Raw genomic sequence first — 64,952 nt, 5'->3', positions numbered from 1 at the left:
TTTCAAACCCACCAATGTGGTTCATCGTCCTAGTTCATAGTGGTGGCTTAGAAACGTAAATTAAACATACCTGAATATGATGGATTTGGAAGTCAAATTGCAACAAGTTTAATAAAACTAATCCTCTTTCTTTTTTCATTAATTTTATAAAAGCTTTTGACATAGTGCCCACGATTAACCTTTGAAAAGGATTGGAAGAGTCGAAAGTTTCTTTTGAGTTGAGAGTTGTCATAGTATCAATGTATGGGAATGTTATTGCCAAGTTTAAAAGCACTAGGGGTTAGTAAAAATATATGAACTATAATAAATAAGTCACATAAGGTTGTCCCTTGTCCTCTACCATTTTTTACATATAAGTTGACATGTCGTGTCAACTTGAGTTTTGTTGGTATAGTCATTTTTTTCTTCTTTACACATATGATATTGTTCTTATGGGGAGGAGTCCCTCCTCATTAAGTCCTCAAGGAATTCTGCTCTAGCATGGGTATAATTGTGACTACTAGCAAAACAAAGTCTCTGATAATTAAATCTAAAATGATCATCTACGATACTTTCACACATAACAACAATAGCTTGGAGGAAGTGCATTCATATAAGTATCTTGGAATTTATATTCATCACAAGCTCAATTGGAACTATAATATTGAAAAAATGATTAATGAAAGGTAGGAAGCTTATTATGGGCTTGAATATGGGATAAGAAAAACTTCTCTTCGAGACTCTCGTTATTTTTTTTTATCTTGTATGGATGTAAAATTTTGGGATGTAGTTCTAAAGAATCATGGAGAAATATAGAACACATCGGAAATAATTTTATAACTTGTAATCGATAAATTAAAGACAATACACCCTATCTTATCCTCCTAATAGAAGTGAATATTTCATCCACTTAGAACATACCTATGATTAGGTACTTAATGTACAATAACAATGAATGACAAGATGCTCCCCAAAATTACTTAAAACTCTAGCCAAAACCACAAATGACTCAAGTGCAGATAATATGGGGTTGCTGAATCTTAGCTAAACCATTAATAATGGCAAGAAAAAGTTATTTCTATACAATATTGCTATATTAAAAATAATATTTAATCAAATATAAGAAAAAGGTGATCAATCTAATTTAAAAAGAAATAGTCTTTAAGTGAGGCTTTTTGGAGCTTCTGGCGGATTTTTGACCGCAATCCAATGAAAACATTGGTGGCTAAATCTTGATTTGTGTTGTTTAAATTGGTTTTTTAACTGCATATATGGGTTTAACACCCTCAAAAACCCTTGTGACACTTCGATTGTGAAGATTTCACTTGTTAAACTTGTGATTTCAATGAATCCCTACCGAATTCTAGACAAGTTAGATTAGAAAATAAACTAGAAAACTTTCAAAAAAGTCTCACTTAAAGACTATTTAATTTAAAATATAAAATTTGAAAATATGTCTAAATTTTGACTAGTATATTAAAAAAAAGAAATCAACATTTTGAATGAAATTAACATATGCTATATATTGTAATATAAATATATACTATATAACATAAATAAAAATAAACGTATTTGGACTAGTTAAAAAAACATAAAAATAAATAAATGTATTTGGGCTAGTTAAAAAAAAAAAAAAAAAATATGTATTTTGCCTAATAAATAAAGTAAACATTATAAATGAAATTAATATAATACCATATAAATATAAATGCACATTGTTTATATTCCTTAAGAAGAAAAGGAGGAATTTTTACGTCCACTAAAGATAAGTCTATGGGATAGACTGTGTCACTTTCTAATTTCTATAAGTAACTTTTTTTCTATGCAATGTAAGCTCTCAATTTCTCAGTAGTCCTATAACACCCCCTACTCCCAGGTCCACCAAAGAAACTGACCAGACAGGGTAAACATGCAATGAGAGAGGTCACTATAAGGGATTCAACTTCCTTAGTGACCTTAAGGAAATGGAATCCATAGAACATAAAAAATAAACCCATCCACATCAACAACCACACCCTTAGGAGACATGTCAATGACTCAGGCATCCTGTCCCTGAGTCCCACTAATGTTTTAAGCTTTTTAACCCTTGATCGCTCTCATGTTATAGGCATGACATTGTCCAAAAGCCAAAGTCACTCTCACAAGCCTATGTGCTAGCATCCCTGTACTCTTTTCAACAGACCTGTGCCAGCGTCCTTGGGATTTGAGCCACTTTTCTAGCCAAGAATCCTGGCCTCTGCCCAGAACTTGTGGTGAGCACCAATATTGCAGCAATAATGCTGCAACTCCTGGGCTGCCTACTTTACTCTTATCAACCCGGTAGTTCGTAACAAACTTGGAAGCGTCAGTGTTGTATGCACAAGTAATAGTTCTTATTGCATGTTGTCACTTGGTCAGCGGCGCAAGATCACTAGGAGCTCAAGCCAACTTCTATGGATTCTAGAAGAAGCTCTATATGTGATGAAAGGAGAGAAAGATTACTCTACAGATGCTACTCTAACTGCAGAAAGGAGAAAGACTGAAATGTAAAGCAAACCTAGTAAACCCTAATTAACCAACTAATCCTACTTTTGCAGAAAGAACTATGAAAACCATGAAAGGAATGCCATTACCTACTCAAGGAAGTAAACAACATCTAACTAAGCTATTTCTGGAAGTAAATAAGCAAAAAACATCTTTTTGGATTTTTATGTATTTTTATGTGAATTTGACATGCATGTAATTTATTGTGTGTGAATGTGGCAGCGAATAGGTGGCGTTGGAGGGTGGCTTTGGGACTTGAGAGGATGTAGGATGGTGTGGATGGGTCCTAGGAGGTCTCAGGTGGCCTTCTGGAGGCTTTTCCCACACTCAGCCTTCAAAATAAAGCATGCACTAAAATCTACAGGAGGACACGGGAAATCTACAGGAGGAAAACAAGGCCACTATAAGAGGCCTACAGGAGGAGGCCGAGAGCAGTTTTCACGGTGTGAGAGTGGGTGGAAAAGGTGGATGAATGTTGGAATGAGGTGTTAGGGTGTCTAGGGTCTACCAAGAATCACCAGGAGAGAGGAAGATGATTGGGTTTGCTCAAGGAGAGAGGAAGAAGTTCTATGGAAAATGCAGGAAACTAAGGTAGAATTGAGGTGAGGTTTGGGCGACCTGTAGGGCATGGATCAGATGGAGGATGTGATGGTTGATAAGCTGGCCTACTGCTAGAAGAGATCTGTTGCAAAGGAACTGACAGTCAACCAATAAGATCAAATAAGCAATGAAATGAGTGCATCTAGAAAAACAGAGTTTTGCATCAAACTAGTCTAAACTATGATCTATGAAAGGAAATGCTGAGAAATGTTGCAAGAAAGGAAAGCATGAAAGAAGAATATTGCAAATAAAGAAGTGAGCATGATGAAGAAGATCTGAAGCAAAGCAAAACTGGACTATTAACCTACTAAAAAGCTGCAAACACTAGAAGTCCTATGAATGAGGAAAATCTGTGTTTTTGGGGAAACAAGAGGGTCTTTGCCTCAAATCATGGTCCCAAAGGGAGGAAGAGAGGCCAAGGCACTATTTCTAGCCTTTTGAATCTTCTCTTTATCACTGTTTAACCTGCTATAGAAAGAAAAAATGGAAGCAAACTACTGAATCATCAAAAGCAACCTATTTTTAACCATAAAAGAAATACATCTAACAGCAACCTAATCTACAAACTGAAATAAAACATACAAATACAAGTAAAGAGGAGCTTGGTTGCTTGGATTGGGCCCTAACCCAAGAGCTTCAGCCCTCTGAGGTAACTCAGTGCTAGCTCAAAAAGGATTCCATCTTTATTATCAAAACAATAGCAAGATTACATGAAACTATCGCAAAAATAATAAGCTCGAAGTTGGAGCAGAGTTTACATAAGCAAAAATCGAACAAAAATCCAACCTTAGTGAGGCCCTCGACCTCTCTACTTACATAAATGAAGCTACCAACATCTTCCTTAAAATCAGGGAGGCTTGGCTCCCAAAATGAGAGATAATCATCAATCATCCTCCACTTGCTCGACTGCCTTCTAGTGCATGATTCGGCTACTTGTACTCTGAGCTGAATGAAGGGGAATTCGAAGTGAGGAGTAATAAATCAGGGGGATTTCCTCCTATAATTCCTCTCCTTTGTCCACTTTGAGTTATTGTTGCCATTTGTCCATTGGATCCTTGACTTTGACCTCGAAATTCATCAATAATCTGCATTAAACACATGAACAATGTAAACTTTGAAACGGGAACTGTAAACTGAAAACGAGAACTCTAGCCAAAAAACCTTAAAAACATCAAAAACAGTGCTAAAAACAAAAAGTGTTGATGCTGGAATAACACTTTTTTTTTCTAGGGTAAATTTTGAGCGTGTTTTAAAAATGGCGGTGAAAACCAATTTTTTATGCAAAAATTGTCCCAAAAATGCCCTCAAAACAAAAAGTGTTAACATTGGAATAACACTTTTTTTTTCCCTTTTTTTTTCAAGGGTAATATTTCAACCTTTCGAAATAATAGCGTGAAATATTTTATCATGACCCTGAAAAAGATTAAAATTTCAAACAAATAATGAAGACATAGAATAAAATTAAAAATTAAAACAATGAAAAAACACAAAACAAAAAATTTTAAAAATTAACAAAACATAAATTCAAGCATATACTAAAAAAAGAACATAAAAAAAAAAAAAAAAAAAACAAAAAAAAAAAAATCAATCATAAAAATGTCAAAAAAAACTAAAAAAAAAACTAAAAAACAGTTAAAAATTATAAACAAATAAATAATAAAAAAACATATTTAAAAAAATGGGAAAAAAAATAATAATAAAAAATATCAAAAATCTGTAAACAATAAAAGACATTGTCAAAAGAAAAGAAAAGAAACTATATATATATATATATATGGAAAAGAAAAAAAAAAAAATTATATAAACTATAAAATTTAGGTAAAAAAAAAAACATTATCAAAAAACTAAAAAAATGAAAATTAAAAACAAACTAAATTTAATAAAAACATAGAAAATTAACAAAAATAAAAATAAAAACTATTAAAACAAACTAGATTATAAAAAAAAAAAACAAAAAAAAAAAACATAGAAAATCCACAAAATAAAAAATAAAAAACTAGCAAAATTAACATCATAAACATTTAAAAAAAACTAAAAAAATAACAATACACTGAAATTAAAAAAAAAAAAAAAAAAATTTAAAAATGTCTTTTCAAAAAAAAAAAAAAAAAAAAAAAAAAAAAAAAATTTTTAAATTTTTAAAGAAACATTTATTTCTCTATTAAAAAAAAAAAAAAAAAAAAAAATTAATACATATCGTTTTTTTAATTTAAAAAAGTATATATTAAATTTTTTTTAAATTAATTGATAAACAAATTTGGGCTTTTTATTATTATTTAAAAAAAACAATTATTAAAAACTTTATTTTTTTTAAACAATGTTTTTTGTTTTTTATTTTAATATTTACAAAAAAACAATGATTAAAAAAATTATTTTTTTTTAAAACGGTTTTTTTTTATTTAAAATGTGTAAATTTAATTTTTTTTTATTTAAAAAAAAATTATTAAAAAAAAAAAAAAAAAAAAATCTTGCCCCCCGGGCGGCCCGTGCGGGCCCGGCCGCGGCGCCCGGTCGGAGGTCCTGCGTGCAGGCCTCCGCCCTGGGCCGCGCCGCCGGGCGACCCCCGCCCCCGGCAGCCCGCGGCCCGGCAGGCCTGCACACAGGACCTCGCCCCGGGCCGCCCGCCCGGGGAGAAAGGAAAAAAAAAAATTAATAATTTTTAAATAAAAGAAAATAAATAAATAAATTTTTGTTTTTAATTTTTACTTTTTTTTTTTTTTTTTTTTAAATAAATTTTTTAATCATTGTTTTTTAATAATTATTAAAATAAAAAACAAAAGTGGTGTTTAAAAAAAAAAAAAAAATTAATAATTGTTTTTTTTTAAATAATAAAAAAAACAAATTTGTTTATAAATATCAAATTTGTATAAAATTTTTATATTTTTTTGGGGGTGTTTTAAATTAAAAAAAGGTAAGTCTAAAAAATTTCAAAATTTATTTTTTTTTATTTTTATTTTTTTTTTTTTTTGTGTTTAATCAATTTTGTTTTTTATTTTTTAAATAGAAAATACATAATTCTTGGAAATTTTAATTTTTAATTTTAAATACATGCTTTTTTAATTTTTTTTTGTTTTTTTTAAACATATATTTCTAAAATTTCTATATTTTTATGGTTTTTTTTTGTAAATTTCAGTGTATTTTTGTTTTTTTAGTTTTTTTTTTAATATTTTTAATGTTAATTTTACTAGTTTTTTATTTTTATTTTTGTTAATTTTTTTTTTAATCTAGTTTGTTTTCATTTATTTTTTATTTTTTTCTTCTTGTTTTTATTAATGTTTTTTTATTTTTTCTATTTTGACTTACTTAATTTTATATATATATATATATTTTAAATTATGTTTTTTTTTTTTTGCCAAATTCTTTTATAATTTATGAAATAAATTTTTTTTTTAATTAACATTTTTATTTTGTCTTATTATATATATATTTTTATATGACTTTCTTGAAGTAATCAACATTTAAAAAAATAAAAATAAAACAACTTAAAAATTCTTTAAGTAATCATAATTAAAAAAAAAAAAATGGACATAATAAATTTTAAAGTGTGAAAAATAAGTCCTCTAAGAAAAAAAGTATGATGTATAACGACGTTTCAAAATCAACATAAAAATCACTAACATTTAAAAACGAATATTTATATTTGATACATGAGAATATTTAAATTGTCAAAAATATGCTCCAAAAAATAATTATTGTATTCTGCATCACCACTTTTTAAAATCGGGTCATGTTTTTACCACCTCTATGAAACGGGTAATCGTATCGGTTATTTAAGGTTATTTAAAGTGCCAAAAACTATGTTCTAAAAAAAATATGTGTATTCTGCATCGCCCCTTTTTAAAATCGAGTCATGTTTTTACTACCTCTATAAAACGGGTAATCGTATCGGTTATTTAAGGTTATTTAAAGTGCCAAAAACTATGTTCTAAAAAAAATATGTGTATTCTGCATTGCCCCTTTTCAAAATCGGGTCAATTTTTTGCTATCTCTACGAAATGGATAACAGTATTAGTTCCCGTTTCAAAGTTTACATTGTTCATGTTAGACCACATGGCATCATAACTAACTCAACTCACTCCATAAGCATAAATATAATCAAAAAATCATACAATAAGCTAAGAGAATGGTTGATTTGACTAGGTTAGGAGGTAAAATGAGCCCATATAATTACCCATTTATGAGGCTCATCATCACCCCCCTACTGAAGGTGTTGCTCATCCTCTAAGCAACTTAGTCCATCTCCTCTTCCTTTATGGCCCTGGTGGCCTCCCTAGCATCCCAGGCTTCTGATGTGGTCTGCTTTTCTTTGTCATCGAATCATGCTTCCTATATATCTCTTCCCACTGCTCGTCCTCTTCTTCGTCTCTTCTTCCTTCCAGCATGCCTAACAGCAGTGGGGGACTCAGTTTGAGGCCAATCCAGTTGACCTTCAGCCTCTGCATGGAGTGCTTGTACATTGGCACCCTTCTTAATGCCTCCTTCAACCTCATGGGGGAATGATATTCCCTGATCTGCAGACTGTGTGGTAAGGTGTTCCATCTCCTCATGCATGCATGCACACAATCATCCCCAAGTAGCCTTTGCATATCCTCAAAGTGTGAAATGGCTTGTGCCTAATCATTTATATATCTAGGGGCAATCTGAGGATTATTGGCAAGCAGGTTGTGTGTGCTGATGAGTGCCATGGGATCTGATGGCTCAGCTCTTATCATTAATGGCTCATTCTGCTCTTTTATCATCAATCTTTTTATTTTTGTTGCCCTCAACTCTTCATGGTTCATCCATGAGGCCATGGCCATTAGTTGCAGGTCCCCTAGCCTGGCATTGGGGTCCCACACATTCATATTTGTGAAAGCCATGTTATGTAGGTAGAATTCTACCATCTTTGCCTTATCCTCTGATGTTTTTTGGTCACACAAATCCATAAACTGCCTATAATCTTGGAAAGGCATTGTGCCTCTTTGTGCCAGAGTCCTTATCTGGAATTGTAACCATTGGTCCTTGAGATATAGGCCATAGGATTTTTCTGGTGTTCTACATTGCAATGCCTCCACGGATAAGCTGGCCATGCATGCCAACTGAGTTTCTTTCTCTTGCAGCTGCCTCCTTAATAATTCATTTTCAATTTCAAGGTGGCTTCTTGTAATTGCTTCCCTATCTCTGAGAGCACTCAACTCTCTGCCCATTTCTCTAAGTTTGTTTTCCATATGGCCAATATCCTCAACTCCTTTGGATTTGGCTATTTTCATCCACCTATGTGTTCTTATTCTTTCTTTCTCTAATTCAAAGAATAGTGGAATTGCAAATTTTTGTGGGATTATCCTTCCTCCCTCAAGTAGATTGTAATAGGAGGCAAGACTAGGCTGGGGCTCAGGTTCTTGCAGCTCTGTTGCTTCCTCCTTTACCCATGGCTATTCTTCTATCCTTTTCCCAAGTTGTTGGGTCTCCTATAGTTTTGACAGTGTCTCCTGTAGAACTGTTTGAGCCTCCTGTAGGACTATTTTTGGGTCTTGTAGTACTACCTTCTCCTTCCATGTGGAAGATCTAGGAGTCCCCCTTTCATATGTGATAGGTGTCTTGGAAGGGGATTCTTTCCCTTTGGCAGAGGGTGAATCTTCAACTGTAATTGGCATTTTTGAAGAGGGCTGAGGTTTGCCTGTTTTGATTCTTGTGCTCTTCCTAGCCCTGAAATACATGGAGGCCTGTCTTTTCCTCTTTTGCTTTGGCTTGATTGGTGTACTGAGGGCAGTGAGGGCAGTTGTTGCCTCCCTTTCCAGAGTCTCAGGGGACCCTTCTCCTTGTTCTGCCTTTTCTGCCTCTTTTTCTCCTCCTTCTGTCTCTTTTTGCTCTGTTTCTTCATGCTCTGTTTCTTCATCTTTCTCCTCCTCTATTTCAGTTCCTTCCTCCTTCCTTCCTTGTTATGCTAAGTCACTAGTGGCTTCACCTTCTCCCCCTTGCTGCTCTTCCTCCTCACTGCCAGTAGGACTGACATCATAGGTTAGGGCCTTTATGTCATCCTCAACTGTCATGTTTCGAAAGACTTCCCATGCTATAGGGAGTGTAAATGTATGGAGGGCTTCTTCCACTAAGATTTTTATTAACCCATGGTGAGCTAGCTGCTCTGAATTCCCTGCTTGAACCTTAGTGCTGGAGTCAATGAGGGACTGCAGGAGGAAGTAGGGGATGCTGAGCTTCTGAGGTGTTGGAGTGTCCATGCCATACCTTAATTCATGGAGGATTCTAAAGTGATAACCATAGACAATGTTGTACCTCCCCTCATAGGAAATGTATTTGATTATTTGATAGCTAACCTCATCCCAAGGGTATGGTATGCTAGCCCTTCTAATGCCATTTTTATCCTCTACAGGGGTTTCATTGTTTTGGAAAAAGTTTTTCTTGGCAGCCTGGCCAATTGGTTTCTCATCCTTACTCCAAGGCAACCCAAGAGGAAGGGTAGTGACCCTACTGATAAATTCAGGGGTTATCTCCATGGAAAGACCTCTAAAGGTGACAGTGGCATGTGTTCTTGTGTGAGGGACCAAAGAGTGGGCAAATTCTTGGGCAATCTCCTCATCAAACCCTCGGAATTTCTCAAAAAAGTTCATCCAATTTTCTCTTGTGAATATGTCCACTACTTGGGGATGTGCATGGAGCCTCGTGGAGTTAGTGGGCTCCTTTCTCATAAACCCTCCTGTCATTTTGTTTATACTTTCTTTTGGGAAACCAAATGTGGAGATGGAGACAATGAATTTTAAGAAAAACAGAGAAACAGAGGAGACTATGTTTTTTTTTAAATAGATTTTTTTTTTGTATTTTCTCCTCTCCTAAAGACTTTATTTCCTCCTCAAATTGAAATCACTTCTTGCATATGTTGATATTCAATAGGGGGCATGCATGAAACCTACCTCCTCAGACCGAAAATCGTGCTAAAACTCGTGTTTTCTCCCTTCAAAACAACTCACTGCCCTCCTGTAGAATTCCTGTAGGTGCTCCTATAGAACCTGTAGGTGCTCCTGTAGAAAACGTCGAGAGTAGGGATATGGGAGAGATCAATGGAGAACGATGGTTATGAGGCTGTGGGGGCACAAGGAGACTGTTGTAGCTGAGTTATGAGGAGAGAATGAAGGAAAAGGTGGTGAGAATGCTCGAGGAGGAGTACTTATTACCCTTTATGGATATTTCCAGTGATGAGGGGTGAGCTGGCAAAGTATATGTTGGCCATATTCGGACCATTGGTCCCCACCTGCCTTGTCATCATGGCCCCTCCTTGTAATCATCCCTCATGATTGCATCAGAGTTCACACTTCCTCCACTACCTGTCCTTGACATCTTTCTTGAGTTGACTGTGCGCACATGTGGGTGACATCTCGGATGAGTGGAGTCAACTAGATGAAGGTGGCCAAGTTAATTGGCCACCTTCCCCTCATTCAACCTCAACCATCTCGTTGCTTTTGCATGACTTATGATTACACAAATGCAAACAGAGAAGCAAGTTAGTTACTTACCTGTGATCCGAATGTATTTGCTGTGAGGTACTGTGGCTCTCTCTCTGCTGCATGCCTTTATTTCTTTTGATGCATGTTGTCTGCTTGTTGATGTGTGGTTGTGTCTTGTGCAGGTTCTTCTCTGGCTGGGTCTAAGCTTCAGGTGCCTTATCAACCTTCATGTTTGCACTCTCTTGCTGCTGGTGCTGGATTTTAATGGGATCAGCTGCTATAGGAATTCCTACAGGAGCTCTTGTAGCTGTTTCTCCCCTTGAAACTTCAACTTCTTTTTGTGCTTGGAGCTTTGAGGATGATGCCAAAGGTGTAGATAGAGATGGAGAGGTAGTAGGTAGGCTTCAGGTGAGGTGGATGGTGTTGCTTCCTCTCTTATTTTTTTGTTTTTTTCTTTTCCTGAAAAACTGTTTTTTCCTGTGTTTTTCTTGGACAAGAAGAAGAATGATGCTTGGGGTGTGATGCAGGCTTGGAAATGATGGCAAGGAGGTTTGAATACTGTAGGAGGGTTTATAGGTTCTTCATGAAGCTTCCTTGTCCCTCAAACTGCCTTTTATATCCATTTCTGGCTCTCTGTAATTCCTACAGGAGCCTCCTGTAGAAAACACAGTTTTTGAAAAAGAAGCACAATGGGGTGAAAGAAATGCCAAAAATGATGGAGAAAAGTGTGGAGAAGGTAGGATAGGTGCTAGTGTGGATGTCAGGGTTCCCTTGGCACCTTCTTCTGCTTCCTGTAGTCCTCCTGCAAACCTGCAATGCAAATGAAAATTCATTTTTCTTTTTCTCTTTTTCCCTTTTTTTTTTTGAAAACAACTAGGGTGCCTCGAGGTTTTTACCCTAATTGTCTGCCCTGGGCGCTCCAAGGGACGTTTTCACCCAGGGATCTTATTCTTTTTCTCTTTTTTTTGACATCACTGGGCCGCCTCAGAAGAGGTTTTCAACCCAATGATGGGACTCAAGCGCCTCATGGAGGTTTTCACTTGAGTCCTTATTTTTTTATTTCTCTTTTTCTTTTTCTTCAGTGAGTGGGTGAAGTGGAGGCTAAGACATGCTCCACTACCATCACTGTCTTATTCAAATCTTCAATGAACTCTCGCTTGGAGAGGGGTTTCTTTTAGAATTTCAACCGATGTCCATTGACAAGCATGGGGATGGCTTCATCATCAATGGTTTTGATCAAAACTGAACCATTGTCATTGCATTTCTCCACAGTGTAGGGTCCCAGCCATCTTGTCCTCAGCTTGCCTTTGAAATATTTGTATCTTGAATCATAGAGTAGTGCCCAATCTCCCTCTTGGAATTGATTCTCCTTGATATTTTTGTCATGCCATATCTTTTTCTGAAGCTGAACTACCTCTGTATGGAGAAGGGCCTGCAATCTATGTTCATCCAATCCATTGAGCTGAAGTAATCTTTCTTTCTGTGCATGGCTGAGGTCTAGGTCCAGCTGAGATGCCATCCTTAGGGTATTGAATTCAAATTTTATTGACAGCAAAGCCTTCTTCCCATAGACCAGTGCATAGGGTGTGAACCCTGTGGTGGTCTTCCATGTTGTGTTGTAGGCCCAAGTGGCCTCAACTAATTTGTCCGCCCAGTGTTTTCTTCTGCTGCTCACTACCTTGGTCAGGATCCCTTCCAATGCTTTGTTAGTGACCTCCACCTGCTCATTGGCTTGTGGATGGTAAGGGGTGGAAGTCCTGTGCTTGATTCTATGATGTGTGAGCACGTCTTCAATCAAATTGGAAGTAAATTGACTGCCTTGATCTATGACCAACTCTCTTGGATGCCCGAACTTGTAGAATATGTTTTCTCTCAAAAACTCAGCTACTTTTTCCTTTGTCGCTGCTTTTATTTCTTTTATCTCTGCCCACTTTGTCGGGTAATCAGTGCACGCACCTTGCTAAGCTATAGCCCTTCCTTGCCAGTCTTGGTGATACACTACTATACTAACCAGATGGATCACTCCACGAAACCCATTATGTAAACTATCGCATCGTTTCAGACGATGTTTTGAAGATTCCTCCCTGATCTCATAGGTTTTTTTTTTTTTATGAGTGATATTGCCCCTTACTTGTCTACTCTTCCTTCTTTAGGAATTTTCAGCCCTGTCGGTGATGGCGGCCTTATCAGTCGAGCAACTAAAGTTCCACTCCCTTATGGTCGAGCCCCTGCCGGTGATGGCGGCCTTACCAGTCGAGCAACTAAAGTTCCTCTCCCTTATGGTCGAGCCCCTACCGGTGATGGCGACCTTACCAGTCGAGCAACTAAAGTTCCTGATTGATCGATTCATGGGAATATTGGTAAGTGTGAAAGACGCATCCCTGGCCCCCTACTGGGCATATAGCCTGGGCGTGTTCATTCGGTGACCTACGGATGTATTGTTTCTGCTTTGAAGGAGGGCCGATAGGACCCACAAAGTCCATGCCCCACTTCTCAAATGGCTCAAAGGTCACTTGAGGTTGCATGGGCATCTCATCCTTTGGATTAGGTTTCCCCATCCTCTGACACAGATCACATTGGCTGATATATTTCCTCACACCCTGATGAAGAGTGGGCCAGTAGTAGCCTGCTTGCAATATCTTGAAGGCAGTTCTTTTTGCTGCAAAATGACCTCCACAAGGCTCACCATGACAGGTCAGGAGGATGTCAAAGACTTCCTCCTCCTTGACACATCTTCTCAAGATCTGATCTGGGCCAAGTTTGAAGAGATTACCCCCAATCCAGGTGAAAGGGGCACTTTTCCTTGCTATCTTGCTCTTCTCTTTTGAGGACAGGTGTGGTGGGAACTGTGCTGAAACCAAGTAGTTTGCTATATTAGCAAACCATGGAGAGAGTACTAAGATAGAAAACAGATGTTCATCTATCATTTGGTCATCCACCATTCCTTCTTCACCTGCAGGCAAATTTACTCTAGACAAAAAGTCAACAACAACATTTTCTTTACCAGGCTTATCAATAATGGTCAAATCAAACTGTTGCAGTAAAAGCAACCATCTAATAATGCGAGCATTTACATCTGGTTTGTCCATTAAATATCTAATTACAGCATGATCAGTGTGCACAAAGGTTTGATAGCCTGTGATATAATGTTTGAATTTGTTTAAGGAATGCACGACAACTAGGAGTTCCTTCTCGGTCATTGTATAGTTTAACTCTGCCTTTAACAAGTTTTTGCTTATGAAGTATATGGCATAAGGTAACTTTTCATCAATTTGTCCTAAGGTTGCCCCTATTGCTTTTTCGAGGCATCTGTGTAAATGTGGAAAGGTAGGGCCTAGTTTGGGCCTCTGAGAATTGGGGCAGTCACTAGCTTGCTCTTTAAGATATCTAGGGCTTCTTGACAGTTTCCCGACCATATGAACTCAAAATCTCTAGCTAAGAGGCCAAACAAAGGAGAGGCTAGCTTGCTAAAATCTTTAATGAATCTCCTGTAATACCCAACTAAGCCTAGGAAACTTCTAACATCTCTCACCTTTTGAGGAGGTGGGACCCTTTGGATGATGACCATTTTGTTGGGGTCCAACTGCAGTCCCTGTTGAGATATTGCATGACCTAACACTGTCCCTTCAGTCATCAAAAATTCACATTTTTCCGGACTGAGGGATAGGTTCATCTCAATACACTTGTCTAGAACTTTTCCTAGGTTAGATAAGGCTTCCTGAAAGTCAGAACCATAAGGAGTAAAGTCATCCATGTACATCTCTACTGCATCATGAACTAATTCAGAAAATATACTCAATAACGCTCTTTGGAAAGTGGCTGGAGCGTTACACAAACCAAAAGGAAGGACCCAGTATGCAAAGGTACCCCAAGGACAAGTGAAAGTGGTATTATCTTGGTCTTCCGGGCTGATTTGAATCTAATTGTACCCGCTAAATTAGGAAAGAGAAACTTTTTCCCTGCCAGACCGTCTAACACTTGATCTATGAAAGGTAAAGGAAAATGGTCCTTTTTAGTGGCTTTGTTCAATTCTCGATAGTCGACATAGATTCTCCACTTACCATTTTTCTTTGGCACTAGCACCAAAGGAGAGACCCATTCACTCTCAGAGATGGGATAGATGAATCCCGCATCAAGCAATTTCTGCAATTCTTCCTTAACAATATCTTTAAGTGCTGGATTCATCCTCCTTTGAGGATGCCTGACTGGTTTGCAATCTTCCTTAATGTATATATGATGAGTACATACTGAAGGGTGCACTCCCTTCATCTCCTTATAACTCCAGGCGAAGGCATCTAGGTGTTTTCTCAGCAAGCTACACAATTCCTTTTCCTGGGAAATGGATAGGGATGGCTTGATTTTCAAAGTTCCTTCTAGGCCGAACTCTATATTCTTAACACGAAGAGAAGTGGAGTCGGCCGCACAGAGATCAGTTGAGGGCTTATTTGGGTTTCTCTTACTATGTCCTCTAATGGTGATACACTGGGAGGTGGATTCTGAATCAGATTTTCAATCATATCATCCTCATCTTGATGTTTCCCCCCATGGCGATTTCTAATGCACAAAGAAGTGCATAATAGACTTCATCCTCATCTTCCTCCTCCAACCAGAGAGGTAGATCATGTTCTAGCAAGGGTTGGGCAGGAGGATATAGGATTAACTGCTTGGACATGTGCCCATTCTTTATGGTCATGTTCCCAGCTCGACAGCTGATGTAGGCATCGGCGGTAGCCAACCAAGGTCTTCCCAGAATGAGAGGATACCCAATGAGCTTTGCCTTTGGCTGGAGAACTAAGAAATCAGCAGGGTACTCCCAAGAATCAATGGAGACCATCACATCTTCCACAATCCCCTCAGGGGTCATGGTGGAGCGGTCTGCTAGCTATAGCACGATCATGGTCTTCCTCAAGGAGCCCTGGAGGTTAAGTTTGAGCATTGTGTCCTTTTTCATCACATTAATGGCAGCTCCCAGATCAATCAAGGTATGTGGGATCATGGTGCCATTGATGTGGACATCAACTACTGGGCTTCCAGGGTCCAGATATTTTGGACAGATTACCTGCCCTAACATCAGGTCGAACAGTTGCCCTATGACATTGATGGTTGGGGCATCTCTCTTGCGCCTTCCTGGATGCCTAAAGCACTTCTCTTTGATCAACCTATTGTAGATAGGCACATCTTTTATGGCTTGGAGAAGTGGTATCTTCACACATAAATGTTTCAATTCTCTCAGGAGTTCAGTTTCTTCTGGGGTAGGTTGGACTGTCACGGATAGTCTCTCGGGAAAGGGTGGAATTGCTTTAGGTTCACTTTCCTCTTTATCTTCCTCAACCTCCCTAGGTGGAGGCTGGCTATCTAGGAGAACTTTCCTAGATCGCAAGTTAATTTCCTGAATCTCCACAGCATAAGTTGGGCATGATGGTTCCCCACTATACACTTGTTGAGCTTGTCTGTTGTTCGGGTTCGGATTTGGCTGGGCAGGCATTTGGGGTTGCTTTGGTGGAGCAGGAGGTAACGATTGTGGTTGGGCAGGTGGTGGAGGCAAAAGAGCAGGAAGAGAGTTGTATTGGGGCCTCCACCCCTGATGAGATGCATTCCACTGAGGTTGTGGCTGAGCATAGGATTGAAATGAATGGGTGGCTGGTTGGGCATGATATTGAGATGTGAAGGACCAAGGAGGAGGCGTGGACTATGAAGGATGCAGGAGGGCCCCAAGAAGGTATGGAAGTGACTTGGTTGGGGTTGTAGTATGCCTGAGATGTCCCTTGCATCCCCTGTTGGTGTGGTCTAGGTCCATGCAGCCTCCTTTGGTTTATGTAATAGAGTTGTTCAGTGACTCCCTTAGCCCCTTGATATACAGCTTTAAGTCCGGGTAAGGAAGGGCACTTGTCTGTAGAATGAATTTCTTCACAAACTGAACAAACCTCTATAGAGTTCAATGGGCATTCATTCCTAGGATGCCTCCTGGTGCTTCTAGGGAAAAAAATGGCCTAAGCCCTCTCTACTTCTTCTTGTTTCCTTTTGATATGTAAGGTATCCATTTGCATGGCAAGAGTCTGCAGCATCTCACTCTTAAAGTCTTCCAACATGTTTCCAATTTCTCCTTTAATGGATGAGTTAGAGGAAGAGGCACTGGCTATGGGTTGACTCCCCCTACCTTTCTTTCTGGCTGCTCTAGAATGGTTTCTAAAAATAGTCTTTATATCCTCATAGGATAGTCAGTAGATGTCTCCCCCGGCTAGTAGATGGAGGGTGTCTAAAAGATCTTCCCGAATTCCCCTGAGCATGACCAACTTCAGAGACTCAGGGTCAAGTGTACACCTGACCCTTTTGTAACTGTTTTGGAACCTCTCTTCATAGTCTTCCAGGGACTCATCACTTCCTATGGTCATTCGGAAAATTTCTTCTTTAGTATCTTTTGACCTACAATAGTCTCGATACTTGTTGTTAAAGGCTTGCTGCATCTGAGCCCAAGTTGTGATGTTATTGCCAGGTAATCCAATGAACCAGCGCAATGCTGCATCCTTGAGAGTAGAAGGGAATAGTTTCAACATTTGCTCATCTTCTGCATAGTCATAGGTTCAATAGATAACAGCAAACTCGAACAAAAAGGTGTCAGGATCTTCCATAATCAGACCATGGAAATGAGGTAGGGCAGAAGGGCTTATATTCTTCATTTTGGTGTCCCCATTGGTCTCCTGAATGGGAAAGGTACCCTCTATTCTCTCTCCATTCCCCCTAGCATTTCTGTTTTCAGCCATTGGCTCCAAAGGAACGTTTTCTTCTTCTTCTTCCCCTATAGGTTCTTCAGATATGTCTTGTTGTTCACCTAAGGGTTCTTCTTGATCACAGCGGCCGAAGAAGAGAGAAGATTGGCTATGTGAAGCAGTGGGGGTGTTGGGCAGAAATTTTCCTGAGTTATCTCTATTCCTACGAGGCATGAAAGGAAATCTTTTTGGTTGGTTTTTGTTTCTTTTTTTTTCCCACACTGATAGTACCTGCAAAACTGAAATTGATTGAACAAAACAAATTGAAACTAACTGAAATGAACTTGCTGAAATGAAATTTGTAGAATTGAAGAGGAAAGCAAGGAAATGCAGAACTGAAGGAAAAGAAAGGACTAGTCTACTTTTGCTGAACTAAACCATTAGCAGAATGTTGCAATAGAAAATAGAAGAAAGCGGTAATCACAACATACTTTGGCGCTTCCCCAGCAACGGCGCCAAAAAGTGGTGAGCACCAGTATTGCAGCAATAACGCTGCAACTCCTGGGCTGCCTACTTTACTCTTATCAACCTGGTAGTTCGTAACAAACTTGGAAGCGTCGGTGCTGTATGCACAAGTACTAGTTCTTACTGCAAGTTGTCACTTGGTCATCTGGCAAAAGATCAATAGGAGCTCAAGCCAACTTCTATGGATTCTAGAAGAAGCTCTATATGTGATGAAAGGAGAGAAAGATTACTCTACAAATGCTACTCTAACTGCAGAAAGGAGAAAGACTGAAATGTAAAGCAAACCTAGTAAACCCTAATTAACCAACTAATCCTACTTTTGCATAAATCACTATGAAAACCATGAAAGGAATGCCATTACCTACTCAAGGAAGTAAACAACATCTAACTCAGCTATTTCTGGAAGTAAATAAGAAAAAAACATCTTTTTGGATTTTTATGTGAATTTGACATGCATGTAATTTATTGTGTGTGAATGTGGCAACGAATAGGTCGCATTGGAGGGTGGATTTGGGACTTGAGAGGATGTAGGATTGTGTGGATGGGTCCTAGGAGGTCTCAAGTGGCCTTCTAGAGGCTTTTCCCACACTCAGCCTTCAAAATGAAGCCTACAGGAAAATCTACAGGAGGACACAGGAAATCTACAAGAGGAAAACAGGGCCACTATAGGAGGCCTACAGGAGGAGGCCAAGAGCAGTTTTCACTGTTTTCAGGGTGTGAGAGTGGGTGGAAAAGGTGGATGAAGGTTGGAATGAGGTGTTAGGTCGCCTAGGGTCTATGAAGAATCACTAGGAGAGAGGAAGATGATTGGGTTTGCTTAAGGAGAGAGGAAGAAGTTCTATGGAAAATGCAGGAAACTGAGGTAGAATTGAGGTGAGGTTTGGGTGACCTGTAGGGCATGGATCAGATGGAGGATGTGATGGCTGATAAGCTTGCCTACTGCTAGAAGAGATCTGCTACAAAGAAACTAACAGTCAACCAATAAGATCAAATAAGCAAGGAGATGAGCGCATCTAGAAAAACAGAATTTTGCATCAAACTAGTCTAAACTATGATCTATGAAAGGAAATGCTGAGAAATGTTGCAAGAAAGGAAAGCATGAAAGAAGACTATTACAAATAAAGAAGTGAGCATGATTAAGAAGATCTGAAGCAAAGCAAAACTGGGCTATTAACCTACTAAAAAGCTGCAAACACTAGAAGTCCTATGAATGAGGAAAATCCGTGTTTTTGGGGCAGCAAGAGGGTCTTTGCCTCAAATCATGGTCCCAAAGGGAGGAAGAGAGGCCAAGGCACTGTTTCTAGCCTTTTGAATCTTCTCTTTATCACTGTTTAACCTGCTATAGAAAGCACAAATGGAAGCAAACTACTGAATTATCAAAAGCAACCTATTTTTAACCATAAAAAAATACATCTAATAGCAACCTAATCTACAAACTGAAATAAAACATACAAATACAAGTAAGGAGGAGCTTGGCTGCTTGGATTGGGCCCTAACCCAAGAGCTTTAGCTCTCTAAGGTAACTCAGTGCTAGCTCAAAAATGATTCCATCTTTATTATCAAAACAATAGCAAGATTACATGAAACTGTCACAAAAATAATAAGCTCGAAGTTGGAGCAGAGTTTACATAAGCAAAATTCCAACAAAATCCGACCCTAGTGAGGCCCTACGCCTCTCTACTTATACAAATGAAGCTACCAACAACTTCCTTAAAATCAGGGAGGCTTGGCTCCCAAAACTCGAGATAATCATCAGTCATCATCCACTTGCTCGGCTGCCTTCTAGTGCATGATTCGGCTGCTTGTACTCTGAGCTGAATGAAAGGGAATTCGAAGTGAGGAGTAATAAATGAGAGGGATTCCCTCCTATAAGTCCTCTCCTTTGTCCACTTCGAGTTATTGTTGCCATTTGTCCATTGGATCCTTGACTTTGACCTCGAAATTCATCAATAATCTGCATTAAACACATGTTAGACCACATGGCATCATAACTAACTCAACTCACTCCATAAGCATAAATATAATCAGAAAATCATACAATAAGCTAAGAGAATGGTTGATTTGACTAGCTTAGGAGGTAAAATGAGCCCATATAATTACCCATTTATGAGACTCATCAACTTGTTACGACCTCCAAAACCGATCAAAGACATGATGACAATGCTAATAAATCAAAATCAACCTCAGGATTAGGCATGACCATCCCCAACCGGGACTGACATTTTGTCAAACACTTGGCATCAATGCAACCTATAGGTCTAGGATACAAGATAAAGCATGAATGATTGAAAGAACTTATGAAACATGACAAGAAGGATCACCACCTTCTCCATTGCATTGTTATACCATTAATTAGGTATTGCATCCATCATTTTAAATATTATAAGTAAATACATGAAATAACCATGACATGAACCAGTCGTATAACCATGCTTATAACCAACATAAAAGCATATAAATATCAAAGATATGACAACCATCAAATCCTTATATACACAAGTGCAAAAGTAAGAGAACTTAGATTTTATTAATCATAGGCAAATCCGACTAGGTTCAAGACTTCCACATACCACCTAACCATAGACATGGTTGAACCAAATCTCTCTTTTATCCAGTCACCGTCGTGCCATATTCTAAGCATGAATGTGAGATCTCATAGAACAACCAATCCAAGAACAATCCAGGGAATCCAGATATTAAACTACCTACACCCTCATCAAACCGTGATCACACCAAAACCGGTACTCCGATCACAACCGAATCGAACTTGGAATGCCATCCAGAATTCATCACTATCCTTGAGGAATTTTCTGTCACCTTGTCCTTGAGGCTTTACCGCAACCCAATCCTGGTCACTAGGGCCTAAACTAAGACCAGACTCTCAGGCTTTACCGTAATCCAAACTCGAATCACTAGGCCCTAAACCGAGACTTCTCCCTTAGGCTTTACCGTGTATCCCACCAAAACTGGTCAAGGGATTCCTAGGCCTTTGGGAATGAACCTTAAGACCACCTCCACCCCGGATTCCGAAATCCATCTGGCAAACCAAAGCTCAAAACCAAGATAAACATCCCAACATACCATGGCATTCGAAAAAAGGCTAGGCTAGGCTGAAAACCACTATCATAACCCGACAAAACCATGCCACCGACAACAAGAGAACCATACACCAACATGCAAAGCCATGCATGTCCAAACCAGCTAGGAAATCACACATGCAAAAGGTTACCTGCAAGTATTCCTGTTGAAGCTGCTTGATCCTACTTTTCTTTCCTTGATCCTTGTTTTCCTTCCTTTCTCTTTGCTTTTTTTTCCTTTCTTGCTCCAAAGCTAGAGTGCTCCAAGAAAACTCTAAGTGACCAAGAGTGTGTGAGAGAGAGAGAATAATGAGAGAGCTATAAACTTGGACTGACAAAAGGTTAACAACTGATCCTCAAAAGCCTTTTTATTAATGAGGTCTCTATTTTCTTCATTTTCCATTATTTTCCTTCAATTTCCTCCTCACGTGCAACTTGTAACCTTTCACCTTACTTTTCTCCTAATTTCCTTTATTTTCCTAAATAAATGTGCCAAAATGCCTTTTTTTCATTTTAATTCCTTTGCCTTAGCCTTTGCCAATTTTCCTTAGCCAAAACACACACCTAGTGATGCCCACTAAGATATCTTTTGCCCAACATTCATCTTGGAATACGTGTCCCTTACCCGTGGTCTTATTTTTCCTTTATTAACTCTTATTACATGAATTTTCACTAGGGTTGTTACAAAGGCCTCCCCCTCTAGGAACACCGTCGTCGGTGTTAAGCCACACCAAGACTTTAGCAAAACCGCTGAAAAGCAAACATAATGCCCATGGAGCTTTATAACTTAGCTCATTGCAGTTTTACAATGAAATACTTGCTCAAAGAAAAACATCATGATAACATGACAATATAACAACCATAATAACATGACACCCATACCGCTTATTGGAGTTTTATAACTTAGCTCATGGCGGTATTTACATCTATATACATATACATGCATGTACCAAAACATATGCCAAACATAAACCAACATCAAACCAAAACTGCTTTGCCTCAACTGACAAACAATGAAGGATACAGGGCCCGCATCTGATTCGCCATCTCCCATGTAGCTTCTTCAAGCCCAAAGTGCTTCCACTGCACTTTAAATTGCTCTATGGCTCTGTTCCTGAGCATGAGATGTTTTCGCTGCAATATGCACTAAGGCTCTGGCTGAAACTCTCCTTCTTGCTCCACTTGCAATACAGACCAATCAATAACATGATCAACATCCTTTATATACTTCTTAAGCAATGAAATATGTAAAACATAATGAACTTTCACTGTTGGAGGTAGTGCAAGTCGATATGCCACTGGTCTAATCCTCTCAAGGATCTCGAAAGGCCCGCAATACCGTGGTGCCAACTTGGCACATGAACCAATCCTCAAAGAGATTTTCTTGGGCTTGATGCACAAATACACATAACATAGTTACCAATCAAACGAGAAAGTGAACTGGTACCCATTTTTTTGAGGTAGCAAAAAATCACCCGATTTTGAAAAGTGGTGATGCCAGAATACACTTTTTTTAGCATATTTTTGGCACTTTAAATTTTCTTATGTATCGACTATGAACATTTTTTTTCAATGTTAGTGATTTTCATGCTGATTTTGAAAAGTGTTGATGCAGCGTCAACACATTTTTTTAAATGTTAATGATTTTCATGCTGATTTTGAAAAGTGTTAATGCAACATCAACACTTTTTTAGAAGACTTATTTTTGACACTTTAATTTTTTTTATGTATCAAGTGCGAACATTTTTTTTTTTGAGTGATTTTCATCTTGATTTTGAAAAGTTCTCATGAGCATCAACCCTTTTTGTTTACAGGGCTTAGTTTTTACACTTTAAATTTTCTAATGAATTAAGTGCAGATATTTTTTTTTAAATGTTGGTGATTTTCATGTTAGTAATAAAACATAAAAAAATAATAATAATAAAAACATGACAAAAAAAATGTAAAATAAAACATAAAGCATGACAAAAATAAAAATAATAAAAACATGTTAGTAATAAAACATAAAAATATATAAAAATAAATAAATAAAAACATAGCAAAAATAAAAAAAATAAAAACATAAAACATGTTAGTAATAAAACATAAAAATATAAATGCTTCCCGCTGCGGTTAGAGCTGTGCGTTTGCCCGCCCTTCTCTCCCCTTTTCCAGCTGCGGTTAGAGCTGGCTCCCCATGGAAGATCCGGACCCTCCCCCGGGATCTTCCTCCTCCCCTCCCCCTCCCTCTGCAGCTGAGGCCTTCAGATCCTTGTTGGCCTCGCTCCCCAAGAAGAAAGCAGTGGAAGCCGCAAAGTTCGTCAAAAGGCTCGATGACATCCCTGAGATCGCCCTTCCTCCCGAAGGTCCAATCCAAGTAGCCCTTTCGTTGTCGGAACGTGCCCTAGTGGGTCAGTTTACAGGTCTCTGGCCCTCTCCTAAATCAACAGAGAGCTGGGTCTCCAGAAACTGGGCTCCGTTGATCCAGGGCAAGGTTACTTCTTATTTTCTTGGAAGAGGATACTTTCTTTTCGAATTCTCAGAAAAAGAAGACAAAGATCTCATTTTCAGAAATGGACCATATTTCATGGGACCTCAAGGGTTATACCTGAACAAATGGACGCCAGATTTCGATCCGGCAATGGACGTGCCTTCAGCAGTCCCAGTATGGGTAAGACTCCCCAATCTTCCGGTCCATTGCTGGAACTGGGATTCCCTAAAGCACATCGGGAACACCCTCGGGAAATTCATTGATACGGCCAACAATAGAGACCAGTATGACTGTGCCAGAATCTGCGTGGAGGTGGATCTGGAGGTTGGTCTTCCTGAAGCTGTCAAAATAAGGGTGGGTCCGTGGACACATATCCAGAAGCTTGACTACGAGCAGCTGCCATTCAAATGTCGGAAGTGCCAAGTCTATGGACATTTCGCCAGAGACTGCCCGGCCAAAGGGGCTGAAGATAAAGGGAAAGAGGAAGGATGGAACCAGGTGAAGAGATCCAGAACTACCTCCAGGAAGGCCGCTAATGCTAACATCAGAACACCCCAAACAGCGCCTGCTCAGAAGCAACCCATGGAAAGTCAAGGAAACAGATATGAGATCCTGGGATCAGAAACCATAGTTTCCCAGGATGCTGAAATCCCGAAAGAAGTCTCCCCGACTAAATCTAAAAGTGAACCAGAGATTCCCAAAGAAAAGACATCTGAAGACGAGGAGGAAACCCATGAATCCGACGAGTCGGAGGAAGAAGGGGAAATAGGGGAATCACAATCCACCCCCAGAAGATCTACAAGAGGCCGAATGTCTTCAAAAGAAAAAAGGGAACAAGAAACATACAAAGACAAGCTCCAGGGCAGCCAGCCTACGCTCGAGAAACTCCTATCAAAAACTCCGAAGACGAAGAAGGCCCCAATCCAGAGCTCCAAAGGAGCTCTCCACAACAAAAATAAGTAATGAAGATTGTCTCCTGGAACTGTAGGGGTATGGGATCCAAAGTCAAGGAAGAGGCGATGAGAAGTCTGATAAGGCAGGAATCCCCAGACATCCTCCTCATCCAGGAGACTAAGATGGAGGAATCATCCTTCCTCCAAGCAAGTAGAAAGTTTTGGAAAAAAGATGGCGCGCATGCAACTTCGGCTCGAGGAGCTTCAGGAGGACTTGGGTCGCTCTGGAATCCTCATAAGTTCTCCCTCATCTCTAAAACCCTAAATACTCATTGGATATTGTTAAAGTTGCATCATCTAGAATCTAATACAATTATGAGTCTAGTCAATGTATATGCTCCAAATAATGCAGGTGAAAAAAAATTATGTTGGGACTCCATAAAAAATTTGGCAGACCGGGAAGACTTGGAGAACATCATCATTGCAGGAGACTTCAATCTCACCCTCCTGCCATCAGAAAAGAGAGGAGGCAGTATTGTCAGGGATCCAGCAAGAGAAACAGTAGAGGATCTCATGCAAGGCTGGGACCTGATCGATATTAAGCCAACCATCGGCAAGTTCACATGGTCAAACAAAAGGGCTGGGCCGGGACACATAGCGGCAAGATTGGACCGCTTCCTGGTTCAAAGCTCCTTCCTACTCATTGGGTTGGAAGCTAGATCGCGCATCCTGCACAACAGTACATCAGACCACAAACCAATCAGCCTGGAGTTACTGACTCCTCCGGATCTGGGGCCTATTCCATTCAGATTCTGCTCTCTCTGGATCAAGGAGGCAGACTTCATGGATAAGGTCAGAGACTGCTGGAAAAGCCCAGTCAAGGGCTCTGCCTTCTTTGTATGGGAAGAAAAACTCAGAAGAGTGAAAGCCATGCTAAAAAATTGGGCCAGGACCTTGCCCAATCCAGCTGAGGAAAGGAAAAAAACTCACTCAGATCTGGAACGGCATCACCTCCAGCTAGAAACAGCTGATATTTCAAATGAAGACCTGGAAAAGGAGGCCAAGCTTCAGCAAAACTTTCATAAAGCATGCCTGGCCGAAGAAGAGTATTGGAGACTCAAATCTAGAAGTCTTTGGCTTAAATCCGGAGACAGGAATACCTCCTTTTTTCACAAGCAGGCTCAAGCTAGGAAAGGCCGGAACTCTATCAAAGAAATAAAAGAAGAAAGCAGTGTTTTAAGGGACTTTGCTAGCATAAAAAAAGCAGCCTCTGAGCATTTTGAGAATCTGTACAGAGAGGATATCAGAGCAGACCATAATCTCAGCCTCTTAGATGCTGTTCCTAAGATCATCTCACCCAAAATCAATCAGGCTCTGGAAGGCATAATCACACCCAAAGAAGTCAAGGAGGCTCTATTCGCCATGGATCCGGATAAAGCCCCGGGCCCGGACGGTTTCACCCCTAGATTCTTACAAACATGTTGGCAGATTATTGAGAAGGAATTCATCAAAATGATCCAGAAATCACAGAACTGTCAGAAGATTGGAGGCTGCACTAATTCGGCATTCCTAGCTCTCATCCCTAAGGAAAAGGGGGCAAACACCTTCAGCAGATTCCGCCCAATTTCTCTATGCAACATCGGGTACAAAGTGATCACCAAAGTGATAGCAAACAGGCTGAAAAGATTCCTCCCCAAAATCATTCCGGACAATCAAGGGGGATTCATCAAAGGCAGACAGCTAGTAGACAATTTCGTGCTGGTCCAGGAGGCAATCCATTCCAGTCAGCATCGTAAGGAAAGAGGTATGGTCATCAAACTCGACCTATCGAATGCATTTGATCGTGTTAATCATAAATTTTTGTTTGATGTAATGCTTAAAATGGGATTTGGGCAAAGCTTTATAAAGTGGATAAAAGCCTGTATTGCGGAGCCCTGGATTGCTCCTCTAGTGAATGGAAGGGCCGCTGAATTTTTCAAAGCTACTAGAGGGCTGAGGCAGGGGTGCCCTCTTTCACCCCTCCTCTTTGTCATTCAAGCCTCTGTTCTTAGTTTTTATCTGAACAAAAAGCAGCAGGATCATGTTATTAACGGATTGTGCATTGCAAGAGGAGTGAAGCGCATCAATCATGCACTCTTCGCTGACGATACTCTTCTCCTGGGAGCTGCAACTCTTCAATCAGCCATCAAATTCAAAGCAGTATTGGATGACTTCTGTCGAATCTCAGGCAGTGAGCTAAACAAGGGGAAATGCCAGATCTTTTGTTGGAATACTCCTGCTTCCACTGCATCCTCCATAGCTAGATGTTTGGGATTTTCTGCCTCCAATAGTTGGTCCTCTTTCAAGTATCTTGGGCTGCCAGTCTTCAACAAGAAAGTGACAAGCAAAGACTGGAATCCCCTCATAGATAAATTCAAATCGAAGATGAATTCCTGGGGTTCCTCTTGGCTTAACATCGCTGGCAAAGCTGTGCTCATCAAAGCGGTCCTCAACAGCCTTCCGATCTTCAGATTTGCGGTCCTTCTGGCTCCAGTGGGAACTATAAAAAAAATGGATGAATTAATCAGGGGATTTTTTTGGAGAGGAGGCAAGCATAATGACAAGAAATTCTCTCTAATCAACTGGGATACAGTCACAAAACCTTATCTTGAAGGAGGATTAAATCTCAAAGATCTGTTTGCCAAAAACCTTGCTATGGGAGCCAAACTAGCATGGAAAATTATCGCCCCGAATCCTAGCTGGGCTCAGATTGCGCTTTGGAAAAAGTATTTTAGAGGCCCAAGGCTCCGGTGCTTAGACCACCCCAAAGAATCAACCAGATCGCATCTCAGCATTCTCCTTAGCAAAATCGCGCCGATGATTAACAGCTGTGCCCATTGGATTCCCGGTAATGGTAAGAAAACGCAGGTTTGGAAGGACAAAATAATGAATCGCCCCCCTTTGGTAGACGCAGGCAATTTTACAGCGCTCAGAAATTGGATGGAGGCAGCGCACATACACACGCTGTGGGATCTGTCAGAATGGACAGAGAATTACTGGACGGGCTGGAAGCGGTTGCCAGTGCCCAGCGATCTGGAAAATGAATGGACTAACTTCAAAGCTCATCTCCATGGATTGGCTCCCCTCCACGCCAACAGAAAGGATGCAAGAGGCTGGGAAAACAGTCGCTCTGGTTACACAGTCAAACAGGGTTACTACAAGTTCTTAGAGCGTCCAAACGTCCCTCCCAACCCAGCTCCCTGGGCAGGGATATGGAACTTCCCGTCCATACCAAAAATCGACCATTTTTGCTGGATTGTTAGCCACCAAAAAATTCTTACCGAGGACAGACTTCAAATCAGAGGATTTAAGGGACCATCCAGATGTGTCATGTGTAAATCAAATTTTGAAACCGCTCTCCATATAATGATCGAGTGTAATTTCACTAAATCTGTTTGGCAAGATCTGCTGGACAATTGGCATCTTGATTTTAATTTCCCCACTTCAGTTCAAGAGCTGTTTGCAGGTTGGATGGACAGATACCCAGGTGCTCAACCAAAGAACAAAAAGATCAGAGCAGCATGGAGCGCTTTGCCAAAATTCACTAGTTGGCAGATCTGGCTAGAAAGGAACAGGAGGATTTTTCGAGACAAAGCTCAGGATCACAGAATAGTAGCTAATACAGTGAAGTCCCAACTAAGTGAGTGGTTGGAAGGCATAGATGACGATTCAAACCTCAGCCAACAGGACAGAGAGCTGGGAACAGCCTTCAAGATTAACTTCCATAAACCAAGAAGGCCACCTCCAGAACTGGAAGTTTGGCAAATCAGAAAAACTGAGATTGAATTCCAGGAATGGCTGTCCAATCAATTAATTCCTTCTCTCTTTTTTGATGGAGCAGCTAAAGGGAATCCTGGGAAAGCTGGGGCAGGTGGTCACATTATCATGCCAGGCAATATTTCTTCTCATAACTTTGCCTGGGGGCTTGGTCATACATCAAGCATGCAAGCCGAGGCTCTCGCCCTCTTGCAAGGGGTAATCTTCCTCAAGGAGCTGGGAATTCGGGAAGCAAACATTCTCGGCGATTCCCAAGTTATTATAAGAGCTGTGGTGACCAACTCCAACCCCTCTGATCTGCATCTAGCAAGGCTTCTCTACAGAATCAAAAGTATCTCGAAATCGCTTCGCTTGACATACTTTCATGTCTTAAGAGCAAACAACAAAGCAGCAGACGCCCAAGCAAATATTGCTGCCCACCTAGAAGCTGGAACCGTCCTCAGAAACGAAGATTCTCTGTGGTCTCCTATCCCATGAAAAAATATGTTTTACTGTTTATTATTAAATCAGTTTGTCTGCATTTTCCATCTAGGACAATTAGCATTCAAAGTTTATTTTGAAAAATGTAAAAAGAGGAAAAGGATAAGAGAAAATGCCATTCCCCTTCTGGCAGAACAGCATGTTGGAAAGCGCTCCTCATTTTGTAACAGAATTTGTGGCCATTGGCCAAGCAGATAATGAAACACCATAACCGTTCTTGTTAAAAAAATAAAAAAAAAACATAAAAATATAAATATAAAAAACATGACAAAAATATATATATATATATATAAAGGAAAAACAAAAAACCTTAAAAAAAAAAAAAGAAAAAAAAAAAAAAAGGTTAACTTGTTAAAAAAAAAAAAAAATAATTAAAAAAAAAAACCAAACAAACAATTTTTTTTTTAAATGGTTTTTTCTCAAAAAATATATCTATAATTTAAAGAAAAACAAAATAATCCAAAAAAAATCAAAAATCAAAAAACTTTTTTTTGAGTTAAAAAAATAATAATAATAATAATAATTAAGAAAAAAAATTAATTAAAAAAAAAAAAAATATATATATATATATATATATATATATATATATATATATATATTTAAATTAAATAATTTAAATAAACAAAATTCAAAAAAATAAAATAAAAATTTAAGATTTTTTTAAATTAAAATTATAAAAATAAAGAAATAGCGTAAAAATGACAAAATAATAATAATAAATAAATAAAAATAAAACAATTAAAAATTAAAAACAATTTAAAAAAAAAAATTAAAAAATAAAAACAATTAAAAAATCACAAGTTAAAAAAAAAACAAAACAAAAAACAATTTAAAAAACAACAATTAAAAATAAACCATTAAAAAAAACAATTAAAAAAACTTGTAAGAAGAACTTCGGCGTAAATCACATGAGGAAAGACCTTTGTCGACGCGTTTCGAACCAACTAGTGTGGTTCATCGTCAGGACAAGTTGAAGAAACAGATCGAGCTATGCAAGTTAAATAGTATGAGCAAAGGCCCCCAACGGCTATCTTGTTCAACGGCTAATTTTGACTATGGGACCAGAGTTAAAAAGTCAATTTAATAATATAATTATATTCGATGACCATTCTTTTAAAATATATAAAATTTTTATATAAATAAAATAATTTAATAGGTGTTAATGTTACTAGTTAGTTAAAAGGTTTAATAATAAAAATATAAGTTATAAGAAATATTATAATACAATATACATAGGGTATAGGATAATAGTTAGTTAGAATGAGAAACGAGAAAAATAAATAAAAGAAGGAAAAAAAAAAAAAAAAAAAGAAAAAAATAATAATAATAACAAATAAATGAACAAAGCTAGTAAGGGTAAAAGTTAGTTGAAAAGACAAAATTAATAATAAATCAAAATAAAAGAGGAAAAACAAATAAATAAAAATAAAAATAAAATAGTTTTATATATTTTTATTTTATTTTTATTTTTATTTATTTGTTTTTCCTCTTTTATTTTGATTTATTATTAATTTTGTCTTTTCAACTAACTTTTACCCTTACTAGCTTTGTTCATTTATTTATTATTATTATTATTATTTTCTTCTTCTTCTTTTTTCCTTCTTTTATTTATTTTTCTCGTTTCTCATTCTAACTAACTATTATCCTATACCCTATGTATATTGTATTATAATATTTCTTATAACTTATATTTTTATTATTAAACCTTTTAACTAACTAGTAACATTAACACCTATTAAATTATTTTATTTATACAAAATTTTTATATATTTTAAAAGAATGGTCATCGAATATAACTATATTATTAAATTGACTTTTTAACTCTGGTCCCATAGTCAAAATTAGCCGTTGAACAAGATAGCCGTTGGGGGCCTCTGCTCATACTATTTAACTTGCATAGCTGGATATGTTTCTTCAACTTGTTCTGACGATGAACCACACTAGTTGGTTCGAAACGCGTCGACAAAGGTCTTTCCTCATGTGATTTACGCCGAAGTTCTTCTTACAACTATTATGGATCACAGAAGCCTCAATTCAATAATTAAAAAAACTCTTCAAAAAAAAATCGCCCCCCCGCGCTCCCCTCTCGCTCGTCCCCTCTCCCCCTTCCCTCCTCACCCTCAGCCCTCCCCTCTCCTCTCACCTTCCTCTCCTCCCCTCTCCCCTCCCTCACCCGGCTCCGTCTGCACCCCGTGCCCTCACCTGACCTCCACCCCTCACCCCCTTGCCTCCTCTCCCATCCCCCTCCCTCCGCTCTCGTGTCCCTTGCCCCACACGGCCCCCACACCACCCCCGCGCCCTCAACCTATCGTGGGGAGCAGAGGGAGAAGGGTGAGAGTGGGGAGTGGAGGGGGCTGAGGGCGGAGAGTGGGATGGGGGCTGAGTGGGGGAGGGGAGAGGGGAGAGCGTGGGGGAGCGGCGGGAGTGCCGAAAGTGGGGAGGGGAGGGCGGAAGAGAGACGGGGTTGTCGAGAGTGGTGAGGGCGACGAGTGGCGTGGCGGCCGAGAGAGGGGAGCAGAGCGAGGGGAGCGGAGCAAGGGGTAGGGGGGTGGAGGAGAGGCGGGAGGGGGGCAAGGTTGTCGAGAGCGGGGGTGGAGGAGAGGCGAGAGGGGGGCGAGGTTGTCGAGAGCGGGGGGTGAGGGCGGACGGTGGCGTAGGTGAGAAGGGAGGGGCAGGGTTTAATAGTTTTTTTTTTCATTGTTTTTTTTAATTTATTATTTTTAATTGTTTTTTTTTTAATTTTTTTTTTTTTTTTTAATTTTAATTTAAGTTTTTTTTTTTTAATTTTGTATTTTAATTTTTATAATTTATTTTTTTATAATTTTTAAATTTAAATATTTTTTATTTTAAGTTTTAAATTTTAATATTTAAAATTTAAAATTTAAAATTTAAAATTTAAAATTTAAAATTTAAAATATGACAAAGATTATAAAAGTGCCAGGAGAGCAATTAAGGAAGTTGTTGATGAATCTCTTAAAATTGGCAAGATAAAAATATACAAAGCCCTAACTAAAAGGAAAAAAAGGCAGTATATTCGTAAAAGACAAGAGAATCTCTCACACCTCTCTAAAGTAGCTCCTAAGAAATTCTGGAGGCAGATTCTAACTAGGAAAACTAAGGATAATTTTAAATTTTAAATTTTAAATTGTAATAAAAGAAATAGCAAAACCAACCCATGGTATGACAAAGATAGTAAAAGTGCAAGGAGAGCAATTAAGGAAGTTGTTGATGGATCTCTTAAAATTGGCAAGATAAAAATATACAAAGCCCTAACTAAAAGGAAAAAAAGGCAGTATATTCGTAAAAGACAAAAGTATCTCTTACACCTCTCTAAGGTAGCTCCTAAGAAACTCTGGAGGCAGATTCTAATTAGGAAAACTAAAGATAATAATAAAATTTCTTTACACGACTGGAATTCCTATTTTAAAAAGCTTTATGAATCTCCAAATGTCATGGATAACTTTGAAACCCTGCTCACAACGAAAGAAGTTTTCTCATTAGAAGACATTGATTTTGGGGTTAATCGCTTGGCTAATGGGAAAGCTAAGGACATTGAAGGTTACCAGGCGGAAATCTTAAAAATTGGAGGTCCTGTCCTCATCCCCCACATTCACAAGCGATCAAGCAAGGGTTCCCTAAACCATGGACTCAAAGCCTCATTATCCCTATTTTTAAAAGTGGGGATACAAATAACCCCTCTAATTATCGGACAATTATGATCAGCCCTCTCCTAGCCAAGTTATATGGTATTATTTTGGAAAGGAAGTTGAGCATATGGCTTGAAAGTGAAGGTAAGCGGGCTAAAGGCCGAGCGGGTTTTAGAAAGCAGCACTCAACAACAGACCACGTCGTTACGCTTAGGATCATTGTGGAGGAATGTCGCAATGATAAATCCAATCTCTTTTGTTGCTTTGTGGACTTTAGAAAGGCTTTCATTGCAGTTCCTATAAACAACCTTTGGAACAGATTAGAAGAGCTAAAGGTTCCTTTTGAGTTGAGAGTTGTCGCTATAAGGTTATATGAGAATGTAATTGCCAAGTTAAAGAGAAATGAGGGGTGGTCGAAAGATATTAAGTGTAATATTAGAGTCAAACAAGGTTTCCCCCTCTCCCCTACCCTATTTGGCATTTACATCAACAAGCTAGAAGGTTGTTTAGAGGAAGTAGGATGTGCTGACACGATCTTAGCTGGGATAGTCATCATCCTTCTTCTCTACACTGACGATATTGTTCTTCTCGCAAGGTGCCCATCTGATCTTGATAAGCAACTTATACTTCTTAAGGATTTCTGCTCTACCATGGGTATGATTGTTAACACTGACAAAACAAAAGTTATGATTATCAAATCCAAGAAGGACACTTACACTAATTTTATGTATGACAATAGTAACTTGGAGGAAGTGTCTTCCTACAAGTACCTAGGAATTGATATTGATCACAAGCTCAACTGGAACTATAGCATTGAGAAAAGGATTAATGGGGATTGGAAAGATTATTTTGGTCTTGAAAATAATTGTAAAACGACAAACCTCGTAATGTGGGATAGAAAGAAGTTCCTCTTTGAAACTTTAGTCACTCCAATTATCTTATATGGATGTGAGGTTTGGGGTTGTAGCATCTCTAGAGAATTCTAGAGAAAGATTGAGCAAATCCAGAAGCGTTTTATAACGTATAACCTCAAAATTAAAAGCAACACACCCTATCCTGTTCTCCTTATAGAAGTGGGTCTTTCCCCTATCGAGAGCCTAGCTATGACTAGGCTTCTGTTGTACAAGCACAAACTCAATAACATAGGAGACCATAGACTTCCTAAGCTAGCTTTAAATTCTAGCCAAGACCACCTAAGGCCCAAACAAGGTTGGTATAAAGACACCAGGGCCTAGTTAAACCATTGGGAGATTGACGAGAATGTTTCATTGCAAAACATTAATAACATTAAAAATATTGTTACTTCTAAATTCAAAGAAAAAATGTGGTGTGAAAAAGATTTAGCAACTAAAAGAAAATTAAGATATTATAAGGAGGTCATCAACCCCACCCTAGAAGATCAAAAGTATCTCTCTGTTTTAACTAACTCAAAGAAGAAAATTAATATAGCCAAGATTGGAATGAACTCTCATGAGCTCCATAGTGAGACGGGTCATTGGGCAGTTCCTAAAACACCATGGATGGAAAGGTTCTACCATCTCTGTGAGAATACGAACATCGAGGATGCAATTCACTTCCTCTTAGAGTGCCCCGTGTACAACCACATTAGATCTTAGTTTCAAAAGCTTTGTTGCAATACTGACCTTCCTAGCCTTTTACGTTGTCAAAATTACAGTGAGCTCGGAAGGCTTCTCCCCAAGCTTTTTGAGCATAGGAATAAAATCTTATATCAAACTAAATAATTCATTTCTTTAGGTCTGATAGACCAAAGTTTGGTCTCAGTGGATGTTAACCACCACCATCATCATAATTATATATATATATTTTAATTGTTTTGAATTTTTTATTTTTTTATTATTTAACATTTTTTTAAACGATGTTTTTATTTTTTAATTTTTTTTTTTAACTTAAAAAAATGGTCTTTTTTAATTTTTATTTATATTATCTTATATTATATATATATTTTTTATTTCTATTTTTTTTACTTATTTAAATTTTTCATTTCTACAAGTTAATTTTGATTTTTTTTTTACACTTTTTTTTTGTTATATATTTTATGAAATTTAATTTATCTTTTGTCATGAATCGTCCCCTTGCCACCCCCAGTTGGGCCTCGGGGTCGCCAAGGAATTTTTTTTTTTTTAAGTTTTTAAGTTTTTTTAATGTTGCATTTTATTTTTGGTTTTTATTTTATTTTACTTTTTTTTTTCTTCTTCTTCTTCTTCCTTTTTTAAATTTTACATGGCATGGTTAGTTTTTTTTACATTTTATAGTTTTTTTTATGTCATTACTATATATTTTTTGTATTTTTTTTTGTCATTTTTTTTTTTTATGTTTTATTACTTGTTATTATTTTTTTAATTTTTTTTTCAATATTTGAATTTTTGTTTTCTTTTGATTTTTTGTATTTTTTTATTGTTTTTTTTTCAATATTTGAATTTTTGCATTTCTATATATTTTTTATCTTTGATTTTTTTTGTCATATTTTTGTCATGTTTTATTACTTTTATTTTTATTTTTCAATATTTGAATTTTTGTTTTCATATATATATTATTTTTTGTAAGGTATGTGTCGATGCTTGTCTAGCAACCCAATCCCATTATGTGCAATTTGATAATTGATTTTAAACTTTTCGTTATAATGAATAGAGTGTGCCCCACAATGTGTTAATTTCATGGTTGGGCTTTAAGTTTTCATTACAATGGGTTGAGCTCACCTACACTGCATGTCAATTTAATAGTTGATTTTTAAATTTAGAGAAGCCCTTGAGATTGAAAAAAGGCCGAGCAATCTCAATAGAGAGGATGACTGGAATTTAATAGTTGCTGGGTCCCAACCCTCTCTTCCTAGTCGTTTTCTTCCGTTCTTCCCCTCCCTCTTTTTATAGCTTGTTCTTGTTTTCCTATAAGTTAGTTTCCCCTTGTTATCACGTATCCTTCTTTCTTTGGCATTTGTTCTTTGATGAGTTGTTTATATAGTATGAGATATTTTAATAGCATTTAGTTTATACTATTAGTTATATACTAATAATTTTAGCTTAATTAATAAAAGAAAAATAATTACTTTAATATTGAAATCGATCTATGAAAATATGTTTTTATTAATTTATAATTAAAATAATTAAGCAATTTAACTATTAAATAAACAATTAAATGAATCTAAAAATTTAAAATATTATAGTTTTATTCTTTCTATATAATACTTAAATTATTTGATTTTAAATATATATATATATATATATATAATAAAAATTAAAATAAAATAGTTAATACCTTTTATGTATAACTAACTGTTAATTTAATAATCATTTAAATTAATATATATATATATAATAAAAATTAAAATAATTATAAAATAGTTAAAACCTTTAGGTGAATTCATATGTCTCTTTAACTTTTAATTTAATAATAGTATAACTAATTATTATTTTAATAATCATTTAAATTAACTTATTTTAATTTTTAATTAAATATAGTTATGCCCTGGGTCTTGTCCAACTAGCCATTTCCCAATCAAATTTAGCCGTTAGTCAAAATAGCCATTGCCTGGTCAAAAATTATAGTCGTTGGATGTTCTGCTCTGACTATTTAACATGCAAACTAGATCTGATTCTTCAACTTGTCTTGACGATGAACCACACTGGTTGGTTCGAAACGCGTCGACAAATGAAATATCATGTGATTTACACCGAAAAATCTCTCATAAACTTGATATGGATCACAGAAGCCTCAATTCAACAATGTATCAAGTTGTCTTAGGCTAACATTTCAAAATCGCTATACATTTAACATTTAAAATAAATTACTCTTGTTATAATAACTCTTTCATTTAGGTGTTCATTTTTAAAGTTTTTTTAGTCATAATTTTTTTCCATAATGTCATGTTTGAAATATTTTGAAAATTTAAGATTGTTTTGTAGACATAATCTTTGGTTTTAATTCCATTGTTGAAAATTTGTCAAGATTTTTAATGTTTTTCTAAGTCGTGATATTTTATCTTTAATGTTATGACTGAAAACAATTATAAATATTTTTTCTTAGCACCATGCTTGAAAATTGTTGGAATTTTAAGGTTTTTCAAAGAAGTGATATTTTGAATTTAATGTCATGCTTAAAAATCATTGGAATTTTAAGTGTTTTCAAAGACGAGATGTTTTATCGTTAATGTCATGCTTGAAAATCATTGGAAATTTAAAGCTTTTCAAAGTCACAATATTCTATTTTTAACATCATTATTAAAAAAGTGTTGAAAATGTAACTTGCGGGGAAAAAAAAAAGTAACGTTATTCTGGCATCAACACTTTTCTATTTCAAGTTGTTTTTTGCACCAAACAAAATGGTTTTTATTGTTTTTTACTGTTATTTTTAAAAATATTGAAAATTTACACTGTAAAAAAATATAAATAAATAAATAAATCTGGTATCAACACTTTTCGACTTCAAGGTGTTTTTTCATATCAACACTTTTCGATTTCAAGGTTTTTTTTCATGTTTTTTTGGGATTTTTAGGCTCGAGTACCCGTTTTGAGGTAATAGTTCCCATTTGATCAGTAACTATGTTACATGCTCCCTAACCTGAAACTCCTTGAATACCCCGTGCTGATCCGCATAACTTTTCTGTCTATCTCGTGTTTCCCTTAGATTCTTCTTTATAACCAACATTTCCTGCTCCATGTCTGCCAACATATCCGGTCCAATAAGTACCATGTTCACTGGATCACTTAAGATGATGGGAGTGTTACAACTCTGTCAATACAATGCCTCAAAATGAATCATCCTCAATGAATCCCGATAACCATTGTTGTATGCGAACTCAACCACTGGAAGATACTATTTCCTTTGTTGGTGCATCACATACATCCTCAACATATGCTCCAAGATCTTGTTGACCCTCTCTATCTGTCCATCTCTCTGTGGATGATAAGTTGTACTGAAAGCCAACTTTGTACCCAAACCTGCAAATAGCTCCTTCCAAAAATTGGAAGTGAACTTTGCATCCATGTCCAACACAATATTCTTTGGAACACCATGCAATCTCACTATCTCTCCGATGAACACTTGTGCTACCTCACTGGCTGAATATGTAGTCTTTACTGGAATGAAGTGAGCCACCTTGATCAACTTGTTGACCACAACCATAATAGAATCATGCTGCCTCATTATCCTCGGAAGACCTGTAATGAAATCCATGGAAATGACCTCCCATTTCCATTCCGAAATCGCTATTGGCTATAGTAAACCACCTGGTTGCTTACATTCTGCCTTAACCTGCTAACAATCTAAACATCTAGCTACGAACTCTACCACTTCCTTTCTCATATTTGGCCAATAGTAGAACTTATTTACCATCGTCAATGTCTTCTGATATCCTGGGTGACCCGAGTATGGCTTGGCATGAAACTCCCTCAAGATAAGATTCTTGAGCTCACTGCAATTCGGCACATAGATCATGTCTCTAAACCTCACCAAATCATCTGTCGTGCGATGATAGTTTGCATCCCGATCACCTGTACTTATAACTGCACCTGTGTTCTGCTGTAACCTATGCATGATCTCCCTATATTTGTCATCCCATTGTCCTTCCTGCAATATCCTATCTTGTAACTCTGACCCATAAGAGCTCATAGTTGCTATATGATTTACCTATACCTTGCTACTAAGAGCATCTGCAACCTGATTCTCCTTCCCTTTGATGTATCTGATCTCAAAGTCGAACTCACTACTCACTAAGGGTAGCCAACCATCTAGCTTACCTGGAATTTATCTTCGGCTGGTAAAACAAATACCTCAACCCACTGTGATCTCTCATCAATGTAAACCTCCTGCCAAGAAGATAGTGCCTCCACATCTTCAATGCATGTATAATCGTTGCTAGCTCAAGATCATGCGTCAGATAGTTCAGTTTGTGCTCATTCATGTAGGCTTCTTATTTCCCTGTAAAGTCCTCTTTTCCCCATTATCATCCACACACTCAATGGCCTTGTCGAAGCAATCCACTTTGATTCTATAAAGGTATATCCAATCCATACCCAAAATCATATTATATGATCCCAATGGCAATACATTCAAGTTTGATGTTGTAGGCATACCATTTAACTCAAATGCACAAGTTCTCACCCAATGGTGAACTCTCTTCTTCGTACTTGTAGCCAACAGTACCAACCAAGATTCTACATGCACTTCTTTTCTCACACCACACTTATCCACCAGGTTAGGATTAATATAACTATAGTTAGATCCGGGATCAATCAAAATAGAAACAACTTGATCACAAAGCTTACCGTCCATCTCAATGATCGATGCCTAATGATCCGCCTGCCTATTGTCCACAACTGCATAGATCCGAGGAATGTTATGACCAACATCACCAACTGTATGCGCCTCCTGAGCACTGTAAATATGGGGTCTACTACCACTTTGATACTGCGGACAATCCCTCTTACAATGATTCTTACCTCATATCCAACACTGCAATGGTTCCCTACCACCACCTCTAGTTTGTTGCTCTCCACGTCCCTTCTCAGTTGTATTGAACCTCTTATAAGGAACTACATTTTCTTTCTCATTTGCATCTTGAGGCCTTCCTCTCTTTGGTGGCCATTTTCCTTTATCTTTCTCATTTCTTTTCAGGTCATGCATAGGCTTAACTTTACGCTTTGACTGCTCATAACAATGTTTCAACTTTCAGATAGCCTCCTCCAACGATCTAGACTCATCGAATTCAATCTGGTCTTTGTATGCAACTGGAAGTCCACTGATGAATCTCTTAACCTTGGCCTTCTCCCCCCTGAGGTAAGGCACATATCTCAACAACTCCAAAAACCTGCTAGTATACTCATCATCTATCATAGAACCCATCCGCAACTCATAAACTCCTTAGCCCTATCATCATAATACCTATCCGACAAGTACTTTTTCTTGAAGAGCCTTTCAAATGCATGCCAAGTCAAATCCTCCTCATGTATACATTTGACATTCTTCGCGTCTTCCCACCAAATATCTACTTTACCCTTGAGACTAAAAGTGGTTATCTTTTCTTTCATGTTTTCTGAATAATCATGCAATCAGAAGAATTTCTTCATACCAAGCAACCATGCCTCTGCATCCTGCGATTTCTTCATCTCTCCATCAAAGGTAGGTGGCTTTGCTTTCTTAAACTCATATGGAAAGTATCCCCTATCACTCCTCCTGTAAGGATGATAACAATGACGATCATGATGCTTGTCAGAGCCGGAACTGGAATAATACCTATGTCGATCACCTCTCCTATCCGGAGTGTCCAACAACCTGCCATCTCTGATCGTGTTAGATCTATCCAACCTGTGTCTACTAGGAGACCCACTGCCATATACCTCATTAGTTATATCCTCTTGTCCATGGCTGATCCGAAGTGGCCCTTGTCGCTACAATTTTGACAAACTCAGAAGTAATATCGCATTCACCTCTGCATGTTTCTCTTGTGCCTGCGTGATTTTGTCATTGTCTACTTTGCAACTCCTTATTTCTTCCTTCAGGCTTCTCAATGTATCTGCCAAGTTAGAAGAATGCCCCACACCATGATGCCCATCTAATGCATAGGGAGATTATATGTAGTCTACCACCTTGCTAGCCATTTGATCTCTTTCCTACAAGGCATACTATGTCAACTAAACTAAATCACAATAAATCAACGTACCTTAGCATAATTCAAGGAGGATACCTTGTCTGCAAGATCATCAAATTAGTGTGATACATGTATAACATAAACATAATAGCATATAGACATATATTGAATAAGTGCATCAACACATAAACATCATTCTAGCTAGGGAACGGTCATCGATGCAAGGCCATATCAACAATGCAAGCTATGACCTCATGCATGACAACAACCATTTCTCCAAAGTACACATTTCCACATGCATAAGCAATGCCTAATCAACTAAACATACATATGAATGCATGTAATCAAGCATAAGCGATCAATTATTGTAACCAACCAACAAGACTGATACATGTAATCAAACAACCAAGAATGAAACCTAACATGCAAGGACGTAATTAAGTTGCATATAATCATATAACCAGTCATATACTTCTGATGATGCATTCCACAAAATCAACGTCAAGTTCCTCATAACAACCTTACTACAATCATGACCAACATGATGCAATGCAACAAGCACACAAACTGCAAGTGTAAGAGACACACATGCATGCATGACTAACACATTCACCTAAGGAGAGCACAACCACACTCTAATACCAAGTTGTAACACCCCCTCCTCCCAAGTCCACCTAAGCAACCAACTAGCCAGGGTAAACATGCGATGGGAGAGGTCACTATAAGGGATTCAACTTCCTTGGTGACCTTAAGGAAATGGAATCGATAGAACATATCAAACAAACCTATCCACATCAACAACAACACCCTCAAGAGCCATGTTAGCCACTCAGCCATCCTGTCCTTGAGTCCCACTGTTGTTTTAAGCCTTTTAATACCTGGTTGCTCTTGACATGCTATAGGCATGATAGCGTCCAAAAGCCAAAGTCGCTCTCACATGCCTATGTGCCAGCGTCCTTGGACTCTTTTCAACAGATCTGTGCCAACGTCCCTGGGATGGCACATTGCAGATTCTGTTTCTGTGGCAGACTTGAGGGATGGCACATTGCAGATATGATGGAGGTTGCTTCATGAACTTGGATGTGGCACATCGAGAGTCGGGTTTGATGAAAGGATCTCTTCACTTTGAGGAGATGGATATTTTTCATATGGATGATGATGTTGGGATAGATGCGACTGATTTCATAAAGCACATTGACACCAAATATCATGGACATCATGTTGCAGACAAAATGAAGACTACTTCATGGACCTGGGCATGGCTTACTTGGATGGAGATGGATTCTTGATCGAGTTGATGATGTGACAGGATGTTATGAGAAATGACTAATTATGGCATGAGGATGTGCATTCTTATGGTTTGAGCGTCACAGTTGGACTTGATCACCCAACTAGTTCAAATCATGGGGTCCGGAAGTGTGCAGAGATGTGTTAGCATTGTGTTGGAGTATCATGGCAGTAGTTCACACGATGACGATACATGATGGAGTCAACACGATATGTTGCAGTGAAGCAGTATGCAGAGATTGCGACAGGATGTGATTGATGATCATGGATTGAGGAGACTTTCCGATTTATGGAGACATGAGCCTTTAATGGTTTGTGCAATGGCAGAGTAGAGGCAGGCAGCATGGGCATCTTTGGATGTTGGAGCTAGCGACACTTTGTGATGTCGTATGATGGTGTTGTCGAGGACAACAACCGTTTAGAGTGGGGGAGTATGTCAAGCCCACGAGTCGGGCGTGCTGGACGGACGCGTTTAACCGATGGGAGTTGGCATGGGCGAACAACGGGTGAGGGCGTCCGAGGGCGTTTATCCGAATGACCATGTGAGGGCATCGGGCTAAACGACCAGGCGAGGGTGTCCGAGGGCGTTTGTCCGAACGACCGTGCAAGGGCGTCGAGCTGAACGACTAGGCGAGGGCGTCCGAGGGTGTTTGTCTAAATGACCAAATGAAGGAGACACGACGGTTGGGTCGGCTGGTGGGCGAGCCGACTTGTTCAAAAATTAAAAAGAAGGAATGTATGGTGGTCGGCCAAGCATGGAGTCACAACGATTCATGGAGGGCGAGCTATATATATGGGTGTGATTTGGCATTAGCTAAGGCATCAAATCAAATGCACAAGTTCAGAGCGTTCAAGGGAGGACAAAGGGAAGAAGTGCGAGCTGGTCTGAAATCCGAGCGAAGGTGCAGGCGGACGAGTGCAGGACCGAAGCACTGAGCCGAAACGAAGTCGTTCGAAGTCGTCTGTGCAGGAAGTCGTTCGAAGGCATCGTTTAGAAAAAGTCATGCGAAGTCATCGGGCGAGGGCGTCATGCGAGAAAGTCGTGAGAAGTCATTGGGTGAGGGCGTCATGCAGGAAAGTCGTGTGAAGTCATCAGGCGAGGGCATCGTTCAGAAAAGTCGTGCGAAGTCATCGGGCAAGGGCGTTCATGCAAAGTCGTTCGAGGGCGTTTGAGCAGGATCGTTCAAGGTCGTTCGAGGGCACGAAAAGGCGTCCCTTCGAACGGTTGTTTGGGGAGTCGTTCAAGGGCGCGGCAAGGCGTCCGCCCGAATGACCCAAGTTGGTTGAACGGTGAACCAGGTGAAGTCTTGAACGGGTGACACGACCCATTGGTGGACGAGTTGGGCGTTTGGTGGAAGCGCCCGACGAGTTGAACGAAACGCATTCGGGTGAACGTGCGGAGGCAAACGACGAGTTGGGCAAGAGTCGTGCGGCGACTGTGTGGGCGTGCCGATGAGCTGGGTAACCGAGTTGTGCCAGTGAATGTAAAAATATTCTAAGTGTAAATTTGGGGTTTCCTCAAGATTTAACTTGTATATTGTAAACTGTTATTATTATTATTACGAGCAGACTCATTATAGGGAGTTGCCCCTCCTAGTTATACTATTGTGTATTTCATGTTAATGCTAATTCATGGTGTAATGAAGTTAATATGATGAATGGTACAATGAAATATATTCTTAGCTGTTGAAAAATAAACTAAGTATAGACGTAAGGCGTAGTCCATGATCGCAAGTATTGGTGAAAAGAAAGTGGTAGGTGGTGTCGCACCTCCTATAGTGCGGTTGGAAGAGTACCGCCAGCCCAGAATCCCGACTTCTGCCCATAACTTGTTACAACATCCAGAATCCATCAAAGACACGATGACAATGCTAATAAATCAAAATCAACCTCAGGATTAGGCCTGAGCATCCCCAACCAGGACTGACATTTTGTCAAACACTTGACATCAATGCAACCTATAGTTCTAGGATAAAAGACATAGCATGAATGACTGAAAGAACTTATGAAACATAACCAAAAGGATCACCACCTTCTCCATTGAACTGTTATACCATCAATTAGGTCTTGCATCCATCATTTTAACAAGTGCAAGTAAATACATGAAATAACCATGATATGAACCAGTCATATAACCATGTTTATAACCAACATATAACCATATAAATATTAGAGATATGGAAACCATCAAATTCATATATAATGTGAAAATTCTATCGCTGCAACAACTGATTTATTTTACCTACTTATTTACCAATAAGTTATTTACGAAAAACCCTTTAGTAAACATTAAAATAAATTCTGTTGTAGATATCACACCATAATACCAAAACAAACACATGTATAAGATTAAACACATTAACACAGATATTTTGGACAAATGTCCCCGAGAAAACCCAATGTAGGAAAATAGGTGCAACATAAGAGGATTCTATTATTTAGCAATTCTTCAGTAGAACTGGGTGCCAAACTGGCGTACCCAACAGATAAAAAATTCTCCAGTGCTTCTCCCAACCTCAGTGTCAGGATTTACTGGCCTCTATGCAGTTCCCAGACCTACTGTGTTAGCTCCTACCTCTCTGCATCAGCATTAGGCCTCTCTGCGTCACCCATACAGGCCTTCCAATGACTACGCAGTCTGCTGCCTTTGCGTCTGCCTCTCCAACCTCTGCGTTGGTCTTCTGATGCTGATCCTAACTCTTTGTTCCATACCCGTTGCCTCTTGCTACTCCTCATACCACTAGTTCGAATTTCTTAGCTAACCCCGCTCCAGAAATCAAATTGACGGGTCTCCCTTAGCGTGTTCTCCAACTGACCCTCAAGCCTCTTCTTATACTTTTCCTGTTGGTCCTTCAACTACCGAGATTAAATCTCTAATCAATGGCAAAGATTAGATTTGGCTTGATCCATAACTTTTGGAACCTTCTAACCCAATTTTATATTAATAACCATTAATATTTTATTTTTCCTAAGTTTAGACTTATGAACTCCATTAAAAATATTAATTATTTTAATCTCCCAAACTGGTTAGAATTTGTTCAAACCATTTATGGGTCTTGGAGATCTCATGTGCTTTAGCCTCTCCACCAATTTTCATGGCTAGAGCACATCCAATGATACCCCAAATCAACACTCCCTCTTAGCGAGGATTGTGCTCTAGTAATACTCCACACTGAGCATTACTCTGATCATACGACATCGGTACCTGTGTTGATGCTAAGCTTCCCTGCCCAACATCCTCTGCACTACTGCATCCTGTACTGCTGCCCATGGCTCTATCACTACCATTGCTACATCTGTAACGCAACTCCCTCTACATCCATGCTGCTGCTGGTCCATCTTCCCAACACTACATCTACATTGCATCTCCCTCTACATCCGTGATGCTGCTGGTCCTTCTTCCCAACACTGCATTTGCACTGCAAACTCCTTCTCATCATGTTGCATCGTGCTACTGCTGACTGTAACTGCACTACAACATCATACCCATTTCTGCTATTGAAATGGATTCTTTATCATCCCCATCTTCTCCCTGAAATAATCAAACTTGGTTCTTCCAAGGACCTTGGTAAGGATGTCTGCCACCTGTTCTCTTGTAGGAGTGTAGCTCAAATGTATAGCTCCTCATTGGACATAGTCTCTGACAAAGTGACACTAGATATTAATATGCTTTGACCGATCGTGAAACACTGGATTCTCAGAGAGCTTGATGCAACTCTGATTATCACACATGATCTTGGTCGCCTCCATCTTTCTTCTGAATAGGTTCACAAGAAGTTTTCCAAGCCATATGGCCTCACATGAAGTTGTGCTTGCGGCCATATATTCTGCCTCTGCTGAGCTCAAAGCCACGGATCTATGTTTCCTACTGCACCAGGAGGTCATTCCTGATCCAATGTTGAAACAGTACCCAAAGGTACTTTTTTGATCCACTGAACTTCTCGCCCAATCTGCATTAGTAAATCCACTCAATCTGATATCCTTACTCCTGGTGTACAAGAGTCCATAATCGACTGTTCCCTGTATATATCTAAGAACATGTTTGGCTGCTTCCCAATGCGCCCTTTTTGGTTCCACCATGAACTGACTGAGGGTGTTGACAGCGTAACAAATGTTAGGCCTGGTATTGACCAGATACATCAGGGACCCTATGAGCTGTCTGTATAAGGTGGGATCAACATCCTTGTCTTCTGATGCATCAATATTCTTCTAGTTGGTGATCCTTGGAGTAGTCATGGGTCTATAGTCCTCCATCCTGAATCTCTTCAGGATTTCTCTAGCATATCTCCCTTACCCAAGGAAGATCTCCCCCTTTTGCTGCCAAACTTCCAACCCTAGGAAATAATTCATTCGTCCCAAATCCTTCATATAGAATTCTGTGGCTAGATTCTTCTTGCAGTCCCCAATGAGCCTAAATGATCATGTTAGAAAGAGATCATCGACATACAATATTAAGATTAGAGGCTCATTCTCTACAACCAAATAGTAGAGATTTGGATCTGCGTCACTCTTGACAAATCCCATTTTCTGCAAGTAGCCATTGATTCAACCATACCATGCTCTAGGTGCCTGTTTCAGCCCATACAAGGCTTTCTTCAATATAAACACATGAGACTTCTTCTCATATGTCTCAAAGCCCTCTAGTTTTTCAATGTATACGTCTTCTTCTATCACCCCGTTCAGAAATGTTGTTTTGACATCCATTTGATGGATCTCCCACCCCATATGTGCCACAAGAGATATCACGGTTCTAATAGATGTATATCTAAATACCGGGGCGAAGGTCTCTTCGTAGTTAATTCCTTCCTTCTGAGCATACCCCTTAGCCACAAACCTGGCTTTGTATTTCTCAACACTGTCGTCTGCAACGTATTTAATCTTGTAGATCCATCTCAAAACTACCACTGATCTGTCTTGAGGCCTTGGCACTACCTCCCAGACATCGTTCACCATTATGGAGTTGTACTCCTCTACTATCACATCCAGCCAAACCTGATGTTGAGCTACCTCCTGAAAATGGACAGGCTCCCCATCCTGAGCTACTAATGCTTGATATCTATCTAGTTGTTTTCGCTCCCTCTTATTGTTCCTTGGCGCACTGATGAAGTCCTCTGCATCTCACAGAATCTGACGAAGTTCCCTGCTCGTTCTTCCTTTGCCAGTAGGTGCTTCTGTTAGCTCCTCCTCATCCTAAGATTCTTCCTGATCTGAGGAAGACTTCTTTACTTCCGTTGGTTGAAGAAGTTTGACCAACGACTCCTCTTTTGACTACTCCTTGGAAGACATTTCTTGAGATTTTCTGAAAGCCATGAACTTCACATCTCGTTGAACTACTACCTTCCTGCTCCCTAGAAGATAGATTTTGTATGCCTTAGCGTTCTCTCTATATCCCACTAGATATCCTTTCTCTGCAGTTTGATCTAGCTTCTTCCTCTTTTCCTCGGGTACACGACAATATGTTAAGCTCCCAAATATCTTGAAATGACTGACTTCAGGCATCTTCCCTGTGAAAACTTTCTTTGAAGTAATCTTACCCAATGCCTGACAAGGAGTCCTGTTCTGAACATAGATTGTTGTGTTGCATGCTTCTGCCTACAGGAACTTTGGCATACCCTGATCATACATCATGGCCATAGCTGCTTCTACAATAGTCCTGTTCTTCCTTTCCGCTACTCCATTATGCTCCGGACTGTAAGGAGCTGTCCACTCTCTTCCGATGTCCTCCTTAGTGCAAAAATCAGTGAAGTCCTTATCGACATACTCTCCACCATTATCTGAGGGCAAAATTTTTATTTTCTTCCCAGTCAGATTTTCCACCAGAGCCTTGAACTCTTTGAATCGACCTAAAACCTCGTCCTTAGTTTTCAGAAAATAAATCCAAGTTTTCCTTGAGTGGTCACCAATGAAGGTAAGGAAGTACTTGACACCACTAAGAGCTTTAGTGGACATAGGTCAGCAGATATATGAGTGTATCAATCCTAGTACATTCTTAGCCCTGTTCTTGCTTCTAGGAAATGTTGTTTTAGCATACTTTCCCAGAGCACATCCTCTGCATACATCATCTCGTTCCGTACTAAGATCCAGAACTCTTGTTATAGTGTTTCTGAGAATTCTTAGAGCCCCATGGTGCAAATGTCCCATTCTTTTGTTCCATAGTTCGTTCAAATCCTTGTCTCCATGACTGCCTACTAATGCCATTGGTGATTCTAGTTGTAGTCTATACAACCCATTACTTTTGACCCCGATCTGCACTTTCTTTTTCCAGCTTGGGTGTTTGACATATGCCTTCTCCTTGATGAAGAAAACATCATAGCCTTTGCTTTGAAGTTGCGACATGGAAAGTAAATTCATCCCCAATCCTGGTACATGCAGCACAATGATAGCACGAAACCATTCTCCCGTTTCTGTTTGCAAAACTATGGTACCCCTCCCTGCTGGAGTACACTTTGCCTTGTTCCCCATGGTGATCTGAAAGTTCATCCTCTCCTCCCGATAATCTGAGAAACATTCCTAGATTCCCTTCATATGCCAAGAGGTTCCATTGTCTATATACTATACTTTTGATGATGTAGAGCTAGTCACACAAGCCACTTCTTCTTCCAGCTTGGAAGCCAACATAGAGAAATCGAAGTCACTGTCTCTTGTGCAATTTTCTGAAAATCTGTGCGAGTCTCCTGACGTAGATGCCTCTGCATCATGGTCTCGACCCATAATTGGTTTTCCCTTCTTGTCTCTAATTACTTGCTCTGATACCATGTGAAAATTCTATCGCTGCAACAACTAATTTATTTTACCTATTTATTTGCGAATAAGTTATTTATGAAAAACCCTTCAGTAAACATTAAAATAAATTTTTCTGTAGATATCACACAATAATACAGAAACAAACACATGCACAAGAATCAACACATATATTTTGGACAAATGTCCCCAGAAAAAACCCAATGCGGGAAAATCGGTGCAACATAGGAGGATTTTATTATTCAGCAATTCTTTAGTACAACTAGGTGCCAAACTGGCTTACCCAAAAGAGAACAAATTCTCCAACACTTCTCCTAACCTCAGCGTCAGACTTTACTGGCCTCTACGCAGTTCCCAGACGTACTGCATTGGTTCCTGCCTCTCTGCGTCAGCACTGGGCCTCTTTGCGTCACCCACCTAGGCCTTCCAATGACTGCGTAGTCTGCTGCCTCTGCTTCTGCCTGAGAGGCTCTGCGTCTGCCTCTCCAACCTCTGCGCTGGTCTTCTGGTGCTGATCCTGTCTCTCTGTTCCGTACCCGTTGCCTCCTGTTGTTCCCCAGACTACTAGTTCGAATTTCTCAGCTAACCCAGCTCCAGAAATCGAATTGACTGGTCTCCCTCAGTATGTTCTTCAACTGACCCTCAAGCCTCTTCTTATACTTTCCCTGTTGGTCCTTCAACGACCGAGATTAAATCTCTAATCAACAGCTAAGATTAGAGTTGGCTTGATCCATGACTTTTGGAACCTTTTAACCCAATTTTATATTAATACCCATTAATATTTTATTTTTCCTAAGTTTAGACTTAGGAGCTCCATTAAAAATATTAATTATTTTAATATCTCCCAAACCGGTTAGAATCTGCCCAAACCATTTAGAGGTCTTGGAGATCTCATGTGCTTTAGCCTCTCCACCAATTTTCATGGCTAGAGCACATCCGATGCTACCCCAAATCACCATATAAATAAGTGCAAAAGTAAGAGAACTTAGCTTTTATTAATCATATGCAAATCCAACCAAGTTTGGGACTTCCACGTACTACCCGACCATAGACATCGCTGAACCAAATCTCTTTTTTCAGCTAGTCACCCTCATGCCATATTCCAAGCATGAATGTGGGATCTCATAGAACAACCAATCCAAGAACAATCAAGGGAACCCATAGGTTAAACCACCTCCACCCTCATCAAACCGTGATCACACCAAAACCGGTGCTCCGATCACAATCGAACCGAAGTTGGAATGCCATCCAGAATCCATCACTATCCTTGAGGAATTTTCCATCTCCTTGTCTATGAGGCTTTACCGTAATCCAATCCCGTATCACTAGGCCCTAAACCTAGACTTCTCCCTCATGCTTTACCATGTATCCCGCCAAAACTAGTCAAAGGGTTCATAGGCCTTTGGGAATGAACCTTAAGACCACCTGTGCTTTGGATTTCAAAATCCATCTGGCAAACCAAAGCTCAAAATCGAGATAAACATCCCAACATACCATGGCATCTAAAAAAAGGCAAAGCTAGGCTAAAAACCAATGTCATAACCCAACAAAACCATGCCATCGACAACAAGAGAACCATACACCAACATGCAAAGCCATGCATGTCCAAACCAGCTAGGAAATCACACATGCGAAAGATTAACTGCAAGTATTCCTACTAACGCTGTTTGATCCTGCTTTTCGTTCCTTGATACTTGCTTTCCTTCCTTTTCCTTTGCTTGCTTTTCCTTTCTTGCTCTAAAGCTAGAGTTCTCCAAGAAAACTCTAAGTGACCAAGAGTGAGTGAGAGAGAGAGAATAACGAGAGAGCTCCAAATTGAACTAACAAAAGGTTACCAACTGATCCTCATAAGTCTTTTTATTGATAAGGCCTCTATTTTATTCATCCATTATTTTCCTTCAATTTCCTCCTCACATGCAACCTGTGACCTTTCACTTTACTTTTCTCCTAATTTCCTTTATTTTCATAATTAAATGTGCCAAAAATGTTTTTTTGCCTTTTAATGCCTTTGCCATTTTTCCTTAGGCAAAACACACATCCAGTGATGCCCACTAGGATATCTTTTGCCCTAGATTCAGCTTGAAATACATGTCCCTTACCCGTGGTCTTATTTTGACTTTATTAACTTTTATTACATGAATTTTCACTAGGGCTATTATAAGTCCTCTCGCTTAAAAAATTATCCCAAGAACTGCTATTAGTATATTTACATAACTGTCCCCACTGTCTTTAGAAGCCTCACATTCCAAAATGAAATGCTTTTACAATGCAAAAAAACATAACACTTTCTCCCCAAACTTATTTGGTATTTTCCAACACCTTGTTTCACAATAATGATTTTCTCTAATAAAAGGAAGGAGAGCTAGTATAAGTTCTTCTTTGAATGCAACATTGTTGAAGAAGTAAATGAGTACAAGTACTTCAGGATTGATTTTAACAAGCTTAATTGGGAGGACTGCAGAACGAAGAGAATTTTAGGAGGGTGGAAAGCATTATATGCTCTTCAAAACAGATGTAGAGAGGCAAAATTATGGAATTGGAAAACGGTTAAAGTGCTTTTTGAACTCCTAGTTTGTCCAATGATGCTGTATGAGTGTGAATTGTGGGTTAGCAACACTCCCGTCTCAAAATGGAAACAAATTGAGAAAAAAAAATAAAATAAATTAAAAGTAATTCATTTTATATAATTTTTAATTTAATTCATTTTAATTTTTTCAACATATTTGAAATTATTTATTTTTTAATTTACTTATTATTAATTTTAATTTTAAAAGAAAATATTATTAATAATAATTATAATATGTTTGAGTTTATAACTAACTATTAAATTTTTTAAAAGTAGTTCATTTTATATAATTTTTAATTTAATTCATTTTAATTTTTTCAACATATTTGAAATTATTAATTTTTTATTTACTTATTATTAATCTTAAAAGAAAATATTATTGATAATAATAATATTATTATTATTAATTTCCCTTTATCTTGGTCAAACTAGCCGTTATCATGTCATTTCTAGCTGTTATTTTTTAGCCGTTGAGTCATGGATTCTCTGCCCTGTCTATTTAATGTGCTAAATGAGATCTGCTCATTCAACTTGTCTTGACGATGAACCACACTGGATGGTTTGAAACGCGTCGACATAAGTTTTTCTATGTGATTTTCGCCGAAGATTCTCCAAAAAAATTGATATGGATCACAAAAGTCTCAGTTCAATAATCCAAAAAATGCTTGATCATGAACAAGTTCAAGATAAAAAGTTCGGTTCTTTAAGAGATAATGTTGAGTGAAACATGAGCAACTCCCATCAAAGCAATTGCTATGGTGCAACTCATAAGATATCTTAAAAGAATTGAGCACATGAGAGTAGATAGATGCCCTAGTGTTATCTTCAATGAAGGCTTGAGTGAAAGAAAGAGAACGATGAAACAAAACTACACATGGCCGCAAAAATGGAATATCTACCTCAATGCTTATCCCACAAATAGCAAGGAGCTAAAATTTTTTGTTATGGAAAAGTTTGGGGAAAAGAGTTGGGTAGAAAGAATAAGTACTATATTGAGGGATTCAACCCTATGTGTGATCTCCAACAAAAATAGTATATTGGAGCTAGCATCCGTGGAGGGCAAGGTTGTTATTGCTCAATTAAGAACCAATTCGCATCAACTTCGGTGTGAAACATAACGGTGGAAAAGGTTGAAAGAAGTTTGGGAAGAACGAGTGTACATTTTACATGTCTAGGGCAGTAGAATTGGAAAAACATTTCATTTTGGAATGTGATGCGTTCAGAGACATCAGAGAGAATTATGGGAATATGTTAGCATTGGTTCCTTGGCATTGTCTTTTCAACGAAAGCACTCCTAAAAAGTTGGGCCAACTAATAATCAATTTAATAAAAGAAAAATTGAAAAAAAACAAAAACAGTAACATTGGTTCCTTGGCATTGTCTTTTTAATGAAAGCACTTCTAAAAAGTTGGCCAACTAATAATCAATTTAATAAAAGAAAAATTGAAAAAAAAACAAAAGCAGTTTTAGTTTTCGTAAACATTAAATATGATATCATTTCATTTCATTTCCACAACGGAGGGAGTTGATGAGAGTTTGACAAAGATTAAAATATTCAAACACTTTTTCCACTGAACATGTAACTCCGAATATTTCAACGCCGGCTGACGGAATACTACATTTGCATTTGCAGTTACACGCATCACAGTTCTCCGCTCAAACGACCGAAGCGCACCACACCAATTCCCCGTTCAATTGAAAATATGGATTTGGAAAACCCAACGAGCGCAGAGTACAGGAAGGATCTTGAATTTTTCGAAACTGTGAATCCATACGGCATTAAATGGTTAGATAAACTTTACCAGAAGATCTGGAATGGAAAGCACGCGGGAGTGCTTTGCATGGTGTTATCCTCAGCAGCTTACAGCATCATGGGACTCTTAGTCAAAGTCCTTGCAGGTAACATTAATCTAGAAGACATCTCTCTGCGTCCCAATTAAAGTTTTTTCTGGTGTGCTATTTGATTTCTGAATTGACAGAAGAATCTTGGGTTAATGGTTAGGAAGACCATTAACCAGATCTAGGTCCTATGGAATCATCCCAAACAACCAGTCACTTTTCATAAATTAGTAACTTGATACACAGGACATGTATAAATGCTTCAATTTCTTACTGGCAGATTGAAATACTTCATGAACCTGGATCGCTGTTGCTTCATGGCATGTTCATAGATTTTGATTGGTCTGGCTTAAAACCCACCTTTAATATATTTATCTGTTAGAAAACCCGAAATGCACCAGTTTTTTTGTGAAAGTGCTTCCTAAAGCATAACAATTGGCCCAAAGAGGTCGGGTACCACAAGTGGTCCACATGTGCAGATGAAATGGCCTTTGAGAGGTGAACCACTGAACATAAGGAATTCCTTCTTTTGGCTAATCTCCTGTGACAGGGTTGCTCTTCTGTCAAAATCACCAAAGACTACCCCATTTGCTTATTGTTCAATGTCTCTTACAGAACGGAACCTTGTTGGGTGGCTTCAGATGTCACTGTTTTCTCTGTAAAAGCTCAACTCCGTTGAAAAAAATGGACCAACTTTATTAGAATAATGTTACATGTTTCCATTTTATTTATTCATTTTGAGCTGGCAAAGCTTAGGATTCAAACATAATTTCATGTTTATTAGGCACCTATGTTCTTATTGTGGCTTAGGAGGTCCACAATGGATTGGAAACAATTCCTTAACAAAGGGTTGAAGTCTCAGAAACAGCTATGCTGTTTGTATGCTTCCCTCGGCAACAAAATCAGTCTGTGATTGACCTATCTCATTGCACGTGAACCCAGTGAGCTAGTGATTGGGGATTTTATGAAGATCAAACCATTTCAGTTATTTCCTGAAATTCTTTGACAAGAACCAATCCTATCCAACTTCATATCTTTTTATTATTGACAATGAATCTAGTACACTTATTTATTTAAGTGTAGCATCAAAATCTAATTTGCAATCAAACTTTTTGGTAAAAAACCACAAGCTGGCATACTTAGCTATGTGTACGAGGAAGCATGTCAAATTGGACAGTGAAATTCAATAGCAAGTCATTCGAAGGGCAAACACCCCTAGGCTTGGGTTTATGCAAATGCTAACAAAAATCTCTAGACAATGCCCTTGCTTTGTTCCAATGCTTGCTACTAGGTGCACTAAAGTTTTAACCCCAAGTTGTTTTCTATCACTTTAAAGGGTCCATGTGTAAATGCATTTTCTGGGGAAAATTTATCGGGGAAGATGAACTGAGAAATCTCATTATGAGTCAAGAAAAATGGAATTTGGTTTATAGATATGATCATTGTTAAAAATGGCAACTAGGGCCAAACTTCATGTGGGTCATCTTATTCATGGCTGATAATATTTTTATTAGATTCCTCTCGTCAAGAGGTGTAGGATCGATCTAAAGATCATCCGATTCCGATAAGTATTCATGGAGATATGAATTTATTTTGATTATGGAATTATTATCAAGCTGACCTACAACTTATGTAGGTTCAAGAAGCCCAAACGTCATGTCTCTTCAACCTCTACGTTTTAGTATAAATAGAAGAGGATTTCAAGTCATTTCTACACACACTTGGATCTCTTCCTCTCTCTACTTGTCTTTGGGTTTTAGTAGGAGGAGAGATCCTAAGGTGATGCCGGTGAAGCCGACGATGCCGATGATGCTGGTGAAGTCGATGATGCTGGTGAAGCCGATGATGCCGGTGATGCCGGTGAAGCCGATGATGTCGGTGATGCCAATGACGCCGGTGAAGCCGATGACGCCGGTGAAGCCGATGAGGCCAGTGATGCCGATAGTTGATGATGTCGGTGACGCTGATGATGCTGGTGAAGCCGATGATGCCGATAGTTGATGATGTCGGTGACGCTGATGATGCTGGTGAAGCCGATGATGCCGGTGATGCCGATGATGCTGGTGATGCCGATGATGCCGGTGATGCTGATGATGATGATGCCGGCTGATGCCGACGATACTGATGCTGATGATGCTGATGTCGCTGATCTAGGGTTTACTGCTGCTGATGTAAATCAGATTTATGTACTATTTCTCTTTGCTGAATTATTGAAGATAAAAGAAGATTTGATCAAAGGGTTTCCCCATATTGGGATTTGTCCCTGGCTAGTTGCCACATCTTGTGTCTCTTGTCTTGGCTTGTCTTTTGCGATTTATATTTATGTTCTATCTGCAGTTTACTTTATGCTGATGTGATTGCTAATCTGTGGATAATAATAAGAAAGATAAGTAAACTGTTCTAAGCCTAGAACAAACCATAAAATTAACATGGTATCGGAGTTGAGGTGAAGACAATGCCCAAGCAAGAGTGAAAGAGCAATCACCGACAACAGTTGGGACAAGACAAAAGGATCAATGGGTTCAAATTCACCGAGGGTGAAGTGGAAGCAGAGAATATTATCAGAATGGCGCAGCGGAAGTTTCTGATGGCCTACTTAAAGATCACTTCATTGGGAAGTTCAGATCTAAGGGTGTAGGGAATGTTACCCCTCAATTGAATGAAGGTAACTCGATTCATTTACAGAATCTATTTTATGTACCTGATCGCAAGAAGAACCTGGTGTCCATTTCAGCAATGGAAGTCAAAGGTTACAGGGTGGCACTCATCGATGGAAAGGTACGTGTTTGAAAATAGATTTTTTCAAAGATGTTTTTGAGTTCAGGGTTGTATCAAGTTGCAGGAAGTCCATTGGGGACCATGTCCATTGACACAACACCTGAGGTCAATGAGTCAGATGGTGACAGGGATGCTTGAATTCAAAAAGAGCATGAAGGTACATGTCTGAGATGTACCGAAGGAAAATCTTACAAGGGGACCATTCCCCTCATGTAACAGGTCCACAGGTTTGGAACAACCCGTGGAGTTTGAGATTCATGAACGTGAATCTCATGTATATAGGTGGAAGAAAGCCCTCTATGGCTTGAAGCAAAACACCCCGGGCATAGTATGAGAGGATTGATAGCTGTTTGATAAAGCTGAGATTCATTAGGAGTGAAACCGATCCAAACCATTATCTGAAGGTTGTGGATGATAGACCTCTCATGTTATATACCTAGGGGGGATAATATGGGGTACCAAGGGAGGTACCCAAGGTAATAATGTAATAATGAGATGGGCCATAGTAATAAATAAGGTGGTTAACCCATATCATGTAAGGGACCACATGTAGTTAATAATAATGTAATGGGCCCATGGTATTAGTTGATGATATGAGAGAACCATGGTAATGACCCATGGTATTGTATGTATGAGGCCTATATAGAGGCTAGAGACTCCACATGGAGAGAGTGAAGGATTATTGTATGAACAGGCATATGGCTTGTGGAGTATTCTCCTTCTTTAAGGAGTGAATGTATGGTGTTGCCTTACCTTAAGGGTTTGATCAATAAAGAAGCATTTCTATCTATTTCTATCTTGTTATTCTTGGGTTATTTCTATCTTGTTATTCTTGGATATATTTATATTTTTGGTATCAGATCTATAACAAGTGGTATCAGAGCACTTTCTTGGGCACAAAAGTGGAGAATTTTTTTTTTTTAAATTTTTGCAGGATTTCAGGGGCTGCGAGTTTGCAGATCAGATCTGTATGTTTTGGTGAAAGATCTGCAAAATCTAATTGTAGATCTGTATTCTTTGTGAAAAAATAGCCAATTTCAAAAAAAAAAAATCGGTTGAATCGGAGTCCGGATGAAGGAGATATCACTGATCTAAAAATCAGTGGTGTTGTAGACAATTTTTCGGGGCAGCGAGTTTGCGGCGCAGATCTAGACGTCCTGGTGCAAGATCTACAAAATCTAATTGTAGATCTGAATTTTTTGAGAAAAATTACCCAATTAAAAAAAAAAAATCAGTCGAATCGGAGTCCGGATGAGGGAGATATCGCTGATTTAAAATCAGCTCTTTTTTGCAGAAATTTTGGTGACGGCGGGAGAGTTGCAGCGCAAATTTGAAATTTCATTGCCTGGATCAAAATTTTTATCACATGGGCAGATGTAGAATGGTTGTTCCATTTCCAAAAACAGGTCATCATAAGGATTTGAGCAATATTCACTAAACTGTGACAATTTCAAATTTTCGCCAAGTAAGTGTTTTTTCAAAACTCTCTTCATGGCTTCTATCAAGGTTCTTTATTTTACAGGAAAAGATAGTGGTCCTACTATTGAAGAATACATAAAACAAAAAAAGTGGGTATGGAAAAACAATTGGAAATTATGGGCAGTGGAGGATTTTAGAGATGAGGCGGCCACATGGTGGGGATTACTTAACCAATCGAAGTGTTACAATCTGCCTCATGAAGAATTTGAAAAATTCCTTTTAGACCCATGGTCTCATACTAGAAAACAAGATAAAGAGAAACATATGGGGTTATTTTCTACTGGTATATCTTTATTGCAGGTTCATGGATTGATTCAGAAGGAGAAAATCGTTGTGTCTATAAATCCTAGTTGCAAGCAAAATCTTATAAGTATTAATTTGGCAAAAAGATTGCAAGTTCCAGCAAAACACATTGAAACTGCACAGATTGATAATGAGGATGTTCAAGTGTATAAGGATTTGAAGGTTTCTATGGATAAGTATGTGTTGCATGGTGATTTTTATGTTTCAAAGACAGATAATATGGATGTTGTTTTGGATATCCTTGGATGGAATCTGTGGGTACTATCAATATTAATGTGCAGAAGAAATTCCTGAAGCTCTGGTATAAAAAGAAGAAAATTACATTACAGGATATTTCCATCAATAAACAGGTAGAGTCCACAGAGGTTGACGCAGAAGATGTTCCAGGGACTGACATATCAGATGATGAGCAGTTGATGGTCGATAATCAAACACAAACAGAGGCTGAAGCCGAAAAGGTAACAGGTGCTGACACATCTGATGAGGGTTCAGTGGTTGAAGTCATATTGGAAAAGAAGACACCACAACAGGTACCACAGCAGGGTGAATTAAAGAAAAAGACATCGTGGGTTAAAACTTCAACATATCATCACCCACATCACCCCGCAAGACAACCATCAAGATGGAAACCAAGTAGTCACAAGGACAACAACCCCCGTATGACGGATAGCGAGGAGAGAAGATCCACCTACTACACACAGAAGAGCTGCCACGGTCAACTTCCATCTCAAGCGAGCGAGGCACCAGCGAGATCGATGGTTCACCTTTCTCTTGGATGGCTAGATGCACGTGCATGGTATCAGTGGACTACTCTTTTGAGTAGATCTTATTATTTATGTTCTTCCCATGTTTCGGGGATGAAACATGCTTAGGGGGGTGGAATGTTATATACCTAGGGGGGATAATATGGGGTACCAAGGGAGGTACCCAAGGTAATAATGTAATAATGAGATGGGCCATAGTAATAAATAAGGTGGTTAACCCATATCATGTAAGGGACCACATGTAGTTAATAATAATGTAATGGGCCCATGGTATTAGTTGATGATATGAGGGAACCATGGTAATGACCCATGGTATTGTATGTATGAGGCCTATATAGAGGCTAGAGACTCCACATGGAGAGAGTGAAGAATTATTGTATGAACAGGCATATGGCTTGTGGAGTATTCTCCTTCCTTAAGGAGTGAATGTATGGTGTTGCCCTACCTTAAGGGTTTGATCAATAAAGAAGCATTTCTATCTATTTCTATCTTGTTATTCTTGGGTATATTTATATTTTTGGTATCAGATCTACAACATCTCATACTGGCACCTCATAAGGATGACCTATTTCTGACAGGTGCAGACCCTCTCATTTGCAGAAGTAAGAGGGAGTTGGATTCCGAATGTGGAATGATAAACTGCAAGCCTGTGACTACCTCAAGGATATTAACTTTCAGAAGTTATATGGTAGTGATGTCGGACCAGATTTGGGAAATGCCTCTGAGTTTCATAAACTCAATCACGTTGATGTTCTTGGTGAACTTCCGTCCGGACATATGTTTTGTAGTTAGCATGGTGAGCTCATATTTGGTTGAGCCTCACTGGATTGGTGCCAAGAATCCTCTGAGATATCTTCGGGGCACAATCTCTCATGGATTGAGATACACTGTCGGAAATATGAAAATTGCATGATTATTCGAATGCTGACTGGGCAGGCATTGTGGAGGATCACTAGAGCACTTCTCAGTGCTGGTTCTCTTTGGATTCTACTTTGATATCATGGATGAGAAGGAAGCAGAAATCGGTTGTTATAAGTACCGCCGAGACTGGATACATAACTACGAGTATGACCTCGTATGAAGTTGCCTGGTTGTGGAAACTCTTCAGTGAGTACACATGATGAATACCACTGTGATTCTCTGTGACAACCAGAGGTGGGATTCGATTATTGAGGAATCCCGTATTCGATGATTGCTCCAGCAGATAGACATCAGATACTGCCTTATCTGGGATATGGTAAGTCGATGAGCAAGGAGGCTCCATCGCACTAAGATGATGTACATGTCAGAGCCCCGGGGTAAGATCAAATTTGTGATTTTCCCGAACGACTGGGAGTCGTCGAGAGACCCTTGTAAAAGGGTCCTACATGTTGCATACTTTGAGCTCTAGGAGCTCTGGGGGCTTGTGGTTCTTACTGGAGCAACATACGACCACAAGGTGACTCACCCTCCCCTGGTGGTGCGCATTATGAACAAGATGATTCACTCTCTTGTGGGACAGGATGATTCTCTCTCCTGTGTAGCAGGATGATTAGTTCTCCTGTGAGGTCTGGATGATGTCTTATCCATGACGACTATGTAGCAGGATGATTAGTTCTCCTGTGAGGTCTGGATGATGTGTTCTCCATGACGATTATGTAGCAAGATGATTAGCTCTCCTGTGAGGCCTGGATGATGTGTTCTCCATGGCGATTGTGTAGCAGGATGATTAGTTCTCCTGTGAGGACAGGATTGATTAAGTTCTTTTGTCGAGGCATCCTACCCATCCAGTCTAGGACTCATGGGAAGTACCTCTCATCTGATCAATGAGCAGGGAAATGAGGATAGGGACCATAGTAGTACCGATGGATGCATCGCTATATCTACCGTACTTCCTATGCTAGGATGACCTTCATTGATCTGGGATCAATGATACTGGTTTGGGACCAGTGGTAGGAGTTGTACCTACTATGATGCTGACTTCGGGTCGGTTGAGATTGGTCTGGGACCAGTGGTACATACTCTGAGACGGACCTCTGGTTAGTGCAGTACTGCTTTTGGACCAGTGAGAGTGGTACATACTATGACACTGACTTCGGGTCGGTTGAGACTGGTCTAGGACCAGTGGTACACTCTCTGAGACTGCGATACTGGTCTAGGAGCAGTGGTAGGAGTTGTACCCACTATGATCCTGACTTTGGGTCGGTTGAAACTGGTCTGGGACCAGTGGTACATACTCTAAGACTGACCTCTGGTCATTGCAGTACTGGTCTGGGACCAGTGAGAGTGGTACATACTATGGTGTTGACTTCGGGTCGGTTGAGACTGGTCTGGGACCAGTGGTACACTCTCTGAGACTACGATACTGGTCTGGGACCAGTGGTAGGAGTTGTACCCACTATGATGCTGACTTCGGGTCGGTTGAGACTAGTCTGGGACTAGTGGTATATACTCTGAGACTGACCTTTGGTCAGTGCAGTATTGTTCTGGGACCAGTGAGAGTGGTACATACTATGACACTGACTTCAGGTCGGTTGAGACTGGTTTGGGACTAGTGGTACACTCTTTGAGACTGCGATACTGGTCTGGGACCAGTGGTAGGAGTGGTACCTACTATGACGCTGACTTCGGGTCGGTTGAGACTGGTCTAGGACCAGTGGTATGCACTCTGAGACTGACTTTGAGTCAGTGGAGGATGATACTGGTCTGGGACTAGTGGTAGGAGTTGTACTCACTATGACGCTGACTTCGGGTTGGTTGAGACTAGTCTGGGACCAGTGGTACATACTCTGAGACTGACTTTGAGTCAGTATGATACATCCTCGATCATTTCTTCTTCTTCATAATTCGGACAAAAGCAGAGCAGAACAGAACAAAGCAGAGCAGAGCAGTACAGATCAATACAGGGTAGAACAAGACAAAGCAGAACAGGTAGAATAGAGCAGAGTAGGGCAAGGGTCAGGCTATACAGGGCAGTGCATTTGATGGATGAATAGTAGCGATCGATAGACAGATTCCAGATGAAGTTCTCCCTAGTTGAGAGGGAGTGTTAAAAATGGCAACTAGGGCCAAACTTCATGTGGGTCATCTTATTCATGGCTGATAATATTTTTATTAGATTTCTCTCGTCGAGAGGTGTAGGATTGATCTAAAGATCATCTGATTCCGATAAGTATTCATGGAGATATGAATTTATTTTGATTATGGAATTATTATCAAGCCGACCTACAACTTATGTAGGCTCAAGAAGCCCAAACGTCATGTCTATTCAACCTCTACGTTTTAATATAGATAGAATAGGACTTCAAGTCATTTCTACAACACTTGGATCAATTCCTCTCTCTACTTGTCTTTGGGTTTTAGTAGGAGGAGAGATCCTAAGGTGATGTCGGTGAAGCTGAAGCCGATGATGCCGGTGATGCTGACGATGCCAGTGAAGGCGATGATGCCGGTGAAGCCGATGATGCTGGTGATGCCGATGACGCCGGTGATGCCGATGACGCCGGTGAAGCCGATGATGCCGGTGATGCTGATGACGATGATGCCGGTTGTTGCCAATGATACTGATGCCGATGATGCTGATGCCGCTGATCTAGGGTTTGCTGCTGCTGATGTAAATCAGATTTATGTACTATTTCTCTCTGCTGAATTATTGAAGATAAAAGAAGATTTGATCAAAGGGTTTCCCCATATTGGGGTTTGTCCCTGGCTAGTTGCCACATCTTGTGTCTCTTGTCTTGGCTTGTCTTCTGCGATTTATATTTATGTTCTATCTGCAGTTTACTTTATGCTGATGTGATTGCTAATCTGTGGATAATAATAAGAAAGATAAGTAAACTGCTCTAAACCTAGAACAAACCATAAAATTAACAATCATCAATGGAATTGTAAGGTTATTTATACCTATGATCATCAATGCCTTTGAATATGTTTGAAATTTTGAATGGATGCCTCTTTAACACTATACAACTAGTGCTTGAGAAATACACGGTATAACACTATTGAGTGCTACTGCAACACCTTCTATATTAGTTTGGTTGGAAAATCCTGTTTTTTGAGTTGCCATAGCCGTGCTTATTACATTTGTTCTCACTATATTGTAATTTCCTCTCCCAATTGATTGGCTAAGGAAGGACGAAATAGCCTATCCAACCCTGTAGGCTATAGTCTTGACAAAGGGGTAAAACCCATTTTTTCCAATATTGGGGCAACATTGTGTAAATGGTGGGTCAGCTGGGCAAGAAACTCAAAATTGGGGGTTGCATCCACAACACCTCACATTTGGAAGCCCATGAAGAAATCTATAAATAGAGGACAAGTTGGAATCAAATGATCATCATCGCTTTGGATCAAATATATCTGTTTTCTTCAATTGTGGCTCTGAGGGTTTTAAGACCCTTTCTTCTACTAATTCCAGTGGTGAAAGATTCCACCCTAATTAGTAACCTTTCTCCATATATCTTCTGTTACTCTTTGTTTGGAAATTGTGGGAGCTGGCATTTGTTGATCAAATAATAAATCCTAGAAAATTCCAAGGTAAATCGTGGCACCTCTGAGGAAAACTTCTGAGGCAACTTCGGGGCACATCTGAGGCTCGCATACTAGGGTTCTGTGGCATCTCTGCCACAAAGGTTTGTAGTCTGAGGCAAACTCGGTGGGTTCTGTGGCATCTTGGGGGCGAAGATTCGTAGCTTCCGGAGATCGTTCCAGTGGCATTCCGAGATCAATGCTGTGGCTGTTCGGAAGTCATTCGGTGGCATTTCAAGCAGAATTTGGTGGCAATCTAGGACAGGTCGGTGGTATCTCTCCGTCACTGATTTAGAATTCATTCTGCTCAGAAGATTCAGCCAGTATAGAGTTGCGGCTGGCAACAGGGAAGTGAGATTCCAAGACAGCAAGGTGGCAGGGAGGAGATCAGCTTACTCATGATTGGCATTTGTTCCTCTAGGCTACAAACTGTTACAAAACTTCCTCGGTAAATTAATTAGGTTCTATAGAATAAGAAATACTATTAGTTTGGGAAACAATCGAATTTACTGGATTAGTTTATTGTTCTTGCTACAATATTGAATTATAATCTGTTTATATCTTTGGTTAATTGGACAATCAATCCTGTTCAAGATTTCTATCATTTCAACATGTATATCATTGTTGTTGAATAACTGTGTAACATGAGAAGGAATATCAGCTATTTGTATCCATGTACTTTTTATTTATATGTTGGGAACCCTAACTTGAATAGGAAACCCTAGAAAAAATTACCCTAGGACATTATAGTGGTATCAGAGATGTACATCCTGTCGGCTTGTGAGTGCATGAGCCTTGTATACTTCCAGGAGATACTAGCAACGTTACAGTGAGAAAAAAAAGGAACACCGATCATTCAACTATGGGAGACAGGGTAGGGCAAGGAGGACAAGAGCTTGGTGATCTCTTGCAGGCAATAATTCTGGAGCAGCAATGAATGACTAATATGCTCATACAAGGGCAACAGTAGATTGCCCAAGGGCAGCAACAAATGATGCATTTCATTGTGCAGACTATAACAGTTTGGGTAATAATGATGTAAATGCTGGTAACATGACTGTTGCTGAAGGGAGCAGCAGCCAGAATTGAGGATAGCTGTAGCTTATTCATTCTAGCTCCGTTCTATCCTCATCTCATGAGATAATAAATCATTAATATTGCTCTATTGACCCAATTTGCCTAAAACTGGCTTAAGCACTCGTCTCCCTTTCAGTGACCTATATGGAAAAAAACTTTAAAATCTACTTTTTAATAATTTGTTTTAAAAATCTGAAAGATATTTAAAGATAAGTCAGAGATTAAATTTGACCTTCTAAGTCTAACCCTCATTACTTGTGACTATCATTTATTAGGCTCAGGGCTTCTTAGGGATAACCCCCTTGTGTAAGAGGAGAGTTGGCCAAAAGTATGTGAATGATCCAAGGTTACTTGGGAGTGGGAGCGGGGAGCGACATTTTCAAAAGCTCCTAGTTCGGGAGTGAGTTTTTATATAATATATATTTATATATGTTTTGATGCATATATGTCAACAAAAGCATGTAGAATGATGAATTAGTTATAAAACGCATAAAAACATGGATTAAACCACATAACATCAATAATCTAGTAGTTACAATCTTCATCAACCATGGGTCCCCAAGTTACAAGTTTTGATTTATATAGCCTGTAAGGGTGCACATAACCAAAATAACATCAAGTGCAATCCATCTCTGAACTGAAAATACATCAACAAACAGGCTCTAGATGGCCCTTAGCATCCAAAAAAATCATGCTACAACAAATACCTACATATCATCAAAATCATTGCCTATCTTGGGATCTTTGTCATTAATATCACTCTCTAAGCATTAACATAAGATAGAAAAAACATAGCATGTCAAGTCGAGATTTTGTTTGAGCGATGGGTACATTTTTAGTAGGGTCATGATAGAGGAGTTCGACAACCAATGTCACTAACATCAAGGTACATAGAGGGATTGGTGCTCTTGATTAAATACGAGTTCCATACCCTAGTACATGATAAAATCCAATGGAAACATTATAATCCTTCCAATCCTGAAATCTTTAAAAAGTGATAAGTCTGCTGGATTTTGAGTGAGATCTAAAATTCTACTTTCTCCATATGAAATCCGATGAGGTTGGAATCACTCAAACATCCTGAGTCACGTCATGGAAATGTTAAAAATTTAAGTAAAATGATGAAAATGAAAGATAAAGGAGAATGTCACTTTACCTTGAATTGCATATCAATACTAGGGCCATAGGCTTGATCATGAGGCTGCCCCACTCAAAATTCTTGTTTCTTTGAAAAAAATTTGCATTTGGAACGTGTTTGCAAAAAAAATCAGCAAAAAAAGCTAGGGAGCGATTTTTTTTAGGGAGCATGCTCCTGGGGTCACTCCTGATTCGCTCCCGAAGGGAGTGCGCTTTGGGAGCGGGTTCGAGGGAGGGGGACGGGATCAAACACCTGTAAAGCAACCTTGCAATGGAATTCCCGGAGTCAACATCTTCAAGACATCATTACCAGTAGGCCATCCAAAGCCTCATTAACCAGTAAATCTGCCTTTGTGATAAAAATCACAAGAACAATGTAAAATTTACGTGTGGGGCTCATGTAAAATGAGCGGCAACAAGGTCAACGCAATTTAGAAAATAAAATCTGATTTGTCTTAATCTTTTGAGGACTGATTGAGGTCCCCTACGTTATTGCCTAGGTGTAGAATCTAGGAAGATTGATGATTGTGTGTTTGTATGACACCTAAATATGCTAAAAGTTCATTGGAGAGGTTTCATATGAGAGATTGTACAATAGATTCTACACCTATAGAAGTTGGGCTTGTAGAATTTCCTTGAAATTCTGAAGCTGCTTGATGAACCAACTGAAACTTGGTTCGATTCACCAAGACCTAAAATTTCTCTACTAAAAGTTTGCA

At 38.9% G+C, this 64,952-nt stretch overlaps 2 protein-coding genes across 2 annotated transcripts in view; both read left to right on the top strand.

Moving 5' to 3' along the window:
• Positions 1-23,467: 23,467 nt before the first annotated feature.
• On the top strand, positions 23,468-28,503 carry LOC149227658 (uncharacterized). Its single transcript, XM_089380568.1, has 2 exons — positions 23,468-23,999; positions 24,623-28,503. Exons 1-2 carry the CDS (start codon positions 23,468-23,470, stop codon positions 28,501-28,503), a joined length of 4,413 nt encoding a protein of 1,470 aa, XP_089236694.1.
• A 23,371-nt stretch (positions 28,504-51,874) lies between these two features.
• LOC149227656 (uncharacterized) overlaps positions 51,875-64,952 on the top strand; it is a 453,281-nt gene continuing 440,203 nt past the window's right edge. Inside the window, exon 1 of the mRNA XM_089375544.1 lies at positions 51,875-52,249. Coding sequence (XP_089231670.1) covers positions 52,054-52,249 — 196 coding nt within the window. The 5' untranslated portion in view covers positions 51,875-52,053. The remainder of the gene's footprint in view (positions 52,250-64,952) is intronic.

The sequence above is a fragment of the Pinus tabuliformis genome, chromosome J, assembly GCF_031772625.1.
Source record: "Pinus tabuliformis cultivar Carrire ecotype Pingquan chromosome J, CPIR1, whole genome shotgun sequence".
NCBI classification, from domain to species: Eukaryota; Viridiplantae; Streptophyta; class Pinopsida; order Pinales; family Pinaceae; genus Pinus; species Pinus tabuliformis.
The sequence above is the reverse complement of the archived record's forward strand: the minus strand, read 5'-3'. Positions and strand labels throughout refer to the sequence as shown.

Bases quoted from the DNA above. Each gene is read 5' to 3' on its own strand.
- LOC149227658 (XM_089380568.1), top strand. From the start codon at position 23,468: ATGGACGTGCCTTCAGCAGTCCCAGTATGGGTAAGACTCCCCAATCTT. The intron at 24,000-24,622 runs GTGAACCAGAGA...CAAATAATGCAG, and splicing joins CTCCCCGACTAAATCTAAAA to GTGAAAAAAAATTATGTTGG.